The sequence below is a fragment of the Lactuca serriola genome, chromosome 5, assembly GCF_051521515.1.
Source record: "Lactuca serriola cultivar US96UC23 chromosome 5, Lser_US96UC23_V15, whole genome shotgun sequence".
In the NCBI taxonomy this organism is placed as follows: Eukaryota; Viridiplantae; Streptophyta; class Magnoliopsida; order Asterales; family Asteraceae; genus Lactuca; species Lactuca serriola.
In genome coordinates this window covers 166579998-166652086 of record NC_136412.1, presented here as the reverse complement: position 1 = coordinate 166652086, position 72089 = coordinate 166579998, and the positions used below count along the sequence as shown (strand labels likewise).

Below are 72089 nucleotides of genomic sequence, written 5' to 3'. Positions count from 1 at the left end.
AGAGGATTATATGATCACTTATCTTAAATGGCGTATCATCATCATCTCAGTTCCGAGAGACTTTGAAAGAGCTACGATTGCTAGTCGGATTTTGAATTCATATTTGCAACTATAGTTATTAGACTTATCTAAGTAGGAGACTGTTGGATATAGTGTCTAAGTCCATAAGTTTATTTGGTATGTACTTGACCCGACCCGACATGGTCCATTTGGGTTGCATGGCATTGCATTACTTGGATAGAATAGATGAGAGAATAAGGCACTTATGATTATTAATATATTATAAGTTCTAATATATTAATAATAGTATTATTTAATTAGTATTGATCAAGTATTAATCTAGTATTAATTTGGTGATCAAAGTGAGACTAATTAAATATATAGGGTTGATTATGACAATCATCAATTCTTTTATGGTGGATTAATGATCCATGGTTTATGGGTTTGGTTATAACCATATGGAGTTCCATGGATAGTCCATGGGAGTTACAAACCCATGGGTCATGAGGAATGAAGAGTCATGACAATTAAGAGTATTCATGTGAAAATCCTAATTGTGACAACACTATAAAAGGAACCATTTGGCTAGCAAATCGGCGACCTAGTGTTTCAAGAGAGGGCATAGCCGATTTTCAAGTGTAAGAAGTATTCCCTCAAGTTATTCCAAGTTTTGTGGTGTTGTGTGAAGTATTTGAGGCACAACATTTGGGGTGCTAGGCTCACAAAGTTTTGAAGAAATCCAAGCAACAACAAGGTATGTATTTCTACTAGTTTTTATGTTTTATGTAATCCCCATGCCATGCTAGTTAGGAAATAACTTTGAAAAAGAAATTTGCGTGTATATAGAGAAAACATAGATTCAAGGTTATTAGGGTTGCATGTACACTTAGGAAGTGTTAGAATGCTCAAAACCCATCAGCTAAGTGGTGTGATAAGTGTAAAAAGAAACACTTCGGGAAATGAAGTGAGGAGATGACTTGCTACAAATATGGGAAGATAGGGCATTGCGCCAACAAGTGTGCGCCTATCAAGAAGGTGTGCTACAGATGTAACAAAGAAGGGCATATTTCTAAAGACTGCCGAAAGAAAGACACACCGCCACAGCCAAAGGCATTCCATATGCTCCTCGACGAAGCAGAAAATGATGGGAGGATTAAAAGATGAAGACTTCATATATATATATATATATATATATATATATATATATATATATATATATATATATATATATATATATATAAAGTCTGTATCAGGAAGCATATCCTGCTAGAGGCATAGTATAGGGTGAACTTGAACTTTTGTATAATAGTTTCAAGAAATAATATAAACCCTAGTTTTGTTATCTGATGTGTTGAATGATTATATGATTTATGTATGTTGACTTGGTTGACTGCGAGACAATACTTGGGACGAGTATGAGTAGGTGTGAAAGGTAGTAGAGATCTATACTACCGGAATCATAGGACTCGCACTTGGATCAGGTAAAGTCACAAGGTTACCAAGAAGCTAGTAATTGATTCCGTTTTATTTAAGTATGTCATTACCCTTGTTTCGGTAATGACTAGTAGGATGATGGTTATTCCGACCCTATTGGTCATATCAAATTGAGTCCGACTACAATGAGTTTGTTACGTGGTTCGGAGAACCATGTTCGATGTAACATCTGACTCAAGTCAGAAGATTGGAATCATTTTACAAGTCCTATTTCGTTGATGATTCCGGGACGTAATCATCCTAATAGGGTGATAATTGTAACGCCCATAGATCAGGGCTAGTCAATTTAGAGACGATAAGCATCACAAATGACTTTTTGATGGAAGACTATCTAGAAGGATTAATCTTAACTAAGTTGTACTATATGTTACAAGGATTCCGTACATATAAAGAACGCTGAAATCCGAGTTATAACGAATAAGTTATGGCTTGTCGAAGTTTCACGACAGAACCGGAACGACACAGCGAGACGTAAATAGTGAATTTTCGTTAGAGCGATATTTGGCCTTAGCAATCTAAATTAAAGTTGTAGAATACGTTAAACCGATAGCGTGCGTAAAAAGAACGCCCAAATCTGATTTCGTATGATGAAGTTATGATTTTTTTGAAGTTTCGACATAAAAGTATGCAACCCGAATACTCGATTTGAGATCGAGCGGTTTTTAACCGAAACAATCTAAACGAGAATCGAAGATCTCATTATTAGTAGTGAAACGATAAAAAGACAGATGAAAACGAACGTCAAATGAAGAAGTTATGAATTTATAATGAAGTTTTCTTGTCCCGGCCTACTAAAAATAAATAATAAAAATAAAGTCAAAATTAGCCGATGGAGTCTAAACGAAAGTTGTAGAGCTTAGTCTCACCTACGTGTGGATATAAAGAACGTCGAAAAAGGAGTTCAGTATGAGGAAGATATGAATTTTTGAAGTTTATTAAATAATTAAAATATTAAATTTAAATATAAATTCGGATATTATCCAAAGGGGGGGGGAGTCACCAGGCTTATCCGGGTTACGCCCAGCGTAAATCGAGAATCCAACCCCTATAAAAGGAAGTCGAGGCGGCCGAGTTCTTTGCTCCTTTTCTCTTCTTTCTCTCTCGTTTTTGCATTGTTTTTCGTGCAAGACATATCGCGAAGCCCCGGTATTAATCCCAAGCCCCGAAGCATGTCCCGAAGCCCCGAAGATCCCGAGAAGTGCAATTCTCGAGTCGAATCTCTGCCCACGAGAAGCCAATTTTTGTGAAGATCTTCTAGATCTACCGAAGAATACTACTTCTACAAGCCGTAGTGTTGTTCAATCATCTTCTAATCAAGTGAGTGTATAGTTACTTTCTTCTAACACATAAATATGAAGTATTTGCTATGAAATACGTGCTATATGTTTATATATTGTTGTTTATTTGAGATGAGTGTGGAATGGATGTTTTATATAGTTTTTAAATGAGTTAAACTGTATATGTATTTTATATCTACAAATATGTTGGGTAGAACATGGGTAGATGGAATAGTTGGTGTGTGATGAAAGATGGTATGAGTAAACCTTGGTGACTATGGAGTTAGCGCCTATTGTATAAACCTTGGTGACTATGGAGTTAGCGCCTATTTGATAAACCTTGGTGACTATGGAGTTAGCGCCTATATATAAGCCTTGGTGACTATGGAGTTAGCGCCTACTGTTGAGTAAACCTTGGTGACTATGGAGTTAGCACCTGATAACTATGAAATTAGTACCTGATAGATAAACTTTGGCAGCAATGGACTTCATGTCAATCCCTTAGATAAATCAATAGGAATGAATGGATGATGGATTGTTGATTCTTAGGGTAAACCCTTAAGAAATAAAGTAGATATGGGGATGGGTGTTTGGCTTGATTGTTTGATGATTGAATATAATAAATGTATTATTATGGGTTGAAAACCCTATATGCTCACCAGGCTCCCAAGCCTGACCCACTCAGTTCTCATTGTATCACAGGTATCGATGCGAAGACCCATCTCACTGAGAGATTAAAAGAGATGTAAATCACTAGTGTAAATGAATGTATGATATGTTTATGATTATGTGTCTGTATCGGAACATGACATCTCGAAGTTTTATTATTATATAAAAATACATTCTCTTTGAGAAATGTTTTGATAAGTTATTATCATATCTTGTTTTGGGAACAAATTCCGCAACCGTTTACTTTAGACGATTACTCTGATTTATAAAACAACGTATAAACAAATGGGTATTTTTTGGCCGTGAAATTGGGGATGTCACATGAAGTGTATCGGTATGTTGGCATTCCAACCTAATGGTTGAGGGCCTGGGGTATTCCATCCCGATGGACGATTGGATCCATAGTATGAGATTGAGATCATTATTGTGGTTACTTGTGTATGCATCACAACTGTATATAATTAAGATCTTATAGCCGGAGATTGTTTGATCTGGCCTTATGTTCTATTCTTATTGATTACGACTTAGGGTAGGATTGGATATTCGAAAGTCTATAAGGTCCAACGTTATGTATGGCTAGCATACACTAGTGTTGCAGGGGTTGGTGGAAGTTTCATGGATGGGTCGGTAGTGAGAGGTCGGGAGGCCAGTTATGAGATATTTAGCATTCCTCTAGGAGTGGGGATTTATCGCTCGATATGTATATGTGTATTGTTAGGGTGTTGTGATGATACTTGGGACAAATATGGGTAGGTGTGGAAGGTAGTATGGGCCCGTACTACTAAAAGCACAGGACCCATACACATATCAACGAAGTTACAACCCCTAGGGTTTTGGTTGGCAGTCAGTTCCCTATTATACTCTGGATTATTCGAGACGTCTTGAGACCGGATCTAGGTCAGGATCGAGAGCTAGCAGCCAGGATAGGCCAATATTGTCAGAGGATCGTGTCAGGGAGATCACCCAGGAGTAGGTGATCGAGATCGTTTAGGCACAGATTCCGGAGATTGATTGGGTCTTTCAAGACTGTCATTGTTGAGTATTTTGTCGAGTGCCAGGCAGCCAGTGCCGAGACGGTTTCCGCGGCAGCTTCAACAGCTGTAACGACGGTAGGGAGAGGAGCTGGTCAAGCTTTCCAGCACCGGGACTTGCTATTGGTGCATATTCTGATGAGCAGAGGGCTGCAGTTATCTGAGATCAGGAAGATGATCTATACTAGTTGCATTCTGCGGGTTGAGCGGGAGAGGGTAGCATATGAGTTTCTAGATTTAAGGTTCGAGGGTTGCTCCAGGCCGGAATGTGTGTCGCCCGGACACCAGAAAGGAGTGATGGTTATGTTCAGCTGGGGTTTTGCAGCTGGAAGTGGAATGGTTAATTGATGGATTGGATCGTCATTTTGTAGGGCAAGGATTGTGCCATCTCCGTTTTTCGAGCTCAAAGGAGTGAGCAGGCATGTGACCCAGGAGTAGGTTGTCTTCCAGCTTGGGGTCAGTTGATTACAGAGGTTGGCAACATTATTTCAGCGCCGGTGAGCACAGGTGGGTCGATGTGGCATAAGTAGGTGTGGAGTCCGACTTGCCTTGGATCTCCTGTATCAAAAGGTATGAATTGATTGTGCGATCTAGTGCACTTTTGGGATTGTTAATTATGTCTTGGGAGTATTTTGTAGCCCGGTTTAGGGCAGAGGTTGTTTCAGCTGCTGCAGTTTAGCTATGGTCGTTTGAGCTGGTAAGTGAGTCAGGGTACGAACCCTAAAGAGAATGATTATAGAGACCGAGAGCGAGAAGCTTGTTTGGAACACCTCTAAAAAAGGGTATTATGTGGGACGTCTGCGGATAGGGTCCCAGAGAAGGGTTATTCAACATTGTCAGGATTCAGTGGTTAGAACCCGTTAGTGATTTACGGATTAAAGTGCCAATGGAAGGGGTTCGAGCGCCCTGCAGCCAGTGCCGACACGGTTTCCGCGGCAGCTTCAACAACTGTAACGACAGCAGGGAGAGGAGCTGGTCAAGCTTTCCAGCACCAGGACTTGTTATTGGTGCATATTCTGATGAGCAGAGGGCTGCAGTTATCTGAGATTAGGAAGATGATCTATACTCGTTGCATTCTGCGGGTTGAGCGGGAGAGGCTAGCCTATGAGTTTCTAGATTTGAGGCTCGAGGGTTGCTCTAGGCCAGAATGTGCATCACGGGGACAATAGAAAGGAGTGATGGTTATGTTCAGCTCAGGTTTTGCAGCTGGAAGTGGAATGGTTAATTGATGGATTGGATCGTCGTTTTGTAGGGCAAGGATTGTGCCATCTCCATTTTTCGAACTCAAAGGAGTGAGCAGGCTTGTGACCTAGGAGCAGGTTGTCTTCCAGCTTGGGGTCAGTTAGTTACACAGGTTGGCAACATTATTTCAGTGCCGGTGAGCGCAGGTGGGTCGATGTGGAATAAGTAGGTGTGGAGTCCGGCTTGCCTTGGATCTCCTGTATCGGACGGTAAGGATTGATTGTGCAATCTATTGCACTTTTGGGATTGTCAATTATGTCTTGGGAGTATTTTGTAGCCCGGTTTAGGGAACAGGTTGATTCAGCTGCTGCAGTTCAGTTGTGGTCATTTGAGCTGGTAAGTGAGTCAGGGTGCGAACCCTGAAGAGAATGATTCTAGAGCCCGAGAGCGAGAAGCTTATTTGGAACACCTCTGAAAAAAGGGTATTATGTGGGAGGTCTGCGGATAGGGTCCCAGATAAGGGTTATTCAGCATTGTCAGGATTCAGTGGTTAGAAGTCGTTAGTGATTGACAGATTAAAGTGCCAATGGAAGGGGTTCGAGCGCCATGCAGCCAGTACCGAGACGATTGTCGCGACAGCTTCAACAGCTGTAATGACGGCAAGGAGAGGAGCTGGTCAAGCTTTCCTGCATCGGGATTTTTTATTGGTGTATATTCTGATGAGCAAAGGGCTGCAGTTATCTGAGATCAGGAAGATGATCTATACTCGTTGTATTCCGCGAGTTGAGCGGGAGAGCCTTGCATTTGAGTTTCTATATTTGAGGCTCGAGGGTTGCTCCAGGCTGGAATGTGCGTCGCGGGGACTCCGGAAAGGAGTGATGGTTATGTTCAGCTGGGGTTTTGCAACTGGAAGTGGAATGGTTAATTGATGGATTGGATCGTCGTTTTGTAGGGCAAGGATTGTGCCCTCTCCATTTTTCGAGCTCAAAGGAGTGAGCAGGCTTGTGAACCAGGAGCAGGTTGTCTTCCAGCTTGGGGTCAGTTGGTTACAGAGGTTGTGTCACACCCCAAAACCGAGAATGGCGGAAACGTTCTGGGGTGGAGGACGTCATGTATGTATCACAACAATGTAAAGTAGTAAACAAGCAACAACATCATCCATTACATTAATAGAATAATTATGCTTACAAGTGTGTTCTTTCATAGTATAAAACAACATAATGAATGCTCAAAATAAAAGATGAGTCTTGACTGCTTCGTCTTATCTAAACCTTGCATCGGTACCTGTCTATTTGTAACCTGAGAGTACAAGTTATTTTGAAAGCGAGTATCAGCAATAAAGCTGGTGAATTCATAAGTATTTTAATGTTATTGCTTTGAAAAGTTGTTATGAAAGAGTGGTGAATGTTTGATGAAACATTTAGTATAAGTATGAAAACCCTAGAAAATCTCATATTTCCTACTAGTATAAAAAGTAGTCTTCTACCAAGACCCGAATGTTTCTAGAGTAGTCTTCTACCAAGACATGACCGTTTCGAAAGTAGTCTTCTACCAAGACCTGAATGTTTTGAAAGTAGTCTTCTACCAAGACCTAACTGTTTTGAAAGTAGTCTTCTACCAAGACCTGAATATTTTGGAAGTAAGCATCACTGTAAATGTGATAGTTTTTCCCTTGTTTAACTATTATTATAAAACTATAAAAGTAATAATATAATAACTTATGTTGTATCCTTTGGTACTAAGATATTCCAGTATGATCTACCTCGTCAGTTACGTGAACGTGACACCAAATAAAGTTAACAATATAATTATATAGGTATTAGTCTACCCTGTCGTTATGTGAATGTATCACAAAATAAAGGTAATGAGCTAATAACTTAAGTATTATCCTTTGGTACTCGAATAAACACGATGTGGAAACTCGCCGTAAATGGATCAACTGTAGACATCCGTAGATGTGCATTTACCTCTGTTGCTAACAGCCGGGTGTAGGAATAGTTAGTCCCTTAAGTATACCTGTAATGGTATCAACCGTAGACATTCATAGATGTGAATTTACCTCTGTAGCTAACAGGGGGATTAGGAGTGGTTAACCCCTTATAGTATCCTTCGGTACTAGGATAGACAGATCTAATCTAATAATATATACACTAATAATATGTAATAGTATCTTATCATATAGTATCTATGTAGAAGTATCCCTGTAAGAGTATCCATATAAGTGTATCCATGTAAGAGGAATCTCTGTAAGAGTATCCCTTCATATAGCATGTAGTATAAACTCATGAATGAACTGACTCTGGTGTAATTCCTTGTAATAGTAATAATGTTTTGTATCCCCTAAACTATTCCTATAATAGTTTACTAGAATTTAATTGATGAGTGTCCAAGTAGGTTTATACACCCTTGATACCCAAGAGTGTCGGAACTGAACTAACTAATGGAACTTTTATGTCTATATAGGTATACATGATATATAACTAATATTTAGACGACATTCGGACGAATAACTGATACCCTAAGGCCACATCCCAACGAGAAAAAAAAAAGAAATAAGGCGAGATAGCCGTTCTAAGTCTTTTAAACCTTTCTTATTTAACTATACATATATAGGCAAGAATTTAACAATATAAAAGTATAAAAGAAGTTTTGTAAAACCTTTGAAAAGTTTAATAAATAAGAATTTATGATTTGATGTCATTTTATAAAACGATTTGAAACAGTTGACAAGACAGTTTAAGTGTAAGAAAACCTTTGTTTGAAGCACAACTATAACAGATTCAAAAAGGAAACATACAGTTTGTAAGACAGTTTCTAAAAGTTTTTTAACATGTAAAAACATTTGAGAAAGCTATTTGAAGTACTCTGTTTGGTGAAACGGCTAAAAGTGTAGTAAGTCCAATTGTATGTCAGTTATAAATCACATGTGATTGATCACATAACCAAAAAGTATAACAAAGATTTATGTCTTTCACACGGGGATAACCGTGTGTTTACTTGTATTCCTCCCCTTAAAATTGAATAAAAAGAATTTATAAAGCATTTGAAAGTGTAGATTATAGGGGTATGAACTCACTTGATTGAAGTGGTTGATTTGAAGTAGTCTAGAGAAGAATCGAGCAGAACTTCGACAGGAAAAGTTGAAAACGCGGGAAAATATCGGGATTCTCGGGACTCTCGATAGTGTAGAACTTCCTTCGGGACTTGAGTGTGAAAACCGGGGCTTCGGGATGGTTTATCGAGGTAATTTCGCAGACTGACAGCACTTAGATAGAAAGAGATGAGCACCTAACTCGGAAACCCCTTGAAATCTATTTATAGGCCAATTTTTGGGGTCCCACGTCGTGGCCATAAGGTTGCCACGTCGTGGGGTTGATCCTTATCCTCTTCCATGGACGAGACATCTTCTGCCAAGCCTGAAAACCCCATCAGTCACTGTGCCACGTCGTGGCCAGCCTGACAGCCTCGAATTTTGTGTCTCGAACTTCTAAAATCCATAACTTCTGCGTACGAGCTCCATTTTCAACGTTCTTTATATGCATGCGTAGGTGAGATTATGCTCTAAAACTTTCGTTTAGACTCCGTCGGCTAATTTTGATTTATTTTTAATATAATATTTTTAACGGACCATGACTGGAAAAGTCCGTTAAAAATCCAAAACTTCTTCATCTGACGTCCATTTTTGCCAGACTTTTCACTGTTGCACTACTATTGTTGCGATATTCGATTCTCATTTATGTTGTTTTGGCCAAAAGTCTCTCGATCTCTATTTTGAGTTTTTAGTTGTCTACTACTATATCCGGAACTTGCAAAAACCATAACTTCTTCATATAAAGTCAGATTTGGACGTTCTTTTTACATACGTTTGCGGTTTAATGATATCTACAACTTTCATTTATATACCTAAGATTAAAAACTATTGTATTGAAACTTCGCGTTTTTCGTTTATCGGTGTTGCCGGTTTTGTCGAGAATCTTCGATTGGTCATAATTTCTTCGTTATAACTCGGATTTTAGTGTTCTTTATATGTATGAAAACCTTGATACGATTCCTACCACTTTATTTAACCCAAATAAGATTTTAGGAAAGTTAAATTTTGACCTAAATTTGACTGTTGTTACATTATATTGTTTCAAAATACCGGGTTGTCACAGGTTGGCAACATTATTTCAGCGCCGGTGAGCGCAGGTGGGTCAGTGTGGCATAAGTAGGTGTGGAGTCTGGCTTGCCTTGGATCTCTTGTATCGGACGGTAAGGATTGATTGTGCGATCTATTGCACTTTTGGGATTGTAAATTATGTCTTGGGAGTATTTTGTAGCCCGGTGTAGGGCATAGGTTGTTTCAGCTGCTGCAGTTCAGTTGTGGACGTTTGAGCTGGTAAGTTGTGACAACCCAAAATTTTCTATTCTATACAACCATCCACTTCAATTGAAGTCAAAACTGTTTCTACTAACTTTCAAGCTTTTTGGAATAAGTTTGAGTGGTTTAAAGTTAGTACTTCAAGAGATAACTAGAGAGAGGATGCCCTAGTGTTTATTGTGCATCAATTAGGTTCCTAAAACCCCAAGAGTTTGGAGTTTACAGCCCAAATGGTATTAGGGCCGTACACCCTAATGACTATATAAGTAAGACTTAGTTATTTTAATCACTTTTTCACAATTTCAAGATCCAAACTCAAATCCTCTCAAGTAGCATCCGAATTTTCCTTCTTGATCTTCAACTTGTAAGTGTTTCTATCCCTAATTAATTGATATCTACCTTAATCTAGTGATCTAACACACTTTCATTCGTGAAATCATTCCAAAAGTGTAGATCTTCAAGTTCACCAAGAACACACACTAGTGTTCTTGGACTTTTAGCACCTTTTCAAGCTTCTAACTAGTAATTACTTCTATCCTAGAGTATTATAAGACTTGTTACACTTCTAAACATCAAGAAATCACCCAAGAAAGCCAAGATCAAAGGTGTTTACGGTCCAAGATGTTCTTGGACCGTAAACCCTAAAAATGGTACCAAAGTGTGTCGTATGTCCTTGTAAGCCTTGGAAACTAACCTAGAACCTTCCCTTGATGAGTATAGCACATGAAAAACACCAAAAAACCCAATTAACATGGGTTTACGATTTGGGAATCTCCCAAAACCGTAAACACCCCCAAAGTGTGTTTTGATGCCCTAAACACCTTATTAAGCCTTGGATAGTAGCCTAGGACCATACACCATTGATCTAAGGACTTCAATATACGAAATGGTACTTCTTACCATGAGTTTACGGCAGTAAACACATGGAGAAGTGGTCCATGGGTCGTAAACTCCATTTAGGAGTGAAATGTTGCCCTAATCACTTCCTAAGGCTTAAGAGATGAAGTAGGAATGCTTAGAATGACTTGTAACACTTCAAGACACAAAATGGTCAAGAAAACATGAGTTTACGACTGTAAACTCATGGGTTTACGACCATAAACTGCAAAGGTGATGGTTACAAAACCGTAAACACCTTTTGATGTCATTTCACTTCCCTTTGTTGAATCACATGTGATTCCAACACTTAATCAAGGTGTTTCCTAGTCCCGGAAGGTGTTTCCTTTCATATAGTTGTTTATAAACACCATATTCATGTCAATATGTGTCCTTATATGTCATTTAGGACGTATTGTGTCTCGGGACTTCATTCATGGAACTTCTCATCCTTACACGCATACCCGTTTGAATCACCCACATCAGGTGAGTTCATACCCCGTAATGAATCTTTTAACTATTTTAACTACTTTAAGGAGGGGAATACAAGTTGAACACAATGATAATTGTGTAATTTTTTGTTACAAACATCTTTCAAAATGTTACTTATGTTATTTATAAGTTGTCAAAACATTTCAAAACTTTTTTATAGTTATGTTACTTTTACAGTTATACAAAACTCTGTTTTAAGTTACAAGCATAACTTAGTAGATAAATGAGTCTTTTCAATAACAGTCCAAATAAAAAATTAGTAAACTATAATAGATATAGTTTAGGAGAATGCTATTCATTACTTCTAGTACAATGAAGCACACAAGGAGTCAGTTCATACATGAGTCAAACAAAAAGTGAAGAGAATAAAACAATACCATACAGAACATAACAAACAAGTTAAGTTGCTATAGAATGAGAACACACACACAGGATCTAATTATACCATTGAATCACTAACTCATTATTTTAAACAAAAGGTGATAGTTAAATTGGGTATACGTGATCATAGTAATGTGGATGTTCGCGGCTTGAAATCATTGCAGGGGTCGCGTTTGGTTCCCATAATCTCTTGACAGGGAGCGTTTAGCATGGGATCTAGCAATCACATTATGCCTTAACCCTCAATTAAGGAAAATTAGTACGAAGTAGTCACTTATTACAAATACTATAGTACTTACGACAATTACAAAAGGATATAAAACTCCAGATAATATATTATTAATACCTTTACAATGTGGCATACTCACATGATCGATGAGGTAGATTAGAATAATAATAATAATACTCGTACATTCGGGTCTTGGTAGAAGGCTACTTTCAAAACAGTCGAGTCTAGCACATATCAGAAGATGCCTTGGTAGAAGGCTACGATTAAAAGTTAGGACCATAATGCTACTCTTATGATTCCTTAATGTATACACCACAAGATACATATATACCAATAGGTTCCAACGGGTAATAGGATGTGTGCTCTCCGCTTCATTTCCTGTTCCTCGTTGGGTTGTGGGCTTAGAACAGATTCACCCAATCTATTATCTACCCGATTCTATATACATGTATGCTTAGTATACATTAAGACATCATAAGGGTACCAGGTATGGGTCAGGTTATAGGACACAAAGTCAAAGCACAGATGAAAACGATCTAACAACCAATGGGATGTGTGCTCTCCGCCTTACTTTTTGTTCCTCATTGGGTTGTGAGCTTAGGGAAGATGCGCACAATTGATTGGTTGTTTACTCTGAGCCTTATATAACTTGTACCCACTTAGTACCCATAGAAAGGCTTGTAGTGTCATTTTACTTAACTTTCATTCAAGTAGGAAATATAGGATTTTCTAGAGGAACAGGAGAACTTTTCAAAACAGAACTTATAGCTTACACCACTTTTACATAGACATTTTCAACAACATTTTACAGATTACTCACATCACTAAAATCTTATGAACTCACCAGCTTAATTGCTGATCAACTCTTTCAAATAACTTGTATTCTCAGGAGACTATTAGACAGGTGCTCGTGTTGGGGATTCAGAAGATGAAGCATTGTAGCTTCAAGTCTTGTTTTGTTATTTGTGTATGAATTCTATGTTTTGTGAACACACACATTGTAAACACTTTCTTTCGAAATGAAATGGTTGTTCATTACTTGTTTACCATATACATATCTTGTGATACTAAACATGACGTCCTCCACCCCTGAATGTTTCCGCCGTTCCAGTTTTGGGGTGTGACATAAGTGAGTCAGGGTACGAACCCTGAAGAGAATGATTCTAGAGCCCGAGAGCGAGAAGCTTGTTTGGAACACCTCTGAAAAAAAAAGGGTATTATGTGGGAGGTCTGCGAATACGGTCCCACAGAAGGGTTATTTAATATTTTCAGGATTCAGTGGTTAGCAGCCGTTAGTGATTGACAGACTAAACCGCCAATGGAAGGGGTTCATTGCTGAGGTATTAGTTGGAGCATCTATCTTTTGTTCTTCAGGACTTGAGTGTGGGGTCACTCAAGCATTAGTGATTGTCGGTTTCACTGGGTCCAACAAGTTTTCATCTGGTACTTGGAAGTGTGTTATAATCGGGATGGGTAGTAATGGAGCACTAGTAGGAAAGAGTTGGTTGTCATCGGATCGATCGTTGGGAAGTGAGAAGGATTTATAATCCTCCCATTTTCATGCATTATGAAGGCTTAGTCGAATCTAAGTGGGGGAGAGCTACCCCAGGATGCAGAGGCGATAGGGGTTTTGAAATGAGGATAAGTTTCATAACCTGACAGGGAGAAAGGAGGCCATAATGGCTTATTGGTTTGAGGGTTGTGTTGATTGGGGGTTCGGTAAAACTCCCCAACATAAGAAAACACGTCTTCTTGGTGCTTGATAGTAGAAGTTAGGGAACATGTTGGAGTTCTAGTTAGGAATTGAGTTCAGTTCGAATATTCTTCCGAGGGTGTGCTCGACTCGGAGGGTTTTGGGATTGATAGGTTGAGGGTTTGGTTAGCTTCCAGGGTTTGGCAGTACATTCAGCACGGGTGTGTGGTTATTTAGCGTATGTGGTAGACACGCGGGTCAGGGAATAGACCACGGATTTCCGAGAGGTTGGACGATTGACATGAGGCCTAGGGTTAGGCCAGGATTAGAGTCCACAGAATAGATTAGGAGTTCGGAACCCCAAGTGGGTGAGAACAGTCTACATGGGGAAGATCACCAGGAGGGGTGGTCTAGGTAGATGCTCAACAGTTTATAGCGGTCAAGATAGACTGAAGGACAGTGGGGCGTACCAGTCAGACTAAAAGCCTGGTGAGGCGGTCCAGTCATACTGAAGACTTTGTATGTGTTTGTATATCAATAAGCAGGTATTGAGTATGCTGCTATGCTATATCAATCGGAATGTTTGTCTCCAAGTATTGAACATGTTGTTGGAGTAGGCTGAAGACTCCAGTGTATTTTTGGTTTGATTGGAAGTTGTTATTAGAGATCGGACGGTGTATAGAGGATCTTGGTGATCTCACCAGTTCGGAGTGTTTCATAGGATTAATCTTCATGGATCGAGTAATTCTCCAGTTGGGGACTAGGAGTAGATCCGAATGGGTACTCGTCAGCTTTAGGAGGGCTTGGGATTAGAATGTTCTGTCTTTCAGGTTCTCGGAACCGGTCTAGATCTTTCTCATGATCGTCTATGGAATATAATATATATATATATATATATATATATATATATATATATATATATATATATATATATATATATATAGGATTGAGGCGGTCCTGCTTTATGCAGTAGGCCAAGATACCCGGTGCAGGCCGACTAAAAGTCGTAGGCACGGAGGCTCAAAGGGAGCGGTAGGGTTGAGGTGGTTTGCCAACAAACCCTTAGAATTTCAGCTCCACAGTTGAGTTGATTAGACATGATTGGTTTTCCAATCAGAAGGGTGATATGGGTTAGATATGAGTGCCGTACTAGTGGGCCAATAGTGATAGGTATGTTGATGATGGTTTGAGTTATTGTGATGTGTCTTGGGTTGATTTCATCTGTGATAGAGCCATAACGTGTCTAAAGTAAGGAGAAGATGGGTCACTAAAGACTAGGTAGGATGTGAGGCTGGCGTGGGTCATGTAGCGATTATTATGTTGGCAGGAGTTAGTGACAGGACGTGGGACTGCTGTTTGTGTGTGTGTTTTGGTTCAGTAATCGGAGGTGTCTGATGTTCGGGTTGTGGGCATACAAGTTGGGACGAAGGAGGTTTCGACTTCGCTTGAGAAACGTCATATGGTGGCAGGAAGAGTTGAAGTGGGTTTAGGACTTGGGATTCATGTGTGGTAGTAGTTTTTGTATCGTTATGTTGTTCATTAAGGAGAGGGTCGTCGATTAGGCCCTTCAGGTGGCAGAGGAAAGTGGATATCTGCAGGGTCGGAGTGTTGGGCAACTGAAGTGACGACTGTAGTGTCGATCGGTCATCGGGAGCATTCCAGTCATGAGCTGAGGGCCGGGGACGACATACCAGACTCATGCTGTGGGCTCAGAGGCAATCCAGACCTATGTTGAGGACCACATAAGGGTATTCCAGTCATAGGGCGTGGGCATAGATATTGTGTTGGTTATGTCTGATGTAGGAGCGCGTTCGAGTTGGATGTATGGTTGGAGATTCGGGGGAGTTGCATTCGGTTATGAAGCATATGAGGATGGTGGATGAGACACAAGGATAGTTCCTTGGATCTCCGGTTATGAGTAGACCCGAGTTATGTTCATAGAGGTATTCCAATCTAGAGTATTCCATCCTGAGGATGACCGGACCCTATGATTGATTGGACCTGATGTTTGGTATTCCAACACGAGTGTTGATTGGGCCAAACATGTGTGGGATGCAAGGGTATTCCATCTTAGGGATGATTGGACCCATCGTAGGCATGCCTGGTATTCCAACCCGAGGCTGATTGGGCCATGCATGAGTGTTCGTGTTTTAGTGGGTTGATTTTGAATGATATTGTGGGACAAATGTCCTGTCAGCACAAAGGGTTCGCCTCAGGAAGAGGGAAAGTTGGGTTTCCAATTCTTTGGATCATCAGGATTTTGTCAGTTGGCAAAATGGCATGAAGGATAGACCTTATGAAAAGTTTCGATTGGGATTCTCATCACCTTTCTCGACTCATACTTGCGAAAGTGCGTCATGGATAAGGAGACCGTAGTATCATTGGAGGACATTCAGGTCATTGAGCGCCTGGATTATGTGGAGAGGTCTGTGGCCATTCGGGAGAGAAGGGTGAAGCTTCTGCGGGAAAAGGAGGTACCTTTGGTAAGGGTACAAAGGGAGCACCAAAGAGCGTCCGAGTGGGCATATGAGCCAGAGGCCGAGTTGCGGGAACACTATCCGAGGATGTTCACCACAACAGACTTCGAGGACGAAGTCTAGTTCAAGTGGGGGAGAATTGTAACGTCTCGATTCTCAAATACCAGTTTATGGTAATAAATTCTCGTGAATTCAAGAGCTACTCGACGAGTTAGTTGCCTGACTCGTCGAGTAGCAGCGGGTTTGGGCCATGTGTTTAAGTGAGCAACTCGCCGAGTCGGAAGAGTGACTCGACGACTTGGAGCTGGAGGGTGAAACCCTAATTTCCAAGGTTTGGCACCCTATTTAAGGGATAATTAGCCTCCCTTAGTTCATTTGCAGCCTCTTAAGAGTCCAGAAACCCTAATTCGTATGAGTGTGCTCCATTTGTGTGTTTTAAAGCTTTTGAAGGTGTATCTTTGTAAGAAGAACTTGAAGAGCAAGTGACTAGGAGCAAAGAACAAGTAGGGATCTGATATCTACCTCAGATGGCATCTTTTGGAAGGTATCAAGTCGTTACCTTGACCTCATTTCATTCTAGATCTCATTTGGTTAAAGTTTTGGGCTTTTCTAGCATATTGTGAAGCTATTTTTGGGATGAGCTCGGATCAGAAGTTGTAAACGGATCTGAACTCTCCTTGGTCTCTAAATCCATAAAGCTATCATCTTTGGCAAGTATAAACCCCTCCTTAAGTGTAAAACCCCATTTCAAGCTTGGTTTTGGCATTTTGAGTCATTAAAGCCTTGCATGCATGTAAAGTTTGCAAGTTTACGTGATAAGCATGCCTTGGGAAGTTGGATTTGTAGTATGAAGCCTTAGCATGGCTCAAAAAGCATCTGTATGGATGAAGGACTGAAGGGACTTGGTGAGTCGCATGGTAGACTCGACGAGTCATATGAAGATGGTCATGAACTCGACGGGTTGGATGCGCAACTCGGCGAGTCAGATGAACATTGCCTTGGGCTCGGCGAGTGTCATGGTGACTCGGTGAGTTGGTAGGTTATGCAAGGAAGTCGACGAGCAGCTGAAGGTACTCGACGAGTTAAGGTCAACATGGACTGTTGACCTTGATAGTTGACTTTGACCAAGGGTTGACCATTTTGACTTTCGAGGATAATTGGTAGGCTGGTATTTATGAATTGGATCTTTGATGGTTATAGGTGTTGGAGTTTGGTGCAGTGTTTCGGGAGCGTGATTCGTGGTTCAGTCCGACATTGCAAGGTGAGTTATCCTCATAGTACTCAAGGGTCTAAGGCACCAAGGTCGGTCGTTTGTTTGTTACTGGGATTATTAATGTTGCGATATGTTAGTTCAGTATCCTGGTAGATGGGATGGTTATATGCTATATGATCTGTTAGATCGGTATACTAGTAGATCGGAGGTGGTTATGCTTAGTGACCTATAGTTGGTCCGACTGTCTGCATGCTAGTTGTTATGCCAGTTGGGTAGATTTGTAGGACTACCTATAGTATTATGTGATTATCTATATATGCATTAGTTGTTTTATATGTCGACATATTATGTGGGATGGGTTAAGGTGAAACTGCTTCGTGCGGTAACCAACAAACCCGAGAGCATTCCAGATACGACCTGAGGGAGACTCGCACTGTGAACTCGATGGCAATCCAGATGTGAGTTGTGGGCCGGGAAGGCAATCCAGACTCACACTTTGGGCCCAGGGGTAATCCAGTCTGTAAAGTAATGGAACCAGTACATGTTGTTAGTTGTATATGTGTTATGTGAAGTGTATCGGTATGTTGGCATTCAAACCTAATGGTTGAGGGCATGGGGTATTCCATCCTGATGGATGATTGGACCTATAGTATGTTGTTTGTTATTGTATGTGTATTGTTGTATGTATGGGTATTTTGGGGGTAATTTACTAAGCTTTCGGGCTTATAGTTTCAGCTTATTATTTCAGGTTCAGCGGATGGCCGCAGGAGGCGAAGGTGTGACCGTACACTTCCTCGATTGACGATTATGATTTATGGGAACTCTAATATATAACTATTTTGAAAACAAATTGTAATAATTGAATGGTTTCAAATGATTTAAAAAAATTTAAATTGGCTTGAATTTATGGGTGTTACACACCAAAAATGAATAATCCAAATAAAGACGAGTCTTAAAAGCTCCGTCTTCTCAAAACCTGGTCATTGGTACCTGTCTACTGGTGACATGAGAATACAAGTTATTTTGAAAGATCAGATCATCATTAAAGCTGGTGACTTCATAAGTATTTTAGTGTCACTGTTTGTTTGTTACTGGGATTATTAATCCCTAACCATGACCACCATTGTCGAAATTACCACTCATACACACTTCCCCATCAAACTTACTTCAGCCAATTTCCCTGTTTGGAGAAAACAGGTCCTCTCCACACTTATCGGCCTTGATCTTGACAAATTTGTCAAAGATGGAACAGAGACACCACCAGAAAAAATCGAAAATAAACCAAATCCTCTGTATCAACAATGGTATTGCCAAGATCAAATCCTAATTGGTGCTCTCCTTGGCAGTTGTTCTGAAACCATTCAACCGATTGTATCTTCTGCAGAGACATCCAGTGAAGCCTTCAAATGTCTCACTGAGAGTTATGAAAGTGTCTCTTGATCTCGTATCATCTCTCTGAAATCGAATCTTGCAAAGAACCCTAAAGGTTCTAAATCCATGGCAGAATTCCTTCATGAGATGAAAGCTATTTCGGATGAACTAACCCTAGCCCAGTCACCGGTCACTGAAGAAGACCTAATTGTGCATATCCTCACTCGATTAGGTGAAGATTACAAGCACATCACCGCTGCCCTCAAAGTGCGAGACACACCGCTTACATTCTCGGATCTATTTTCAAAAGTAATCGACTATGAAAGATCTCTCTAGGAACAAATCGCAACACCTACAATCGCTACTATAAACTATACCCACAAGACAACTGCACGACCCCCTAGACGTGACTCACGCGATAATGCACGACCCAACAACTTTGGGCCACGAAACCTCAGATCATCAAACATTGGGCCCCACTACAACAATAACCGTAACTACATGTTTTGTCAATATTGCTCTATTGCAGGTCACGAAACAAACGAATGCAGGAAATTGGCAACGTTTCTCAAAGCAAACAACATCACTATTGCCCAGAAATCTCAGTCGTCTCCAACCATAAACCACTCAGTAGCTGCTCCGGCTTCCACAACTCCACCTTGGATGTTTGACAGTGGTGCATCCCATCACATAGAATCCGACCGGTCCTCGTTTCACACCCTATCAGAGTATGGAGGGCCTGAGGAAATTGTCCTTGGTAATGGTACTACTCTACCCATCTCTCACTCTGGTCAATCCTCAATTTCAACTCAATCTCGATCCTTACAATTACAAAATGTTCTCTTTGTTCCCCCAATTACGAAACAATCTTATCTCTGTGGCAAAACTTTGTAAATCTAACAATGTTTCGGTTGAATTTTTTTCCCATCATTTTTTGGTCAAGGATCTTCGCACGGGGGCGCCAATCATGTGGGGAACGAACGTAAATGATGTTTACTATGCTGCCATCACTTCTCTTCGCTGTTTGTCACAAATAAACTCCACTACAGCTTCCACCAGATCACTTCTTTACTAGCATCACACCTTTGGTCATCCATCTATCCAAGTTCTCAAGAATTTACTCAATATTTTAGGCATATATTACAATAAAATGTCCAGTACTTTATTTCATTGTGATGCATGTTCTCTTAATAAAAGTCATAAACAACCTTTTGGTGCAAACTCCTTTCATGTATCCAAACCTCTAGAACTTATATACTCTAATGTTTGGGGACCGGTTCAAACATCCAACGATGGATACACTTACTATGTTATATTTGTAGATTTCTATTCGAAATACACTTGGTTGTATGCCATGAAACACAAGTCAGACGTTGCGGTCCTCTTTCCCCAGTTTAAAACATTAGTCGAAAAATATTTTCATACCCCTCTTGTGTCACTCTTCTTAGACAATGGTGGAGAATACATAGGTCTTCGCTCATACCTTCAACAAAATGGTATTTCTCACTTTACTACTCCTCCCCATACACCGGAACAAAATGGTGTCGCTGAACGACGTCATCGACACGTCGTTGAAACCAGCCTCTCTCTCCTTCACCACGCAAAATTGCCTCTCTCATTCTGGCCCCATGCTTTTGAAACAACAGTCCATTTAATAAATCGCCTTCCCACTAAAATTTTCGATTCTCACTCCCCATACACCAATCTTTACAACACAACACCCACCTATACCAAACTCAAACCATTTGGTTGCCTATGCTTTCCATGGTTGAGACCCTATGTTGCCTCCAAACTCCATCCACGATCAGCCAAGTGTCTTTTCCTTGGCTACTCTGATGCCAAATCAGCCTACAAGTGTTATGATCCAACTACACAACGCCTATACCATTCCCGACATGTAGAGTTCGTCGAACATGAATTCCCCTCCATATCAGAACTTGCAGACACCACTAACCTACCATCAGCAGACTCATTCATATCTACCATCTCGGTTTCCCAACCAGCCTCTACTCCTTCATCTCCACCATCCACTACTCAACATCCCACCACCAGTACCTTCTCGTCCCAAAATTTCATACATCACCTTAATCCCTCACAATCATCTTCATTGCATACTAGTCCATCTAACATAGTACCACCACCCTCCCCAACTCCACCCTCACCAGAGATTCCCTCATCAGATCCTCCCACACCAGACCCCCCTTCACCATAATTTGCTAACCCACCCTCACCACATCCATCGCCATACAACCTCCGTCCTCACCGCAACCGCAAACAAAATTCAAAATATTTCAATCCAAACCTCATTAACACCACCACCCTTCACCCTTTACCATGAACACTTGATCCCACTACTCCAACTCAAGCTCTTAAAAACCCAAAATGGAGAAATGTCATGGATACAGAATTCAACACACTCATTCAAAATCAAACTTAGGAACTTGTCCCACCGCACTCCCACACTCCTATTGGTTGTAAATGGATATTTCGTATCAAATGGAATCCCGATGGTTCTATTTCAAAATACAAAGCACGTCTCGTAGCTAAAGGCTTCCTTCAACAATATGGAAAAGACTACTTTTACACCTTTAGTCTTGTCACCAAACCAGTCACCATTCGAACCATTCTCTCTATTTCTCTATCCAACAATTGGCAGTTACGACAACTAGATGTCAACAATGCCTTTCTTCATGGGACACTTCATGAGGATGTCTTCATGACTCAACCACCTGGATACATCGACCCCAAATTTCCTCATCATATCTGTAAACTTCAAAAATCTCTCTATGGCCTGAAGCAAGCACCACGTGCTTGGTACATAGAACTTACCACCTTCCTACTTCAATTTGGATTCCGCAAGTCTCTCGCTGATGCATCTTCATTTATCAACATAGCACTATCACATGCTACTTCCTAGTTTATGTTGATGACATAGTTCTCACAGGAAACGATACAAAATTTCTAAATCACTTTGCCAAGCCCTGAGCAACAAGTTCAGTGTCAAAGATCTAGGCATGCTTCATCATTTTCTTGGTGTTGAAGTCATTCCTACCCCTACTGGCCTATTTCTCTCCCAACACCGTCACATCCAAGACATTCTCCAGCAATTCAACATGGATGGTGCTAAGGATGTTCTCACTCCTCTTAGCACCATGGAACCGTTGTATCTAAATGATCCCTCTCGATCTATAGATGCCACTCCTTACCGAAAACTTGTCGGCTCCCTTCAATATCTTGCCTTCACCCGACCAGATATATCCTTTGTTGTCAACAAACTCTCTCAGTTTATGCATGCTCCTAGACAGACTCACTTCCAAGCTTTAAAGTGTGTCCTACGGTACCTAAAAGGAACTATTCATCATGGTCTATTTCTCAAATGAAACTCTCCTCTCACCCTCTCAGCCTTCTCCGATTCTAATTGGGGTGGAGTCAATGATGTCGGTCGGTCAACTACAGCTTATGTTCTCTATTTGGGTACCAATATTGTCTCGTGGAAATCCACTCGTCAAAAATCAGTATCTCGCTCCTCCACCGAAGCTGAATATAAAGCCTTAGCTAATGCGTCTGCCGAGCTCATGTGGATGACGAATCTCCTTAAAGAACTAGGTGTCTACCGTCCACACACACCAACTCTATTTTGTGATAACACAGGTGCTATGTATTTAAGTGTAAATCCACTCTACCACTCCCGAATGAAACACATTGCCCTTGACTACCACTTTGTAAGAGAACAAGTATCGGCTGGGCTTCTTCGAGTCTTCCATGTTCACTCCCAAGATCAACTAGCAGATATGCTCACTAAGCCTTTAGCAAAGAGTCCATTTCTCAACAACAGGTCCAAGATCGGAGTCTCCGATGGATCCTCCATCTTGCGGGGGCGTATAAGCGACACACAATCTCCATAGATAGGAAGTGTATCATTCAGAATATGTATATATCAATCATATAGGTTTACCATATATACCTCCTGTAATCACTCAATTTCCTTGTTGTAAGTTGTCTATAAAAAGGGTTAGCCTTCTCTGAAATAAACACAATTCCAATTACTCATTCTCTAGTCATTTATAGGTATATCGACATGATTCTTAGCGGGAAGGATCGTTGGTCTACTAAGAGGGTGTTTTTTGAATTACAAGATCTTAAATAAGACCCAATTATGTAAGTTTAAATGGATAGAACTTTGCAAGTATGCAAATACCAATTAGTTTTTGTAGTCGAGTTTGAATCGTACTCGTTGTACTCTATAGGTTGAACATTCATTGGACGTGACATGTACGTATGGGAATGGCCATCACAATTACATCAGGGAATGCAGACAAAAAATTAGAACAAACTAGAAACCTATCTAATTTGTTAATTTGGCATCAACACGTGACATGTATGTATATCTCTCACCACCCATGTTAAACTCTTCCAAATTAGCCTTGAGTATGAATCGATTGAAGGCATATGCACTATGACATAAATGTGAGTTGTATCTTTTTTTTGTCTCACAACATTAAAATCACCAAATATAGTTTGATTCTAAGTAGTTCAGTACATAAAACCTTTTTCTCAAATGGTGATTATAGAGCATAGACGTTGGCGAAGATTGTATTTCCTATAACACCAATCCAACAACCAATAACAATTAGGAAAAAAAAAAAAAAAAAAAAAAAAAAAAAATGAGATTTGATTACTTCCAATTTCTGAAAGCACCGTGTATCCTAAATTGATATCAATCCACCCGATTTACTGTTTGAATCTACCCCTTCAGAATTATGGTTAGTTGAGTCCCAACATCCTTCAATTTTGACACTAGTGTAATCCATGATTTGTGTTTCCTGTAATCCTATAGAGTTTGTTTTGTGTGCAACCTTCAATCTATCCAATCAACTATACATTTATACCTTTGAAATGGAGATACGTATTTGACCTACGAACATCATAGTTGCAAGCTCTCTTTGGATTTGTATTTTTTATATGATTTTCTAACACATAGATAAATTTTGTATAAAGAACCGTTTTGAATTAAAATATTCTATAATTCTGAAAATAGTAAATGTTAATATTCACTTTCATATTCCACGATCCATCACAAGGGAAAGACCAAAGGCCAATTGCCCTTTTCCTTTAAATGACTTCTATAATACATAACATCAATAAAAACCATAGGTTATTCAATTTCGCTAAAGAAAAATAAAAAACACGACATCTTAAGAACCAATCTTTTCGATCCTCGGTACATGAACGGGGAACTCATGTATCTCATCAATCCACGGACTTTTCTCCTTTTTCGGATCGATAGACCTCAACGCCTTCCAAACCGCACTATTACACTTAAAACCCGAACCAAAAGCAATTTGCCACGATCTGTCTCCCTTCTTTATCCGACCCTTAGCTTCTGAATACGCCAATTCATACCACAATGAGCTACTCGAAGTATTACCAAATCTATAAAGTGTCATTCTAGAAGGTTCCATATGCCATTCCGATAATTCAAGATTCTTTTCCAACTCATCCAACACTGCTCTTCCTCCCGCGTGGATACAAAAATGCTCAAATGCAAGCTTGAAATCCGGGATATATGGTTTAATTTTCAATTTAAACACTTTTCTTGCGACCAATGTGACAAAAAACAAGAGTTGTTCCGACATGGGGAGCACTAGTGGCCCGAGGGTGGTGATATTTGTTTTTAGGGCTTCACCGGCTACTGCCATTAGATCTTTTGAAAGAGCAACACCTATGTTTTTCTCGTTGTCCTCTTCTTGGAAAACACAACTATAACATTTGTCGTCTGCGCCCTTGTGGGTCCGGACTGTGTGGATTAGTTGGTACTTTGACCGGCGACGATCAGATGACCGATTAGATAACAAAATTGCAGCACCGCCCATTCGGAATAGACAATTTGACACGAGCATAGATCGATTGTTCCCAAAGTACCAATTTAGTGTTATATTTTCCATGCTAACCACCAAAGCATAGGAATTAGGTTGTACCTATTTTCAACAAAGCAAATGGATTAAATTAAATTAAATTTTGTTTTCAAATAATCAACAATTATGATCAAACAAATGTTGTAAAAAATGGGTTGGTATTATTTGGAATAATTATTGTTATGATACCTTTATTGTTCTAGTTTAGGATGTTAAAGAAAGTATAGAAAAGTAGCCATATTAAGGCCAGCTTGTCCATGATCTAGATCTATACTTCCTGAAAAAGGGGAATTCTCATTTGGACTATTAGTCACATGGTGGGTATTTCCCATGGTGGGCCCCATGCCATATAAGCAAGTATAAAGCAAAAAAAAGGTCCAGAATTCTACCCCACATGTGACAAAAAAAGTAATGACATCACCCCATGAAAATATGCTTTCTTCTTCAAAATATACGTAGCAATATAAAAAAAATAAAGTGTCTTTTTTAGTATAAAATTGTTTTGACGATTCTCTAACTGTATCAAGTAAAATACATATTAATAATTACAAAACTAAATAATTATAAATGAAGATGATCCAATTTCAAAACTTAATCTAACCATGAAATTTTGTATCCAAGTTAATTTTATAATTATTGATTAGATGTATATAAAAACTCACACATAAAAATGAAAAGTTATCGCTAAATATTAAATATCGAAGGACTAATTTTCAAGATGGGTTTATCTTCACCTTTAATTGGCTAAAGTTTAGGTTCAAATTTTGAAATTTAGATTGGTCGGTTTGACTTGAGCTAAGTCGTTTCTTTTTGCTCGGTTTGATTAAATTCTTATTAAATAGTTGTTAATAAAATTCTTATTAAGTAGTCCTTACTAAGTTATCATATGATTAAAATTCCTATTAAATAATCCTTTACTATGAAATGGAAAGGACTACACAATAAGTTATCGTATGATAAAAATTCTTATAAAATAGTCCTTACAATAAAAATAAAAAGTCATTACTAAATAAAATAAAGAAGGATTACACATAGACCGTATATCCATTAAAACTTAAAAAAAAAATAAAAACTATGAAGATGCTCTTAAAACCACAACTTGTAAATTATTCGGTAATTCTTACATACATTTTTCTTTTGAAAATTTTATCAAATTAAACCCCATTAGAGGTTAACTAAAATGAAAATCGAATCAATTTTTAAAAACTTCAAAGAAGGATTCGTTAAAACCGATGTAACTATGAAAGAATCGATTCCTTTGGAATTTATGAAGTTTCCAAAAAATCATGAAACATAAAATCTTTTAAATTAACTTGTATCTCCGGATTTACAGCTATGAGATCCAATAAAATATAATTCATATCATAGTGTACTTTTTAGTTTTATATGTTTCACGTTGCTAGCACTACTTGCATAGATACAAAATAGTACGATCATCGTCTTCATTTTTTGAAAATAATAAAGATTCAAAAAAATAAAGAAAAAAAAGTATAATCACTTTGTAAAAGTTATCCCACAAGAATAAAATTAATAAGAAAAAGAAAACGAAAAATACCTGTAAAAGCTGTTTAGCAAGATCAATGGAGATCAATCCAGCACTACAACCCATCCCACCGAGATTATAGCTCAAAACATTCCCTCTGAGCTTGTAATGATTCACAACCATGGAACTAAGCGAAGGTGTTGGACAAAACAAGCTACAATTCACAATAAGTATACCAATATCCTTCGCCTTAACACCAGTTTTCGCCAACAACTCATCAATGGCGCCGAACATCACCATCTCCGCCTCCTTTCGAGCTTCCGACATGCACGGATTCGGCGGAACCTGCAACACCGCTTCAGGGAAATACGTCTTCTGACCTAATCCAGATCGTTCGAGAATCTTCTTCTGAAACGCTAAATTCTCTTCGCTGAATGTTCCGGCGAGAACTGAATGATTCATGAATGTTTCACGAGAAACGATGTGAGATTCGTCGGGTTTGTAGCAGGCGAAATCGAGTAAGTAAACCTTCTTAGGGCGGCTCATGAAGTAGAGTGTGGCTAGGAAGACGATTAGAGTTGAGCATATGATAACAGAGAGTAGATTGAATCGAAGTTGTTGCCATAGATGGAATAGATCTTGTGATGTGAGTGTTGATAGATGAACAGAGACGACTGCAAGGACTGGGATTAGTAACAGGTACATGAAATGTGTGATCAGGTAATGGTAACCTAATTTGACGTATTTGAGTTTGACAGATAAGAGGAAGTTTGGAAGAGATGCTCTCTCCGAAGGTGAATCCGCCATTGTTGACCAGGAAATTGAAGAGAAACCCAGATGAATTAGAGGAAATTGAAGAACACCTAGAAAGGAGAAGAAATGTGGGTTGGAGGAGAAGTGATGAATTGAGGGGGGTTTTAAGGGGATGAAGATGCAACTACCCCCAAACGAACTTTTAATGGTTACCCGCTATCGCATTCATTACGCCAGCGATTAATCGGAGAGCAGGCGGGCAGGGGATTTGATACATGTAATATTCAAGGTTGCAAAATGGACGGCTTATAGAGCTATAAAACCGACTCCAATTTAAACGGATAATTTTTAATTTATGTATCAAAAGTAAGACGTAATATTGTTGATTTTTCTAAAAAAAAAAATCTAAATATATTACTTTTATTTAAAAGTGAATAAAAGTTCGGAGAATATAGATCGAAAAAATGGTTTTTTTTTTTTCCAGATTTTACCATAAAATAGTAAAAAAAATTAAAAAAAAAGTTAAAAAAGTATTAAAATAGCCATAATTTTCGCATGTGGTCAATCTCCGAAAATATAGAATTTTGCATTCGGCTGTACTTTATTTACAAAGTTTGAACATTCATAAAATTTTTATAATAACTTTGATCTGATTTTTTTCATTGTATTTTTTTTATAACGAGGGTTTTTATGGACATATTACACATCAAAAATTGAATGTGGGGAAGTCATGTTTATTTACTTCACAATAAATTAATCGGTGAAAATTATGAAAAAAACCCTAACTTTGATTATTCATAAATTTTGTATACAAACTTTGTTGAGGTTTTTTTTTCATTATGTTAGCAATGACTTTTCGTTGATATATTACATTCTCAATTTGGATGTCAAGAAGTTATATTTTTTTATTTCCAAAATATGGTATTCGGTGAAACTTTAAAAAAAAGCACATCATGGCTCTTTCATACAAACTTTATAACAATCATTATACCATTTTGGTTCTCCTAATAACAAGAGTGTCCTAAAAAAGTCTTAAAAAAATTCATAAAAAAACATTTTCGTTTTTATATACAAACTTCATAACAATCATCAATTTAGGTTGTCCCAACCAAAATGGATGTCAAGAAGTTATATTTTTTATTTCCAAAATATGGTATTCGGTGAAACTTTAAAAAAAACACATCATAGCTCTTTCATACAAACTTTATAACAATCATTATACCATTTTGGTTCTCCTAATAACAAGAGTGTCCTAAAAAAGTCTTAAAAAAATTCATAAAAAAACATTTTCGTTTTTATATACAAACTTCATAACAATCATCAATTTAGGTTGTCCCAATCAAAAGTGTGACATACAGTAATCTAGGGCAAAAAACTTTTTCGCAGTCAACCTAGATTTTGATAGGTGTTAACCGGTTGAAATCTAAACACTAACATTTTCTCAGGACACCTATATTTTTTTTGCAAATGATTGTTTGCAAAAATTGTGGTTAATTTCGTAATTTTGTGTGGCTATTTTATGGTAAAAGATTTTAAAAAATAGTTATTAGTCATTTTCTCTTATAAATAAACAATAAAATATTATATATGTCATACTTAAGGTGTCAATATAATATATATACTTGTAAATAACTTTCAAAGTTTTATATTTTCTCAAAATCTTCTTTTTTAATGTTTTCTAAATTTCTATAATTATTTTAAATCAATATTTTTTTTTTATCAAAATAGCATAATACAATTGTTATAAATCAAAAAAGTTCATTGTCTAAACACGTACATGATAGAAATCACTAATGATTATCAAATTGGATATTACTTTGTGAACAAAAATCGCAAGAGATGAAATTACTAGTGATTTAAATCGTTGTTGAGTTAGGTATTTTGGATCAAATAATGATAAGAGCTTCTACATTGCAGCTTGCAAAACTAGTTTGCAATGCCACATCACAAGAATTAAATGCCACATGTATCTTTATTTTTCACAGTTTGCAAGACTTGCAAATGTAATTCTATTATTATTTTAATCAAATGCCATGACCCACTAATTTTTCTTTCCAAAAGTTCTAAATGATGATGATGAGGTGGCATCATTTGCAAGATCATATCATTGCACCCGATGTGGATGCTCTAATGGTGGAGTGGCCTTCCACATGTGTGTTGATTGTGTGTCCAAGCCTTTTCTTGGTGATATGTTTGAAGGAAGGGTATTATGATCAATTTATTTTTATCACTAAAATGATTTTTTATAATAAATAATGATTATAAGCAAAATGTTTAAAAAAATGAATTTAATAACTATAATATTGTAGAAGCCCATATACAGTATATATAATTTAGATAGAGAAAATATAATATTTAATTGTTTTTTAAAGATATATATGAATTTCTCATAAAAAATACAAATATTAAAAAATAGAATTTATTAAAAAATAAATAACCAATAAACATTATATTAACGTACAAAAACAGTATATTAATGTAGAATCTATTAAAACCATTTCATAATTTCAATATACATGAAACTCTCATTTATTGAAACAAGTGTTATATTAAATTTATGATTTATGATTTTAAAGTCTCAAACGATTTTAATTCATACGAAAAGAGAATATCTTCATTAATTATTTTGATATCAAAAAACATAATTTCTTATACACATTTTATTAAAATATTGCTCATTATAAACTATATAAATCCATATATTTTATGTTTCAATAACAGAGATTAATTTTAAAGAAACATTACTAATATAAGGGGGTGTTTGGATAGGAAAAAAAATAGTTTGTTTATTGCTTATTGTTTAATCCCACCGTAATAAGCAAATTTAAGTCTTTTTGATAGGAGTCTTTAAAAATTAACTTATTGCGGTAGAAATAAGTCAAACAAACTGATTTTAATAAATAAGGGGGGAATACTTATTGTTTATTGTTTATTGTTTATTGGTCAGTTTACTCATATAAGCTAGTTTATTTGCCAAACACTTAAAATGTTTATTGTTTATTGCTTATTTCTACCACAATAAGCTAATCCAAACACATTTTAAACAAATGTTTATTTTCACCGTGATAAATAAATAAGTAATAAGCTAATAAACTAAAAACTATTTATCCAAACACCCCATAAGAGTTTTGTCATTAAAGTCTATTGGATAAGGTACTTAATTATATAAAGAACTAGATGAATACTTAAGTTGTACAGAGTAAAATTAGTTAAAAGTTTACAAATGCATTTTTGAAAATACTTATATTATTGAAATTAACTATAAAATAATAATTATTTATATAGATTATTATATAAAGTTATAAGTATTTTGAATCATATTATAACATTTGTTAATATTATTTTTAACGTTATAATTAATTAAGTTAGAATTTTTTTTTTTTTTTTGAATTTTTTTGTTTGGTAACATGATGCAATTTATAAATTTATGTTAGTCTTAACTAAACTAATATTATTGTCTTATTTAAAAAAGATTATAAATATTATTAAAAGAAAAAACATCATAAATGGTCCTTGTGGTTTCCCAAAATCTGAAGTATAGTACGCGTGGTTTAGAAACGTTATAGATGGTCCCTATGTTTTCAAAACTTTTGACGATTGGTCCTTATTGCTAACTCCGTTAAGTTTTATCCGTTAACTGAAGGGCATTTTCGTCATTTCACACCACAGAGATCATTTATGATCTTTTCAGTTATTTTTAAAAAAAAAAAAAGAAAAAACTAAATATAATTATTTTATATATAATCTCTCTCTCTCTCTCTCTCTCTCTCTCTCTCTCTCTCTCTCTCTCTCTCTCTCCAGTAATCCATGTCAAATAAATAGGTACATAGTGAAGAAACGAAGATCCGAAATACCCACCAAATCGAACAAGTTGTTAAACATGAACAGCCTCTGGAAAACCTCATGGCCTCAAAACTCCTCCATGATTGATTGACTCTACACCATTCTCTCTAAAAAAAACAAGTATTCTTCTCTATCACTCTATATGTGAGTCTCATACACCACATACACAAAGAAATCAAATCCCTCTTTATCTTTTCTTCTCAAAATTGCACAAAAGTCTCCCCCTTTTTTCTTCAATCATCGGTCAGAAAATTAGAAACAAGGGTAAAAAGGAGGTTGCACTCTCCCCTCTCTCTTACACAGGTGACATTTTTATTGATTTTTTTGGTTTGGGTTAAAAAAATGAATAGGGATTATGTTTTATGGTTTGATGAGGATCTTACAATGGAGAAAGAAGGGTGGTGTTACGATTGTCTTCTGGCGGTTCAAAATCATCATGGAAATCGGAAAAAATACAAATCCATGGAAAATCGCGTTAAGGATAGTCAGCACCATGTTTATATTTGGGTAACTTACCTGGACCAGGTTGCTTCAAAACAATAGCCCCACCCCTTCGATTGAAAGTCATCACCCAAATATGAGGGAAATTAACAGTCATAGTCAGCATTACTCCTCAAATTAGGGTTAGGAAACCAACGAGGTCAAGGGTGAAAGAGGTTCGATTAGAACTTAGAGGAAAGAAAAGTGGGTGAATATGACATTCACCGTAAATATCAATGAGAATGCTATTGTAAGCATGTACATCTACAGAGCATCCTCTCACAAGCATTTCATCGAACATCTTCTGTGCTTCACTTGCTTCTCCAATGTAGCCCCAACCTGGAACCAGAATACTGCAGGTTTTTACTATGGGAATCCCAAACCAATGGAAACTGTTTGCTCCTACCTAAAATATCAATGAGAATATGATAACTATCTTTACCATGTACAAAACCAGGCAAGTTTTTAGCCCAAAGGAAGAACCTGTGAGCAGAAACACCAAGATTGTTGCAACGTTTGAGTACTTGTTCGACCAAGTCGGTGGTTATCGCATCGGCAAAGGGAGTGAGGGCTGAAATGATGTCGTGACGGGGGCTCCGATAGTCACTGAGGATGCGAGATAGGTCGTTGACGAGTTCTGTTGAAGAAGAGGAAATGGTAGGTGAGGCTGAAGAGAGAAGAAACTGAGATGATGATGGTGAACAAATTTTGGTGGTATGCGGATGATAGAGGCAGCTTTGTCAATGAAACCCTAGGTATACAAGAGAGGGAGGATGAGAAAGATGGGAAAATAAAAGGAAATATGTGAGATTGAGAAATTATAGGAATTACTAAAGTTGTAATTACTGTTATGCCCTTTTGACAATTTGAAAGTTACACTTTAATGTCAGTAGATTAAGAATTTACATAAATGGCCCGATTAGTAATAGCCTTAGATCTAGATATTTAAATGGTATAGATTTGTTCTCGCGTTCTCAACCTTTTAGGGGTTCTCATTTGATCCTACTCCTATATATATATATATATATATATATATATATATATATATATATATATATATATATATATATATATATATATAGAGAGAGAGAGAGAGAGAGAGGTAGGTTCAAATGTTTTTCACATCTATTGTGTGCTAGAATGCACCAATATGAATTTAGTATTAATTATATGTATATTAAATGCTATCCATACTTATAACTCATTTTTATGGAAACTAATTAAATTCGTCATTAATGTCAACAATAATATTCTTTCAGAATAAATTCACATATAGAAGAATAAGAGTGTATTGCAGCAGAATGACAGTGTGTTCTAGTATAATACACTCTCGTTCTTCATATTCCATATAACTTTATTGTAATTTAAGTGATTGAGTCTTGAAACAAAGTACGAACTCATATATAAAAATCTAGATGCAAATTCATTCTGAAAGAATGTTATTGCTGACATTAACGACAGATTTAATTAGTTTCCATAAAAAGAGAATTATAATTATGAATATCATTTAATATACATATAATTATGGAAATAATTTAATATCTATAATTATTTAATTAAATAATTATTTAATTACGAAATTTCTATTGGTACATTCTAGTACACAATAAATATAAAAAACAAAATAACCTAGCCCTATATATATATATATATATATATATATATATATATATATATATATATATATATATATATATATATATATATATATATATATATATATATTCCTCTTGGGATTGTAAAATGGAAGGAATTTCATGTACCCAAATGGGAGGAGTTCTTGAATGGATTAGGTCTTGTTGGAAAGGTTATGTGTTTAGTCCCAGGGGGCGACCTAGTTACTTGTATTGAGCTAGGTTGTATGACTTCCTGCCGGTCTTTGAAGCTATTAACTAATCTCTAGGGCAAGTAGGACTATATATATATATATATATATATATATATATATATATATATATATATATATATATATATATATATATAATAATAATAATAATAATAATAATAATACTTATTGACCGCGAGAAAAGGCTGGAAGAATAAGACGCATATAAGGATGTATAACTTGTTAGACATGTATGATAACTACATTTCAACCAAATTATTATATAAGGTTTCTTATAAAAATAACTTAAATCAAGGTAAATGACAAATGACCATACTTTTCACAACTTCGTGGGCATTTCGAAAAGTTATTTGATTCACTTTAAGCATGTGACGTTATACTTATTCACTATATGTATAAATATATGTATTATTTTTTTTTTTTTTACAAAATCTATACATTTGTCTCAAACAAATGATTGATCTTCATTCAAGGTGGTGAAAGACAACTTACGAACAACTCTTAATTCCGATCAGAAGTATATTTGTACATAAGTATATGTATAAATTATGGGTGTGCAGTACGGCAAGGAGCAGTTTAGAGTTAAAACAAGTTATACATTTTATTTGTGTGTACATGTTGCTTCTATGTAGGCGATTCTTAATTATAACATCTTATTTTCGAAGTACATTGTTGCTACTATGACATTGTAGATTGGAAAAATGGCAAAGTATTATTGCATTTTACTTTCATTTATTTATTATGACATTGTACTTTGTATACTTGGTTCAAAATGAACATATTTTCTTATGAAATTTTGTTGAAAGTGTTTGCTTATTGTCTCGGTTGTGGAGATTCCAGAAAAGCAGACAGATTTCAATTCCAGTATACCAAACTCCGTGAATTAGTATTTAAATTTTAGCGATTAATTGGACCTGAATTCGACAGATTTTGCGAATATGATTTTTGTCGAAATTAAAAATATGATGAAAATATAATAAAGTAATATACCATAATCTGAATTCAAAAACATACTAAAAAAACGTACTAAGGAGCAGTTTACGAGTTCCGTAGCTATCCTTAACGAAGCAGTGCACAGTCCGTTTCAGGAAAATGAGATAAACACTGATTTTTATAATTTTAAAGATGCGTAACTTCTTCATACGACATTCTTTTTCAACGTTCTTTATATCCACATAAATTAGGAGAATGGAATCTATCCAAATTTCTTATCCATAACTCTCAAATATACATAATGCAAAAAAATTATTTTTAACGCCACAAATAAATTAAATTTTTGGTGATTTTCTATTCGATCTTCAACGTTAGATGGTTTGAGCAGTTTGAGATGTTCTAAGAGAAATTATAAATATAATATATTTATTATACATTATAAACGTAAAATTACACACAATTGGTCATTAATACCTAGTGGTTTGCGGTGGTTTGACCACCGAACTCTAACCAATTTTTACCAATTGTTACACCAATGCCCTCCACTAGCTTTGATTATCATTTATTAGGAGGATGCCCTAAGGATTTTATGTAGTCATGTAGAATAGACTGAGTGGTCTTGATCTAGGCTTTCCTGCCTGTTCCTTGTTTGGTTGTGGCTCTAGAGTAGGATCATTTGTCTGGGTGTCTATCTTACCACTGGTTACATATGGTTACACATTCCTTGCAGAGTTAGTCATTTATCGTTGTGTATAGGATGTTGTTATGCTATACTGATATATATATATATATATATATATATATATATATATATATATATATATACCCTGGTGTGATAGGATGCGACAGTAGTGGTATACTGGTTAGAGTAACAGTAGACAGGTTTTCATCTAGTGGAGTGTTGTAGTGACTGTACCTAGTCATGCGAGATAGCCCGAGAACTCCTGATCTAGGATTTCTTGCTTGTTCCTTGTTTGGATGTGACTCTGGAGTAGGATCATCTGTTCGGGTGGCTATCTCACCACTGGTTTGTTATGGTTATGCATTCCATGGAGGTTAGTGTTGGATTAGATGTCTAAGCCCATAAATATAATTGGTATATACTTGAATCGATAGTAGCATAGTCCTTTTGGGTTGCCCTCTAACCTAGCAATTGGACATGATGATTTTTGAGATATAGATGTTAATTTATTATTTGAAAAATAAATTGAAATAATTGATTTATTAATATGTTATCAAAATAATATATGAGTTAGAAATCATATTATTTATATAATATTTGATCAAAAATTAATTGGAATTAATTTTGGGATTAATTTGATTAATGAAAAGTGCAGGGGTTGTTTGGCTATTTATTGATAGTTAAAGAAAAAGGCTCTAGAACCTCCTTGTAAGAGGTTGGATGAAAACTTCTAGGAAGGGCCTATAAATTTTGTCCAAAGGCTCTTGGATGGAGGCTCATTAGTTGCCTGGTCACCAAGAAAAGGGATTAGGGTTTCCTCTTTAAACCCTAACTTTGGCTCTAAGCTACCTCACCTATATAAATGGCCTTAACCCATCCAAAATCGACACCTCCTATCTTAGAAGAGTTCTGTCACACCCCCGGCCTAGGCGGAACAAGCCGTGAGTGCAACTAAGTTCATGGATCACAGATAAATTGAATATATAGCACAACTACAACGTTAAACAAAACAACATTTGTATCATTAAGTTTGAATATAAGGTTCTTACAGATAATAATAGTATAGTAGTTCCGTTAAATAGGTAAGCAGATAACAAAAACTAGATAGTTAGGTCATGTGTATTCCATGACCAATCTTCCGTTTGAATGGTTGTCTAATGATTTCCTGAGAATACATGTACGTTTGAGGGTCAACACAAAGGTTGGTGAGCGTTACAAGTTTTCTGCTAACCGCAGTAATACTTTTGATGAGTTATAAAAACTCTTTGATCGATTAGATCTTCGTAACAGGTAAGTGAAGAACGTAAAAAGCAAGGAAATAAAACACAAGTATGGATCACAATGAGTCGAATGATTAGATTACTCAATCCTCAGCAGAGCTCGATTAAGAACTTCCGCTGTAGAGGACTTCTAGGGTTACAAAACAAGAACGATGAATATACTTCAAAATACTTCTCTAATCGTTTCTGATCATCACGTTCTAGGATGCATGCAAGCATCTATTTATAATAAACCCTACAAAACTCACGGATGGACAGGCCCATACCGGAGATAAACATTGGACTAGCTAACGAGCGCAATAGACGCAACACTAAGCTGGACCTAACAATCTCCCCCTTTGCGTCAATTTGGAGCGAGACTTCATTTCTTCTTGCTTGGACCAGCAGCAGGAAATTTCTTGGTTGTATCAAACAGACGTGAGATAAGCGCAAGGATAGTCTGTCTGAAGCGAATGTACCATTGAATCATGTCGTCAAAGTACTTCTTGTCATCCGCTGTGTTCTGCTTGCACCGATGGATGATCCCTAAGACATGTTCCAGACATGCAGTTGTGTAGAGATGTTTGTCTGCCAAAGTGAAAAGACATTTCTGGCCTTCGTTTCTGGTAAACATAACAGAGTTCCTCTTCGGGTCTATCTTCCCCATCTGCATCATGTTTAGGTCACTTGCTGAGCCAACAGGAGATATGGTAGGCTTTTTCTTAAATACGGTCGCTATCTCCTGATCCATCTTGGCGACTTCCATAATGTAACAAACAAGCATCCTCTTGATGTGGTTGATGATTGGACCATATTCAACTTCATTAGTAAGAAGGATGTTGTGCAAGATGATCCAGTCGTGTGGATTCAAGTTGGGAAGATCAGCAAGCGAGATGGCATGTTCGGTCTTAGCTGATCCCCTTAGCACCTTAAACCGAACGTTAGTGAAGTTTCCTTCATTGTACGGCTTTAGAACCCGAACATTGATAATCTTCTGAGCGCTCCATGTTTGGTACTGTGGTTGAGCGACCCTCAGATAGAATTCGACCAAGTCCCTGTCAACCTTTGGATGAGGATGAGGGAACTCAGCAACGTTGTCAAAGGCATGGAATACAAACGCCTTTCGGGTTAGTGGCATGTCGAATTGAGAATCGACAGTATTATCACGATCAAGAGAGATGACCGGTTCTAGCCACAAGATGCTGGGTGTTTCGATGGCTTCTTTCAGTAGCTTCTCAAGAGTCCAAGGAGGAAAGAGAGTTTTCCTGCTCTTGAGAAGGTCGTGAGCTTCTTTTTGTCTTCTTTCGACTTCTTCAGCCTCTCTAGCTACACGAGCACTGATGTCTGCATCTTTATCTTGACCCTGTCTCTTCAAAAGGTCGGCAATTGTCTCCTTATCATCATCGTCACTCTCCTCAGCAATTTTCTTGCCTTTGTCTTTCACACCGGAACCTGAGGCTTGGCCTACTGGAGGAGGTTCGGTTGTGTGAGTTGCTGTTGAAGTAGGAGGTGGTTGAGACACTTTCTCTTTTTCTCCCCCTTGTTTCGGAATGGACACGAAATCAAGGAGCCCTTCAATCTTGCTCAATAAGGAGAGGACAGAATAGTTGATTATCGGGTCATGTGCTTCCAGGATGTTGGATAAAGTTGAGTGGACATCCGAAACACACGAAGAAATTATCTCTCTTTCAGATCGAAGAGACTCAATCTCTTGTTGAGAGTTGGAGAGTTGAATACTCTTGACCTTAAGAGTGGTAGTCTTCCTTGCAAGAGCATCCATGAGGGAGTTCTCAGCAGCTAAGTCTTCTTGAAGCTTGGAGAGGCGCTCCTCAATGGTTGTTTTGAAGGCTGAGTTGTTGTCAGAAAGAGTTTGACGAAGAGAAGTGAACGACTGTAGCTATGATGCAACGGAGGTAGCTAGCTGGTTGACAATTGGTTCCAACGATGTTTTGGTGGCTTCAGCAGATTCCTGTAAAGATTGTAACAAGGAAGAAGCATTAGTGAATAGTTTATCGACTTTTTCGGTCGCTGCCTCACAGGCTTTGGTTGAGGCATCAATGGCTGCAGTGGCGGAATCAAGAGAAACTTGATGAGCTTTGGAAAAAGCATCAACAATTTTCTATATGGCAACTTCAGAGATGGAGGACTGGGATGTAGAAGATGAGGCGATGAGCGAATCAATTTTATCGTGAAGCTCTTTGAGATGTTCTTTGTGACAGGAGCATCGTCATCATCGTCACTCTAAACTTGAAATGGACTATATTAGACCGAATCGAAGGTCATGTCCTCTCCGCCGAGGAATGGTTCTTCGTCCTCTGCTGCCTGAGGTGAGGGTGGTGGTGAGGGTGGAGGCTCGGTAGTTGTAGTAGGTTCGGGTTGGGTGGTATGTTTGGTAGTTGGTGTGGGTTCGGGTGCCGATGTGGATTTGGGTGCGTCAGTGTGAACCCCCGTATCAGATACGTTGGTTCTTACTTCAACAGTGGTGGTGGTTGCTTCGGTAAAGATGGGTGGGGGTACTGGGATGGAGGTGGATGGTATTTGAGTGGTGGAGGTTATGGGGGGAATGGAAATAGGAATAGTAACTAGTGGAGAAGAAATTGGAGAAGTGGAAATATGAATCTCTGGTGTAGGCGAGCGTGGTGGAGTGTTACCACGAGGAGATCTGTTAGAATTAGAACCCTCTCCTTCAGATTCGCTTGAGGAAGAAGCGATAATCAGCTTTCGCCTTGGTTGGGTTTTTCTTTTCTTCATCAGAGGGGATTGGGCGGCTTTGGTGGTTTTTCTCTTCTTGGGAGATGGGCCTTTCGCTCCCTTTGCAACCTGCTTGCCCTTATCAGTCTTCTTTCCTCTTGGCGCAGGCTTGTCAGCATCGTGAATTGACTTGAGCATCTCAGGAGTAAGCTCTCTCGGACCAGAGCGTCGGAACTCCTTGTATGTTGTTATAATCCGGCTGTCAGCAGGAACATCGCCGTACATCGATTCAGGGATTGAACCGTTGAAGGGAAATTTTGATGCGTCAGAGATAATGATCTTCGTGGTATGGAAAGTACCAATCGAAGACATTGGAGAACCAGCAACAATGGGGATGTGGTACTTGTCCATCACCCATTTAGTAACAAGAGTCCAGAATCGGGCGTACGAAATCTCAGAATGCCGAGAAGTGGAAGAGAGACTCTGAATAAGTTGTTGCCAAAGGACCGACCCGTAGTCCATATTGATTCCATTGTAGACCCCATACAGAATTGAGAGAAAAAGACGACTAGCCCCGTCCGATCCAGCACTGCGTTCAGACAGCCCCTTGAACAGTACCGTAAATAACCCATTCCACTGAGGAGGTAGGCACGATTTCTTGAATTTCGTGACCGTTGTGAGTACCTCAGTATACCCCATGTTATAGAACATGTTGAAAAGATGACCCATTGGAATGGTTTCAGGGTTAACCCTTGATGAATCAGGTTCAAACCCTAACAATGAGCAAAATCTTTGCTTGGAAATTGACGCCTTGTGACTGAACACGTCGAAGAAAATCCGATCGACGACCTTGTCGTAGTGAGCAGTGGCGAAGATCTGAGATAAGAACTCCATAGGAACTGCTTCAACCTTTGTAAGAGCAGGAGCAATCAGCGAGTACTTGAGACATTCGAGTATCGGGAACATGAAAGCGTCGTACACCTGAGGAGTAAGATCGATGATCAAACTCTGCTGGGGACGAATCAGCAAGATGTGTGAAGTAGCGTGAACTAATGAAGAATCCGCCATTGTTGTGAAGAAGATGGGAGAGATAATGAACAGTAGAGTGTTGGAGGGTTTTCTTGCTTTCTGGAAATATGGGTGTAGTAAAGAGGTAAACAAAAGTTTATGTTACCTTTTATACTGTGGGTATAAGAGAGAGAAGAATCTTTCCCAAATCTTCGAATGAAATACGAAGAGTTTTTCGGAGGCGATTAACGTGTGACAGTTGGTATTGCCGATGATTACGCATGAGAGAGAGTGTCAGTCCCAATTTACACGCCTTCCCATCAGGCGCCATTTTCAGATGAAACGGTTCCAATTCGCACCCGTGGCCTTCTAGCGCCGTTTGAAATCAAATCGATTGGACTCCCGCCTGAGTCAGCATTTGATAATCTTATCCCTTTAGAGTTAACAGCATCTTTTAAAAAAATTACCCACGTGGATTAATATTGACCACAACTCGTTAATAACTGCCAATCCCATTAAAATGCCTTGTAACTAATGAAACCTGAATTTTGGAAAATCAAAAAGATTTTCGTGATTAGTGTGTAAAAGAAAAAGAAATAAAGCAACACATTTGAGGGATTATGTGATGTCAATAAAGACACGAAACAATGGATCCCGGGCACGAATCTCTTCCTTCAAAGTCAAGAGAGACCTTAAAGTGTGTGTGTGGTTTCCCATTGAATAACGATCAGACACTTATTAAGAAGTGTTGAAAGGCTTCTTTTAATTAGGCTTATTTGGGTGGCTTTCGCTTCAATTTAGAATTCCTGATCTTGATATAAGACAGAAATCGAACGAAGTACTTGTGAGACCAGTGTGGTCTGTTGAACAAGTAGGTTGGAGATAATTTAAGTGGCAAGGTAAAATAATGTATGTAAAATCTCAAAAAAAAAAAAAATTAAAACTGGATTCCAAGGGAAGAAATGTTATTGGTTTTAACAATTTCATAGAAATCACTCAAAAGGAAAGTAGAGATTTTACTTTGTATCCCCATGGATAAGTCCATCAAGTCATTAGTGAAAGCTAGAGCAAATTTATTGTTCACCGTCAATGCATAGTAGGTATTGAATTTTGGGTTTCACTTAGCACATAGTGACACGAGGCTAAGATCATGAACATAGAAATTGTGTAACCATAAACCTCAGTGGTAATTTCTGAGAGTCTCAAGGGTTACGTTTGTGAAACGAATAAGATGGGGAAAAGTAGTATAGATGGTGTAAAGAAACCAAAGTACCTCTGTTGTTAAAATAGGGACCAAGCAGAAAACTCTTATCTCATGTGAGAAGAGAGTTAGGTAGCTCATGATCAGAATAAATATGAGAGCCTAATTGGGAAGACAAGGTTTGTTTGTACCAAGTTAGTAAGGCTATTATTCAGAATCAGGTGAGGCTTTGGACACATACAACAACATGCTTCTAGGGACACTTAACTAGTGAAATGATTTCCCCACAAATAGACACACAAAAAGATAAGACAAAAAAAATAAGAAAATAAAAAATAAAAAATTGTTTTTGGAGTTTTTGAAGTAACGAAAAGAAAATGAAAAAAAATATTTTTGGAATTTTTGATTTTTAAAACAAAACTTAAAAAAAATTGGAAACATAAAAAAATTTGGATAAATAAAATAAAAAAATGTTGGAACCGAACCCGAGCGTTCGGCCTATTTCGGTTTGAAATTTTTTTTTTGGGAACCGAACCCGAGCGTTCGGTCTATTTCGGTTTGAAGAAAACAAAATAAGTTTGAAAAAGAAAAGAGCTTTAATAATATGATAAATGCATTCGAGAAAATGATACAACATATTTACAACCAAAGAAACTACCTTTGAGTGAAAAGTGAAGAGCAGATGATACGACCGAACCCGAGTGTTCGGTTTATTTCGGTACACCAAAACAAGACCCGAACCCGAGCGTTCGGTTCATTTCGGCATCCATGAGACCCGAACCCAAACGTTCGGTCTATTTCGCTTCTAACTTTTGAGATTGAGAAGTAATCTTTGGTACTGACTCCGATTCCATCATTCCTAGCCCTTGTAGAATTTTGTTGAAAGATGCTTCAGGAAGAACTTTGGTGAAGATGTCGGCCAGTTGATTAGTGGTTCGAACAAAGTGGATTTCAACGTTCCCATCTTCCACATGATCCTTTATGAAGTGATACCTCAATGCTATGTGCTTAGTCTTAGAGTGTTGCACTGGGTTATGACAGATCCTAATTGCACTTTCTAAGTTGCAATAAAGTAGGATCTTTTTCATATTGAGTCCATAGTCCCGGAGCTGGCTTTGGATCCAAATCACTTGAGATGTACAGGAGGCAGCTGCGATGTATTCTGCTTCAGCTGTAGACAGAGATACACAAGTTTGTTTCTTTGATTGCCAGCTAACCAACTTCCCGTCTAGGAATTGGCATCCTCCAATGGTGCTTTTCCTGTCTAGTCCACAACCTCCAAGGTCTGCATCTGAGTAGGCTTGAACAAAGAAGCCTGAGTTGGATGGATACCATAAACCGAGAGAGGTGGTTCATTTCAGATACCGGAGTATGTTCTTCACAGCAAGCATATGAGGTTCACGAGGATTCGCCTGAAATCTAGCACAGTGACAAACAGAAAACATTATATCAGGCCTGCTAGCAGTAAGGTACATTAAAGAACCAATCATCTGACGATATAACGTAATATCGACTGCCGGTTTCTCCAAGGATGGTGTGAGCTTGGTGCCGAATGCCATTGGAACTTTAACTTTTGAGTCTCCCATCATGCCAAATTTAGCAAGAAGAGTCTTGGTGTAAGCTTCCTGGTTGATAAAGATGCCTTCGGGTCCCTGTCTAATATTTAAACCAAGGAAAAAGTTAATCGGACCCATTGAGCTCATTTCAAATTTAGTCTCCATCAGCTTTCTGAATTCAACTGTTAAGCTAGGATTCGTTGAGCCAAAGATGATATCATCGACATAGATTTGAACAATCATAAGGTGGTTACCTTCCTTCTTACGAAAGAAGGTTGGGTCAACCGAACCTTGTTTGAATTTTGACATCTTTAAAAACTTGGTTAGCGTTTCAAACCATGCCCTAGGTGCTTGTTTCAGACCGTAAACCGCTTTGTCCAGAATATAACAGTGATTGGGGAATTTTTCATTGACAAACCCAGGAGGTTGCTCCACGTAAACGGTGTCTTCAAGTTCTCCGTTCAGAAAGGCGCATTTTACGTCCATTTGGTAGACTTCAAAGTTCTTATGTGCAACATAGGCCAGAAATATTCGAACAGATTCTAGCCTCGCTACTGGAGAAAAAGTTTCCTCATAATAAATTCCTTCCTCCTGGCAGTATCCTTTCACCACTAGACGAGCTTTGTTTCTGATCACATTGCCTTCCTTGTCCATTTTATTTCTGAAGACCCATTTGAGACCAACAACTGAGGCGTCTTTAGGAGTTGGAATGAGGCGCCAAACCTTATTTCTTTCGATCTCGTTGAGTTCATCTTGCATAGCTTGAACCCAGTCAGAGTGATCAAGAGCAGTATTAACTGTCTTCGGTTCAACTTTTGAGACGAAAGAGTTAAACATGCAGAATTCTACTTTTGAGAATAGAGATGCTTGCTTGGTCTTCAGTTGAGATCGGGTCAGGACCTTTTCGGAGACATTACCCACTACCTGTGAAATGGGATGATCTCTGGTCCATTTGACAAGAGGAGGGTAATTTGGATCATAGGATGGATCTAATTCAACATTCACCATTTCTTCTAATTCAGATTGGCTATCATCGTCGTAAAACACATCGGCATCCTCCCCTAGACAGATGAGCTTTCAGGTGTAGCTTGACTTTCTAGTGCTACAGGACTTTCGGTTGGTGTTGGGATTTCATGTGCAGTTGAGCTTTCGGGTGGAACTGAGCTTTCCGGTGGAACTGGAATGGAATTCTCCCCCCCAATTTGTGAGCTCGGTTGTTTTGAAGAAGGTGGATTCTCCCCCTCAACTAAAGCATCATTCTTTGGAGATTCGTTTGGAACATGTTCTCCTTCATCCATTCGTTTGGCGGCATCTTCGACGATTTGCTTCAGATGGTTGATTTTGTTGTCTGCTGCCTTGGCTTCCGAGAGAGTAGCTTTCTCTGGTTCATCGAATAGTTCTACAAACTGTTCAAACAAATTAGCAATCGAGGCCGTGACTTGACCTGTTTGAGTGAAAATCTCTCCAATTTCTTCTTTAGTGGCTTTTAGCTTCTTTACGTAGCTGTTGTCGAAAGTCACATAATACGTTTCTTCGATCTTCCTCGAACGCTTATTTAAAACTCGGTACGCTTTTGAAGTGAGTGAGTATCCCATAAAAATTCCTTCATCAGCTTTAACATCAAACTTGTTACGATGTTCTTTAGAGTTGAAGATAAAGCATCGTGAGCCAAATACATGGAAGAACTTAACGTTCGGCTTCCTGTTATTGATGATCTCATAAGGAGTGAGAGAAAAACGCTTGTTGAGATAGGACCTGTTCTGTGTAAAACATGCTGCAGCAATAGCATTAGCCCATAAATATAAAGGTAGAGAAGCGAAACTTAGCATGGTTCGGGCCGCCTCACACAAAGATCGGTTTCGTCTTTCGACAATTCCGTTTTGTTGAGGGGTGTAGGGTGCTGAAAATTTGTGACTGGTTCATTTTTCTACCAAAAAGTCTTCAAATTCTTTATTCTTGAACTCTAGTCCATTGTCGCTTCTGATGTTGCGAACGACTTTCCTCAGTTGCACTTCAACCTGCTTAATAAACATCTTTAGCTTGAGAGTAGCCTCATATTTGTGCTTCAGAAAGAATACCCATGTAAAACATGAAAAGTCATCAACGATAACAAGAATATACTTGCTACCACCAATGCTTTCGATAGATGATGGACCACATAAGTCAATGTGAAGTAACTCAAGCGGTTCAACAACTTTAGTGTTTATAATGGATGGGTGACTTTGACGACTCTGCTTCCCCATTTCACATGCAACACACAAATGTTCTCGATCAAACTTGAGCAATGGAAAACCCCAAACATGACCTCCAGTGACAAGCTTGTTGATATCTTTGAAGTTGAGATGGGAGAGCCTTCGGTGCCACAACCAGCTTTCGTCAGAATGAGCTTTGGATTACAGACAGATAGCCGGATTTCCTTTGATAGGTTTGAGATTGAGAGGAAACATTTCGCCTTTGCGTTCTGATTTGAGAATCACCCTTTTTGTTTTCTTTTCTATTATTTCCGAACCCTCATCGTCAAATGAAACTTTAAGACCGGTACCTCCAACAAACTGAGATACACTGATGAGGTTATGCTGTAGTCCTTCAACGTACGCCACCTTTCTTATAGTGAAATCACCATTGGTTATCATCCCATAACCCTTTATCGTTCCATATGAGTTGTTCCCGAACTTGACATTCCCACCATTCTGAAGAGATCGAAACTCCCTTAGCTCCTCTTTTCTCCCTGTCATGTGACGTGAGCAGCTACTGTCAATATACCATTCTTCGTCGAACTGCTCGTCACAAATAACCTGCAAAAATTAAGCAGATTTAGGAACCCAAAGTTTCTTGGGTTCACAGGAACAGGAATAGTAAGAGAAACATCAACAAGATATGTTCTTTTTATTAAAGTTGTTTCATCTTTCTTCTTAATGGTGTACACTTTGATTTTTTAGGATTAGTTACAGTCGCTTTGGTTTCAGGTTTTGATGTTTGGGCCTTGGATTGCTTTCGGTCATTCTTGACTGTGGAAACCTTCGATTTTCCTTTCAAATCCTTTGAAGAATTTGAACTTTGAGCAGGAACAAAATTAGGTTTAGAATGAGAAGTATTAGAATGAGAGAATTTTGACTGAGAATGTTTCCTGACGTGAGGTTCTAAGTGACCATTTTGTTTTTGATCATTAGAGAGACCGAACCTTGAACTTTGGTAGCTCTTGCTTTCGGAACCGAACCTATGCTTTTGGTTGCTGGTGTTCTCTGAACCGAACTTGTCCTTTCGGTTGTTATTGCCCTCTTGTGGCCTAACAACACTTTTCTCTGACTTTGAATTTTTGTCATGATAAGAGAAATGATTGTTTTGAGAGCGCCAAAATTGCTTTCACTCAGAGAGATTCTTTTTGTATCTTTGATTTCTTTGTTGCTTTTGATCCTTCACTTGTTTTGGCTGTTTGTGAATGTTAGCCTTTTGCTTCTGCTTTTTGTCAGCCGGTTCACTTCTCACAGATGATGTTTCGCTTATGGAAGCAACTTCTTCTACAGGAACTTCTTTTGTACCACTAGTGCATGGCACGTCGAAGTTGTCAGGCTTGTTCAGTGGCTCTGGAACATATCTGCCTTTGGTTTTCCAGGACGTCCGCTCTGATAGACCAACAGTTTCGTCAGCGTTATCTATAGGAGCATACCAGAAAAACTCATCACAGCCATCTGCATTATCTTCATTCACTATGGCAGTGAGTTCGGCTGTTTGATGTTCGGTTACTCCTGTGACCTTATATACTTGATTTGGTGTTGTCCTCACCTTTTGGTACACAACAACCTTTTATTCTAGAGTGGGAGACTTATTCTGGGACAAACGAGAAAACTCCACAGAATTTTCAGAAATAAGATTTTTTTTGGTTTTCGGGTTCGCTCTTGACAAACTCAGAACAATCGACTTCATCCTCTACAGAAATTACGCTCAGATCATCATCCTCATTAAGCTCAGACGCGTTTTCAACATCAATTTTATTTTCTGAGCTCAAGTTGGCATTCAATGAGTCAAATTTTTGTATGGTTTCGGTCCTTAGTTTCAGTTTGTCGTTTTCATCCAAAAGGTTTTTCAACATGTCCTTATGGTCCTTGGACTTTATAAAAGATTCGATTTTGTCCAGACCATACATATAGGTGGGATTTACATCATCAGATGAAACAACACTTTCGCAGTTATATGCCTCAGCATCGATTTCATCCTCCTTAAACTCAAGGAAGGGTAAAATCATGCGATGAATTTTCTGCCTTATTTCACAGTTCAGATGCAATTGAGTGATATTAGCATAAAGACGTTTAGCAATTAAACAAAAAACATTTCTCTGTTTCAAAAGTTTTAAATTGTCTCTTTGTAAATAAATGTTTTCTTCCTTAGACTTAATCAGCTCTGACTCCTTCAGCTCAGTCCACATCCTCCGTTCCTCACTCTTGGATGACACCCTGCTTATTTGGTCAGTTAGGTTAGAATTGGTGACCCTTGTTTGAGTTAAACAACTATCCAGATTTGAAATTCTTGAATTTAGGCTATTTAATTCTTTTTCATATGATTTTTGTGGGACTTTGAATGAAAGAAAAAGAGATTGTACCTTCTTGATCAATTCATCAAGTTCATTGATCTTCACACTGAGAGGTTTTGCTGTGAAGCATACGTCCTCTCGCTCCTTGGTGTCCTCTTTTCCGCCATCAGTATTGTATCCCCTCATGTGAGATAAATCATTCACCATCAAACATTTCCCACTGCTTTCGTCACCTCTTGCCACATACGCCTTTCCATGCGAGGGCCTCCTTACTTCATCATCCTCAGAGTCGGTAGACCATACTTGCACGCCACCAAACTCGTCATCCGCTGCCGAACCCTGCACAATAAGAGCATTCATAGAAGGGTTAGTAGCAGCTTTCTTCCTCTTGATCTCATCCAACTTTTTCATCAACATAGTCTCTTCATCTTTTTCTTCATCTTTCTCTGCCATTTTCTTCAGAACGCAGTCTTTGGCATAATGGTTCTTTCCTCCACAATAGTAGCAGTTCACACCAGAATCTCCTTCAACCTTCGCCTCTTTCTTTGGTTCTTCTATCTTAGGTTCCTCTCTGACCTTTTCAGAACTATAGCTTCCCTGCCAATTTCGGTTCTTATTGGTAGGGAACCTTTTCTTGATAAACCTCTTTGGATTAGACACCATCATTGCATAATCTTCAGAAGTAAGATCATAGTCTTCTAGGTTCAGATCTTCATCATCAACCATATTTTTGCCTTTAGACAGGAGGGCCAAGGACCCCAAACTTGAAACCACATTCTTCTCTTGCATGACAATCTTTTCTTGGGATTTCAAAATTCCCACCAGCTTTGCTAGTGAATAAGACTTGAACTGCTCATGAGCTTTGACTGTAGACACAACAGCTCTCCATTCGGGTCCTAGGCCATTCAAGAAGGTGACCTTCTGTTCAATCAGCTTCCTTTCTATATCATGTTTGATCATCTTGCTAAGAAGATGATTGAAGCGATCGAATGTCTGAGTAACAGTTTCATCAGAATTCTGCTTAAATTCACCAAACTCAGACAACAGCAACGTCTGAATGGAATGCTCCAAATCTTCATCGGTGGAATAAAGCTCTTGCAACCTATCCCAGATTTCTTTAGCGGTACTGCAGGAACTCACTAACCTGAATGTATCAGATTGAAGAGCGAATCGGATTAGTCTCAATGCTTTGATATTGCACTGAAACTTTTCCTTTTCGTCTTGAGCAACGTCTTTTACATCTTTTAACAGATCATAATATTCTTTCTGAGTTTTGATGATCTTTGAAGTTCCTGAGTGAGCGAATAGTCCAGACACGATTGCTTCCCAAATAAGATATCCATTATCTTCAGATCCGATGACATAATCTTCAAAATGATGCTCCCAGACTTCATAATCCTGGGTGTAGAGAATAGGAATCTTTGTCGTTGATCCAATGCTTTTTGAGATGTTGATAGGATTTGATTGTGAATCGTCCATGCTTGATCGTTTAACCTGTTTGAAAGATCAGACTTGTAATACGTAATATTAGGGCAAAACAAATAAATGCTGAGTTACGTCAATTATGGAATGACGGCTCAATAAGTATCAGTTAATGCGGAATAACCCTAATCGTAAACTCTTTCACAGAAAAGATGTGTATCGATTACACAGCCTCCTACTCTGATACCAACTGATGAGTTATAAAAACTCTTTGATCGATTAGATCTTCGTAACAGGTAAGTAAAGAACGTAAAAAGCAAGGAAATAAAACACAAGTATGGATCACAATGAGTCGAATGATTAGATTACTCAATCCTCAGCAGAGCTCGATTAAGAACTTCCGCTGCAGAGGACTTCTAGGGTTACAAAACAAGAATGATGAATATACTTCAAAATACTTCTCTAATCGTTTCTGATCATCACGTTCTAGGATGCATGCAAGCATCTATTTATAATAAACCCTACAGAACTCACGGATGGACAGGCCCATACCGGAGATAAACATTGGACTAGCTAACGAGCCCAATAGACGCAACACTAAGCTGGACCTAACAACTTTTAATATGATCTAAAAAGTATTTTCTTTGTATGTATAACAACAATTAAAATAGTGTTTGCAATGAGTCTTTTAAATCCAAAATGTATTGTTTGTATAAGTAAATCCATACATAAAGTTGTGTTTGTAATGAATCTTTGAAAGCCAAAACGTTATGTTCCTTAAGTAATTGCATACTTAAAATAGTTTTGAAAGTAACCAAGCCCATGGTTGTATGGAGAACGGATAAACAAACAATGGATATACCGATAAAGTTATCTGCCAAGGTTATACTTAACAATGATAGATACGGATAAACGGATAAACGACAAGTATATTTGATAAGCGTACATGCAAAAGTATACGATACTTGTTTAAATAGTTGATAAAACTTAGGGTAGTGTACACAAACCCATGTACGAGCCTAAGATACAAGTTCTATAACTTGTATAAGTATATAAACTTATATATTTCTATGTATGTACGAGGTATATTGAAACTACCAAGTTGATAACCGTCTATACAGTCATAGCACATTTGTAGTCGAAATGTATATGTTATTTTTATTAGTTGTATTATTTTCACAACATAACATATGTAAATATTGATGTTTAAAACGATTTTTGTTTACTTATAGCATATAAGTATTTAAACAAATATTTTACAAGCTAGAAATGTGTTTACACAAAATAATGATACTTCATGTGTATTTTGTATGATAAATATTACTTACTACACGTACTACCATGTACAGACGAGGGCCAGGTATGAAACACAAGAGGGCATGACCATTTTAGCATTTAAGCTGTTCTGAAATCTAATAACCGTATACAGCCCTTCAATCCAGATTACTCGTACTATAAGTAGTAGAGTAATAAATAATATTTTTTATGTGATTTATATTACCTAAAAGTGATTATTTTATTTATATAAACAAAACATTTAGGAAATATATCTGATATATATTACAAGTAGTACATGTTAGATTAGGTGTCTAAGCCCATAACTATAATTGGTATGTACTTGACCCGATAGTAGCATGGTCCTTTTGGGTTGCCTTCATCAAAGCAACTTGACTAGATGAATAATGGAGAAAGAGGATAAATGATATTTATTAATATATTGTGAGAATAATATATTATTTATTAAAAGAGAAATCATATTATTTAATTAATATTGGTCAAAATTAATTTAGAATTAATTTTATGGTCAAAAGAGGTTAATTGAATTAAGGGGTATGATATTGTAATTATACGATAATTGCAATATGGGCTAAGGAACCCTAAGGAAAGGGGTGGATGAAATCCTTGTGCAAGCCCACTAGATTTCGTCCAAGGCTAGGTATTCTGGAAGATTCCTATGGGCTGATTAGGGCTTAAGCAACCGAATTAGGTATTTGACTGAAACCCTAATTCCTCACCTATATAAAGACTCCATTGGCATCTGATTTTCGGCCACACTGAAACCTAAGGATCCCTAGAGCCGAAATTAGCTTCCTCCTCTCTCTCTAATATTCTGCAATTGCTTTTGGTGTTTGTGATCTATTAGAGGCATCACATTTGAGGTGCTAAGTTGTCAAATGCAAGGATCTTCAAGTTACAATTGAAAGGTAACATTCTTACTTGTTTATTTATGTTGGTTTTGATTTTGTATGCTAGATTTAGGGTTTACAAGATTTGGATGATTATTGCATGTACAATTAGAAAAACCTAGATCAAAGCTTTAAGGTTTGCATGTGCACCATAGGATTGATGTTTCACTCAAAACCCATCAGTGGTATCAACGCCTAGGTTGTTTTTCTATTGTATTTGATGCATAGCTAAATTTTTAAAAGCTGAAAAAATCGAAAAAACTGCTTCTCCCTGATGAACTCGTGAAGTCCCCTGATGAATTCGACGAGTCCAGTCTGTGACTCGACAAGTCGGCTCGTTTGTTAGCAAATTTTTCGAGATTTTGACTAGAATTGGGTTGGGATAATTACCATAAACGTTCTTAACAGATAAAATTCGATTTTTTCAATATGGTATTGATTATCCTCATCCAATTAGAAGATAATTGTTAAATAATAGGATAATTACTTGTTTATATGATAAAATAAATTATTTGTATTATTTAATATGAATTATCTTACCATAAATGAGTTAGGTCAAATTTAAATAATCACAAATTATTTGATTAATTAAATTATTTGAAATTTGATCTAGAAGGTTTTGAAAAGTTTCAAAACTTGCCCTAGAGTTTTGGAACTTAAATTTTTGATTAATAGTTTTAATTTTGAAATATTTAAATTCTAAACCCAAGAATTTTACAATTTTAAAATTCAACCCTTATGCTATTATAATATTATAAAATTAATAATTATATATATATATATATATATACACACACACACACACACATATATATATATATATATATATATATATATATATATATATATATATATATATATATAAAATAAGCTAGTCTTACCGTTAGTAGGCCTCATTCACGAAGTTGGTCTATAAGGGGTGTTTAAGGAAGCGCCTATAAAATGACCGCCATTGGGTATCCACTCTTACTATAAAGCCCAATTAAGGGGTACTCGATGAGTCAGAAGCCCGGATCGTTGAGTAGAGACGGGATTTGCACGCGGTTTAAGTTGGCGACTCGACGAGTCCATGTTCTCGGACTCGGCGAGTCTGCCAGTATGGATGAAACCCTAATTTCAAGGGTTTGCACCCTATTTAAATGTCATTATAGCCCCAAACCAGCCTCCTTCACTTCCCAGAGACTTATTCCCGAAACCCTAGCCTCCTTGAAGTGTGTGTGAGTGATCTTTGCCTTGTGAAGGAACATTTGGTGCATTTTGGAGCAAGGAGAAGAAGGAGAAGGTAGAAGAACTCAAGGAAGAAGAAGTAGATCCAGAATACACTCCTCGTTGGCCATCCCTTCTAGTAATGAAGCTTCCATCTTGTTTATTGTGCTAATAGATCTAGTTTGTCCCCAAATTGTAGGTTTTAAGCTCAAAAACACCAAATCCTTTGTGATAAAGCCTTGTAATCGAGTTATATCTCAAATCTAGCCTCTCTTGAGCTCCAGAAGCTCTAAGAGACTACCTTTTGGCAGCCACGACTTTGTTTTAGTCAAGTAACCCCCATAATAGCAAAGTATGAGTGTTATTGCTTCATTACATCTTAGATACACGTAAAGTTAGCAACTTTACGTGTTCAGATAGTCCCAGAAGCATAGATCTACAAATTGGATGCACCAAAGTTGATTAGAATCGACTCTATGGAATCTGCATGCAAAGGACTCGACGAGTCGTTCTTCTGAGTCGACGAGTCGGGTCGTGAGTCTTAGATTCCCAGTTCAGTAGTAGCGAGCCTGTGTAGTGAGTAGAGTAAGGACTCAGTGAGTTAAGACTTGGTTCTGGAAGCAGACAGACTCGACGAGTTGTTCATACGACTCAACGAGTCATAGACTGGGTGTGTTCTTCTGTTGAAGGGGAACTCGACGAGTTGTTCATACAACTCGGCGAGTCAGTTGAAGGTCAACGCGATATCATTGTAGAAGGAGAACTCGTGAGTCTTTGCCAAACTCGACGCGTAGAGTCGGGTGGGGGAATAGAAGGAAGGATAGGGACTCGACGAGTTGACGGCCCAACTCGGCGAGTCAGGTCAACTGGAACTTGACTTTGACCAGGACGTTGACCTTGACCAAAGGGTAAAATAGTCATTTTACCCTAATATTAGTTATCAGTGTTTGATTAAGTGTTTTTATGGGAATTGTAGCCGGTGAGCTATCGCAACAGCTGTCAGACAGTTCCCGATCAGCATATCAGCAGTTAGCCGAATGAGGTGAGTTTTCCTTCCAGTAAGAATGGGTCTATGGCCATAATGCCAGCCCGTTTAGACATCAGTAGTTCCGGACTTCAATCCGATGCAGTAGTTCCGTGTGCTTGATGTCTTTGTGATTCAAGCATGTCTTTGTGTCATGTGTTCCGGACATTGGTCCGATGCAGTATGCAATATATGTGTTTATGCTAGTAGTTATGATTATGCTATGCAATGTGAAGTCAGTTTCCGGACATCGGTCCGATGTAGAGAGCAAGGCCCTGGTTAGTTTCGGACTTCGGTCTGATGCAGTTTCCAGACTTCGGTCCGATCCAGAGGGCAAGGCCTTGGTTAGTTCCAGACTTCGGTCCGATGCATTTTTCGGACTTCGGTCCGATGCAGAGGGCAAGGCCCTGGTCAGTTTCCAGACTTCGGTCCGATGCAGTTTCCGGCTCTTTGTATGATGCAGGGGGTGAGGCGCAGTATGTGCTTATTATGTTATTGTATGGTATGTGGTATTTTGGGGGAGCTCACTAAGCTTCGTTCTTATAGGTTCAATTTTGGTTTCAGGTACTTCAGCTAGCAAGGGGAAGGGCTCGGGATGATGGCATGGCACCCACCACAATTTTAGCCTGGGAGTTAGACTCTGATATTTTGTCATGATTTGACATCAGTTGTGATATGAGACATATTTTATGATATTTTGAGACACACAAAATATGGTTTTATTATATGATATTTTGATATTATGGTTTTAGTAACGTGTTAAACCAAAAATTTTTGGCTTGTACTTTTGGGATGTTACAAGTTGGTATCTGAGCCTTGGTTTGAGGGATTCAAGCACACTTTCGGGTATGACTGGACTCAAACTAAGGATTTTGAAAAAGAAACTTAAAGGAAAACTATTTTTGAGAAAGAGAAAAGGGTGTGGTGCATGCGATCAACCGAGCTCAAGTAAGTACTCCCAAATTACCCATACACGTTTATATTATGATTATTTGTTTCCGTTTAAGTAGAACAACATGCTAGAATAGGACTAAGGATCTGGGAGGATGCCTTATGTGTCTGCTATATGTGCTTCAGATTCATGAGAATTGGATGCTAGTATTTAGTAGACAATAGTAGGATAGCCTGTTAAGGTTATGCCTGATAGTATGAGCTTAGCATTATATGCTAGTACAGTTTCTCGTTATGAGGATAGATATACTTGAGTAGTTTCCTGTGTCTGAATGTTGCTTGCTTTGTGCTGTGTGGGACTATGAGTGATAGGAGTTAGCCATTAGATGAATACATCACGTCACATGTGATCAGGGTTGAATAATCTCAGAGTGCTGGATTTGGCCCTATTGCACAACTCTTGTCTGAGTCTAACCGTTGTAGGGACAAGTCTTTTACTCAAAGGATTATCTGAACTTCGTCACATGTGATTGTATTCACGTGATGGCTATTTTGCATTACAAGGAGGCCTTCAGCAGTTGAGGACCGGTTTGGGTGGAGTCAGATATTTCCCTAGGGAAAGCCTAGGATGAGAGTAGCGGAGATCAGTAGCAGTAGAAGTGACTTGGTGGAGTCGAGGCAGTTCTTAAGGAAAGTACGGATATATGTGGAAGGTAGTGTGGTCCCGTACTACTGAAAGCAGAGAATCCGTACTTGAGTCAAGGAAGGCTGAGATGAGACCAGGAAACTTGTAGTAGTAGTGATCCCTCGAGATATATCAGTGTTTCTGACGTTTGTCATGGTGTGTTTTCAGAATGGTGGTTTTAAGTCCTAGGCCAGCAGTCGGCAATTTAGGAGCTGACGAGGGATCAAGATCAAGCTCGGGGTCCGAGCATCTAGATGAGCAGACTAGAGAGTTCCTCACCTCAGAGGTTACTCGCACCATACATGAGAAGACTCCTGTGATATTTGGTTCGATTAAGGAGGGTATTCTAGAGCTGATGGACGAGAGGTTGAGCACATTCCGTGTTAAGGTGGCGGCCATGATGGGGTCGTGCACACTCACCTTCAAGGAGTTCCGGGCTTGTGGTGCTCCAAACTATCATGGGGCGTAGGATCCCATAGCGAGTACTAGGTGGTTGGCAGATGTCGCCAACGCATTCTGCACCACCAGATGTCCCGAGGGGGACAAGGTCAGACTAGTATCCTGTCTTCTGAAGGACAGGGCACGTGATTGGTGGGAGGAGATCGAGCATGTCATCGGGGATGACGCAACACTTGATGCGATGACTTGGGCTGATTTTACTACTAGGTTCAGAGCTGAGTTTGAACCGGTTATTGAGGTGCCACAGTTAGCTAGGGAGTTTCAGGATCTCACCCAGACTACAGAGATGGTGGCAGAGATTACCGCCTAGTTTAGGGAGTGGGCTCTTATCGTTCCTCAGTACGCAGCTGATGAGGAAATGAAGAAGGCCCGTTATCATGAGATGTTGCGGAGTGATATATGCCAGTTTGTGAGCCGGTCCAGCTGTAAAACGCTGGATGATATGATTGCGAGGGCTCGTGAGAGGGGGATAGATTTGGAGTTGGAGAAGAAGAGGAAGCCAGAGGCGACATCTGGCACAGGGAGTTTGGGAAAAAAGCCCAAGGTATCAGATCACAGATCTAGTACACAGCAGAGCCATAGTCGGTGTGGCAAGTGTGGGAGATTGCACAATGGGGCGTGCAAGGCATGTAGTACCGGTTGCTACAAGTGCGGTCGGACCGGGCATATGAGTAGAGATTGTACAGCTACTACCACCACCACAGCATCTGATCTGATTTACTTCCATTGCAATCAGAGGGGACATAAAAAGTCCTAGTTTCTGATTTTAGCAGCAGCAGGGAAGGTGGTATCACCTTCCCCTGCAACATTGAGGATTACAGACAGTCGTCATGGCCGGAGTGAGACGCCAGTGGTGAAGAATAGAGCTTTTCAGATGATGGCAGAGGAGGCGCGAGCGACTCCTGACGTGGTGAAGGGTATGTATCTTTCTCTTATCTCTTTATTGATATTGATTGTTTCTCATGATTATATGTTTTCGTATAGGGTCGTTCTTAGTGAACGACATTTCAGCTACAATATTGTTTGACTCGGGGGCTACCCGATCATTTATCTCACTTGCGCTTAGCAAGAGGTTTAGTAGAGCTCCGAGGGAGCTGGATTGTCCACTTGAGGTTGAGATAGCAGGCGACAGGACCGTCAGGGTCGCAAGAGTATATAGGGGGTGTTTGCTGCAGTTATTTGATGAGCAGTTTTTAGTGGACTTGGTTCCTATTCCCCTACGAGGGAATAAGGTTATAGTGGGTATGGATTGGCTGAGCCCTAATGGGGCAGTGTTTGATTGTGAGCTGTAGTTAGTGAGGGTTCGCACTCCCAATGAGGGAGAGTTAGTGATTTAGGGCGAGAGGCCACAACGTGGACCAGCCCTTTGTTCAGCAGCAAGGGCGAGACGCTACGTTCAGCAGGGTAGCGCAGGGTACATCGCCTATGTTATATATGCCCGAGAGAAGGGTAAGGCGACAGTTGATGACGTACTAGTAGTGCGAGAGTATCCGGATGTATTCCTAGGGGACATACCTGGGATACCTCCGGAAAGACAGGTCGAGTTTCGGATTGACCTGGTTCCTGGTGCGGCTCCGATAGCCAAGGCACTGTATTGGTTGGCTCCTCCAAAGATGCAGGCGTTGTCTACATAGCTTCAGGAGCTGCTAGAAAAGGGTTTCACCAAGCCGAGTAGTTTACCATTGGGAGCCCCGATCCTATTCGTATGGAAGAAGGATGGGTCGCATAGCATGTGCATAGATTACCGAGAGCTGAATAAGGTAACGGTGAAGAACTATTAGCTATTCCCGAGGATAGATGACTTGTTTGACCAGCTTCAGGGAGCATCTTGGTTCTCCAAGATTGATCTGCGGTTAGGATATCACAAGATGCGGGTCAGGGAGGAGGATGTGCAGAAGACTGCTTTTAGGACCCGCTATGGTTATTATGAGTTTGTGGTGATGCCGTTCGGGCTCACCAACGCTCCAGCCGCGTTCATGGATCTCAAGAACCGCATATGCAGACCGATGTTGGATCAGTCTGTGATAGTATTCATTGATGACATCTTGGTTTATTCCAAGACTCAGGAGTAGCACGAGGAGCACCTGAGAGAGGTGCTAGCGACGCTGAGGAGGGAGAGACTTTTTCGTGAAGTTCTCCAAGTGCGAGTTCTAGTTACGCGAGGTGCAGTTCTTTGAACACCTCGTCACCCAGAAGGGTATACTAGTAGATCCGGCCAAGATAGAGGCCGTGATACAGTGGGAGGTCCCAAGGACTCCATCTGAGATTCAGAGCTTCCTAGGAATTGCAGGGTACCACAAGACATTCATCAAGGATTTCTGCAAGATAGCAGTTCCACTCACCCGACTGACCAAGAAGTCAGTGGTCTTTCATCGGGGGCCTGAGCAGCAGGCAGCATTTGAGACCCTCAGACAGCGATTGTACGAGGCACCGATTCTTACCCTGCCAAAAGGAGTGGATGACTTTGTAGTCTACTGTGATGCTTCGATCACAGGTATAGGAGTAGTGTTGCAGCAAGGGCATGTGATAACTTATCCCTCTAGATAGTTGAAGACTCATGAGGCTAACTATCCGACACACGATTTAGAGCTGGGGGCAGTGGTGTTTGCCCTCAAGATTTGGCATTGTTACCTCTATGGGGTCCGATGTGGTACCTCATGGATCAGCCGAATCTAAACACGAGACAACGTCGGTGGTTAGATGTGGTAAAGGACTACGATTGTGAGATCCTTTATCATTCGGGCAAGGCTAATGTAGTGGATGACACCCTAAGCCGCAAGGCGATGGCAGCTCCGATCAGAGATATATGTCTGAGGATGACGGTGATTGCTCCATTGTTGGAGCAGATTAAAGAGGCACAGGTTGAAGGCCTAAAGGAGGAGAGACAGAAGTGTGAGAGGATTGTGGGCCGAGTAGCTTCTTTCAATTATGATAGTCGAGGATTATTGACCCTTCATGGGAGGGTTTGAGTGTCGTACTGGGGAGGAGTATGATAGGTGTTGATGGATGCGGCCCACAAGTCTCGATTCTCCATCCATCCAGGGGCAAAGAAGATGTATAGAGATCTTCGACCCGATTATTAGTGGAACTGCATGAAGCGAGATGTCGGCTGGTACGTGGAGAGATGCCTGACCTGCAGGAAGGTCAAGGCAGAGCACCGGAGACCCCACGACAAGATGTAGCCATTCGACATTCCCGTATGGAAGTGAGAGGATATCACCATGGATTTCATCACTAAGCTTCCCAGGACCGCGGGTGGAGTGGATTCAATTTGGGTTATAGTGGATCGGCTAACCAAGAGCGCGCATTTCATACCAATCCAGGAGAGTATGTCGGCTGAGAAGCTAGCCGATATTTATGTGCGAGAGGTAGTGGCACGACATGGAGTGCCTTTTTCGGTAGTGTCAGACCGAGACGTCCATTTCACTTCCAGATTTTGGAAGCGGTTTCATGACAAGATGGGTAATCGTCTCCATTTTAGCACCGCTTTCCACCCCTAGACGGGCGGGAAGGGCGAGAGGACGATTCAAACTCTCGAGGACATGCTTCGGACATGTGTCCTAGATTTCGGTGGTAATTGGGATACGTATCTTCCATTAGTGGAATTTTTGTATAACAATAGTTACCACGCTAGTATTGACGGCCCTACTTTCGAGATGCTCTATGGGAGGAAATGTAGGACCCCGATTTGTTGGGGAGAGGTCGGTCAACGAGTCATCGAGAGTACCGAGGTGGTGCTCAAGACCACAAAGTTGATCCAGCAGGTCCGTAGCAGACTGCAGATTGCGTAGAGTTAGCAGAAGAGTTACGCCGACAGGAGGTGTTCAGACTTGGAGTTTCAGGTGGGTAATATGGTCCTCCTGAAGGTATCACCCTGGAAGGGTGTTATCAGGTTCCGGAAGAGGGGAAAGTTGGGCCCCAGGTTCATTGGTCCTTTTAGGGTTTTAGCCCAGGTGGGTCGGGTTGCTTATCGGTTGGATCTTCCAGCAGAGCTTAGCCAGATCCACAACACTTTCCATGTTTCTCAGTTGAGGAAGTGTTTGGTGGACGAGTCAATAGTTATACCCTTGGAGGATATTCAGGTTGATAGTTGTTTGAATTATATTGAGAGGCCCGTTGCGATCTTGGATCGGAAAACGAAGACCTTGAGGAACAAGGTAGTCCAGCTAGTGAAGGTGTAGTGGCAGCATTGAAAGGGTTCAGAGTGGACGTGGGAGGCTGAGGAGGAAATGAGGGAGCATTATCCAGAGATATTTATAGATTCAACAGCAGCAGACTTCGAGGACGAAGTCTAAGATAAGTGGGGGAGAGTTGTAACACCCCATTTATGGTATGTGATTTAAATAAAGTAATTTTCATTTTTTAAGGGGTACTCGACGAGTCAGAAGCCCGAATCGTCGAGTAGAGACGGTATTTGAACGCGGTTTAAGTTGGTGACTCGACGAGTCCATATTCCCGGACTCGGCGAGTCTACCAGTCTGGATGAAACCCTAATTTCAAGGGTTTGAACCCTATTTAAACGTCATTATACCCCAAACCAGCCTCCTTCACTTCCTAGAGACTTATTCCCGAAACCCTGGCCTCCTTGAAGTGTGTGTGAGTGATCTTTTCCTTGTGAAGGAACTTTTGGTGCGTTTTGGAGCAAGGAGAAGAAGGAGAAGGTAAAAGAACTAAATGAAGAAGAAGTAGATCAAGAATACACTCCTCTTTGGCCATCCCTTCTGGTAATGAAGCTTCCATCTTGTTTATTGTGCTAATAGATCTAGTTTGTCCCCAAATTATTGGTTTTACGCTCAAAAAACCCCAAATCCTTTGTGATAAAGCCTTGTGATCGAGTTATATCTCAGATCTTGCCTCTCTTGAGCTCCAGAAGCTCAAGGAGACCACCTTTTGGCAGCCATGGCTTTGTTTTAGTCAAGTAACCCCCATAATAGCAAAGTATGAGTGTTATTGGTTCATTACATCTTAGATACACGTAAAGTTAGCAACTTTACGTGTTCAGATAGTCCCCGAAGCATAGATCTACGAATTGGATCCACTAAAGTTGATTAGAATCGACTGTATGGAATCTGCATGCAAAGGACTCGGCAAGTTGTTCTTCTGAGATGACGAGTCGGGTCGCGATTCTTAGATTCCAAGTTCAGTAGTAGCAAGCCTGTGTAGTGAGTAGAGTAAGGACTCAGTGAGTTAAGACTTGGATCTGGAAACAGACGGACTCGACGAGTTGTTCATACGACTCATCGAGTGATAGATTGGGTGTGTTCTTCTATTGAAGGGGAACTCGACGAGTTGTTCATACAACTCGGCGAGTCAGTTGAAGGTCCACGCGATATCAATGTAGAAGGAGAACTCGTGAGTCTTTGCCAAACTTGACGCGTAGAGTCGGGTAGGAGAATAGAAGGAAGGATAGGGACTTGACGAGTTGACGGCCCAACTCGGCGAGTCAGGTCAATTGGAAGTTGACTTTGACCAGGACGTTGACCTTGAACAGAGGGTAAAATAGTCATTTTATCCTAAGATTAGTTATCAGTGTTTGATTAAGTGTTTTTTTCGGAATTATAGTCGGTGAGCTACCGCAGCAGCAGTCAGACAGGACCCGATCAGCATTTCAGCAGTCAGCCGTACGAGGTTAGTATTCCTTCCAGTAGGAACAGGTCTACGACCACAATGCCGACCCGTTTAGACAACAGTAGTTCCGGACGTCGGTCCGATGCAGTAGTTCTGTGTGCTTGATGTCTTTGTGATTCAAGCATGTCTTTGTGTTATGTGTTACAGACTTCGGTAGGATGCAATATGCAGTAAATGTGTTTATGCTAGTAGTTATGATTATGTTATGCTTTGTTCAGTCAGTTTCTGGACTTCGACCTGATGCAGAGGGCATGGCCCTGGTTAGTTCCGGACTTCGTTCCGATGCAGTTTCCGGATCTTGGTCCGATGCAGGGGGCAAGGCCGAGTATATGCTTATTATGTTATTCTATGGTATGTGGTATTTTGGGGGAGCTCACTAAGCTTCATGCTTACAGTTTCAGTTTTGGTTTCAGGTACTTCAGCTAGCAAGGGGAAGGGCTCGGGATGATGGCATGGCACCCACCACAGTTTTAGCCTGGGAGTTAGACTCTGATATTTTGTCATGATTTGACATCAGTTGTGATATGAGACATATTTTATGATATTTTGAGACACATGACTTATGGTTTATTATATGATATTTTGATATTATGGTTTTAGTAACGTGTTAAAACAAAAAAATTTTGCTTGTATTTTTGGGACGTTACCGTTACCCACCGCACTCTTGATTAGTGGAGGGTCGTTAGCCGAATGGGTAGGGTATGGCAACTAATTTCTCATTAATAAGTATAATTATCTATAAAGTAACTAAATGTTTTTTTTATAAATTCCCAATCTTAGTTACTTTAGAAAAAAATGTGAAAATTATGCTATTCCATGAAATTACACTTTGCACCTTGCCAAGTCGTTAGTGGAGCGTGTGTGGATAACCGACACACTAATTTGAAACTAACAAGGGTGGTAAAGGGTAGCTCGATGCTTATCATAGATCAATGGAGCGTGTGTGGCTGACCGACGCATTGATTAGGTGGTAAATGACATCGAGAGTACCAAGTACATTTGCATGGTTATTCACACCTTGTTTGTGATCCTCGGTATCCCAGTCACAAAATTGAAGGGCATATCGAGATTTAAGCATGCCATTGAAAAGTTCAATGAATCTCAAAAGAATCTAGGAATTTCAATTCATTTAAAACTTAATTGTCTTTTTCGTTTTTCATGGTGGAAATTGGTAAATCGTCATTTACCTACGTTCAATTTATCTGTAATTAGATGACGACATCCCTCTTTTGAATTGAAAATAATTGTATTGGGTACTAGCCCTAATTTCTCATTTGGGTGTTAAATTGGGGATGCTTATCTAATCTAAACTTTGTCTCTTCTCTTTTTCAGATGTCTACTCCCAACAACAACGCTTCTGGCTCAACCCCTTCTGGCTTATTCTCACTCATGAACTTGTGTGGGAGGGTGATGTTTAATGGGTCCAACATTAACGATTGGATCCTCAACATTCGCATGGTCACCCGCTACGAGGAGAAAGAGTATGTTCTCGACAAGGAGCTGAAGAAGATTGACCACAACACTGCTACTCCCGAGGAAATTGTTGTGTACGAGACTCATGAGAGAGATGCTACGAAGGTTCATTGCATCATGCTCGCAACAATGACCGCTGAACTCCAAAAGTCCTACGAGGACTACTATCCATTCGAGATGCACCAAGATTTGATGGAAAGGTACCATCAAAGTCCTAGGCAGGAGAGATATGAGATCATCGCCTCGATGATCACTACCAAAATGAAGGATGGATAGTCTATCACGGCCCACTTGTAGAAAATGCAAAGATATGTGGACCGCTTGCTGAAGTTGAATGTCAACGTTGATGAGGAGCTGGCCATATATATCATTCTACACTCCTTACCTCCTTGCTATGATCAGTTTCGTATGACTTATCATATGAATAAGGAGGAGGTCACTCTAAGCAAGCTTCAAGGCCTACTAAGGACTGCTGAAAGTAGTCTAAAAGGAAAATCTATTGCATCTACTCCTACTATGGTTGACCCTATCTTGGCTATTGGGCAAGGAAAAGGGAAGAAGAGGAAGCCTCTTTCTAAGAGCCACAAGGGAAAGTCTCACAATGGTAATTCTTCTAGTGGAACCAAATCTGGTCTTGCTGCTCCCTCTTCCAACCCGCAGGATGCAGAGTGCTTTTACTGCCACGAGAAATGGCATTGGAAACGAAGCTGCCCGAAGTATCTGCAAGATATCAAGGATGGGAAGATAAAGCCCACCTTCGCAGGTATTTATACTATTTGATCTAATAACTCATCACATGCTATGTCTTGTGTCCTCGATACAGGATGTGGTTTTCATATTTGTTCTAATTTGTAGTGTTTAAGAAGAAGTAAGGATGTGGAGCATGGGAAGATAAACTTGATCATGGGGAATAGGAAAGTGTCGCCTGTCACCAAGATTGGAGTTTACTCTTTAGTGCTTAATAGTGGGTTAGGTTTAGATTTGAATAATTGTTGCTACTCGTAATAAATGACACGAAACATTATTTCTTTTCATGGTTTGTATAAACCACGTTTTAGATTTTCGTTTAATAATGAAATTGGTTCTATTAATGCTTTCTTTAATGGAACTTTCTATTTTGAAGCATTGACTAGTATTGGAATATATGTGTGACATCCCCATTTTCACGGCCAAAAAAGACCGATGTTGTTTATGCTTTATAAAAATGAGAGTACTTCATTTTATAAAAATGTTGCGGAATTTGTTCCCAGAAAAACATGGTAAATACGTTATTAAAACATTTTCGAAGAAACGTATTTATTTCATTTTAAAACGTTTGGGATGTCATCGTTAATACAGAAACATAAGCATAAACAGAACTTACAATTATTTACACTAGTGATCTACATCTCTTTAAATCTCTCAGTGTAATGTCACTTCATATCAACACCTGTGATATAAATAAACTGAGTGGGTCAGGTTGGGAAACCTGGTGAGTACATAGGGTTTTCAACCCACAATAATATAATTATTATGTTTAAACAATCAAACAATCAACCCAATTACCCATCCCCATTATCTTCTTTATTCTTAAGGATCTACCCTAAGAATCAGCTATTTCTCATTCATTCATTCCTAAGGATCATCCTAAGGAAACAACATGAAGTCCATTGTTGCCAATGACACATTGGTCAAGCGCAGCTGCTAATATTGTCACTTAGGCTCAGTTGCCAGAATTAGGACATTTTCTATGAGGCGCTTCTGCCGGTATTGACCTTTAAACACTACTGTCATGGTCATAAGGCTCCCTATTAGGCGCAGCTGCCGATACTATCCTTATAGCGCAGCTGCTAGGACGTTTACCGTAGATCTAAATCATCTACGGGTTGTGGCGCAGCTGCCAGTGCTCATCTATAGGGTACTAGGTCCACTGCTGCCAATGTATACCTATAGGGCACTAGGTCCGTACTACTAATGTTCCTCTATTTCAGCTTTTATCCATCATCATTCATCTACCCATGTTTTACCCAACATATCTTGTAGATATAAAATACTTTATACAGTTTACATCATTTAAAACATGTATAAAAATCTTTCACCAACATAGACAACAAGTATTCAGACAATATGCACACATAACACGTAATTTATATTAAAATACTTCATATCTATGTGTAACATGAAAGAGACCATGCACTCACCTGATTAGGTGGTGATTCCGAACTCAGACAGCACTTCGTTATCTCAAAACAATTTTCCTCGACAAAACCTAGTATCAATACCACTAGGGTTTAGTTTTTAACGTTAACCACGACTAATTAATAGTCTATCTATTATTACTATTATATAAGCGTTAAATAACACTCAATATAACTCATAATAATAGCCCAAATAATTATTTTAAGGTCCTAATAATGTTACTATAATTAAATAAAATCTATATTAAATATAGTATAGGCGTAGCTCACTTACAGCGAGTTTTTATTAAAAACCGGGCTTCGCTGGAGCAGCGTTTCCAAGCCGAAAGCTTTTCTTCTCGGAGCCGTCGGGCGCTCCGGGGCTTTCTTCTCGTGCTAGGGAGGTTCCGTAGACTTGGGAGGGGTTTAGGGAGGCTAGAGAGAAGTTAGAGAGAGAAAGAAAGGCTTATGGTGTGAAGAAAATATGAGGAGTTCACCCTTGTATTTATAGGAAGTGTATAGTAAAGTAGTCTCCAAGCTTCGTCCGTAACTTTTGCGTACGAGCTCCGTTTTTGTCTGTCTTTTTACTGTTGAGTTCCTATTAATGAGATCTTCAACTTTCATTTAGACCTCGTTAGCTAATTCTCATTCTATCTCGGATTTACAAAACTGTATCGAATTCGCCGCGCTCGAAAAGTAGGGACTAAGCTTCGTCCATAACTTTCGCATACGAGCTCCATTTTTGTCTGTTTTTTTACCGTTGAGTTCCTATTAATGAGATCTTCAACTCTCATTTAGACCTCGTTGGCTAATTCTCATTCTATCTCGTATTTACGAAACTGTATCGAATTCGCCGCGCTCGAAAAGTAGGGACTAAGCTTCGTCCATAACTTTCGCATACGAGCTCCATTTTTGTCTGTCTTTTTACCGTTGAGTTCCTATTAATGAGATCTTCAACTCTCATTTAGACCTCGTTGGCTAATTCTCATTCTATCTCGTATTTACGAAACTGTATCGAATTCGCCGCGCTCGAAAAGTAGGGACTAAGCTTCGTCCATAACTTTTGCATACGAGCTCTATTATCGATGTTATTTATATCCACGCGTTGGTATTTACGAGTACTACAACTTTCATTTAGATCCCGTCGGCTAAAAATCGACCGATCTAAAATTCAGATTTCAGGTTGTGCACTGCTATGCTAAATCTTAGAAAAATCATAACTTCCTCATATGAAGTCAGATTTGGGCGTTCTTTTTATTGATGTTCTTAGTTTAACATATTCTACGACTTTCTTTTAGATCGCTAAGGCTAAATCTCGCTCTATCATAAATTCACTATTTACGTTTCCCGGTATCGTGCCGGTTCCGTCGCGAAACTTCAACGGGTCATAACTTCTTCGTTATAACTCGGTTTTCGGCGTTCTTTATATGTACGAAAACCTTGTAACATACTCTACAACTTGGTTAAGATTATTTATTCTAAATAATCTTTTGTCGAAAAGTCGTTTTCGACCCCTATTGCCTCTAATTTGACTAGCCCAGATTTGCGGGCGTTACAATATGAAACTGTGATGGTTGTAGACAACTTAGGAAATGATTTGTTTCATATCGATTCTTCCAATGGTTTGGACAAAGCATGCCTATGGGATTGTCATCTTGAACATGTCAACAAGAAGCGCATAGCCCAACTCCAAAAGGATGGAGTGTTGGAGTCATTCGACCTTAGGGACGATGACACTTGTGAGTCTTGTTTACTTGGAAAGATGACCAAGTCGACCTTCACTGGTACTTGTGAAAGGGCTGAGGTTTTATTGGATCTCATACATACCAATGTATGTGGTCCATTTAGATCCACCACAAGGGATGTGAACCGCTTCTATGTGACTTTCACAAATGATTATAGCAGATATGGGTATATCTACTTAATCAAGCGTAAGTCAGAAACCTTTGAAAAGGTTAAAGAGTTTAAGAAAAAAGTGGAGAATCAGCAGGGCAGGAAAATTAAGATGCTCCGATCCGATCGAGGAGGTGAGTACCTTATCATTGAATTCCACGACTACCTTATGGAATGCGAAATTGTTTCGCAATTGACGCCACCTTGGACACCGCAACTGATGGTGTGGCTGAGAGGCGCAATTGAACCTTGTTGGACATGGTTTTTTCCATGATGAGCCGAGCTATGTTACCTATCTCATTCTGGGGGTACGCCTTAGAGTCTGCCGCTCATATCCTTAATCTAGTCCTAACTAAGAAGGTTGCCAAAACACAACACGAGATGTGGACATGGAAAGCTCCCTCTTTGGCACATCTCAAGGTTTCGGGTTGCGAGGCTTTCATAAGACGATAGACTCACGACAAGCTTGAACCTCGAAGCGAGCAATGTATTTTCATCGACTATCTGCATAAGTCCTTTGGATATCTCTTCTATAGATTGAGTGCCAATGGTGTCTTCGTTGCGAGGAGAGGCATTTTCCAAGAGTCAGAACTAATATGCCAAGAGGACAGTGGGAGGAAAATTGATCTTGAAGAGCTTCAAGAATCAAGTGGTGAAGGAACGTCTAACACTAGAGATCAACCTGAGGAGGAAACTCCTGTTGAACCGATTGACGAGTCCTTACCTCTTATACGTTCCAGTAGAGTTAGTGTTCCACTTGTGTTGTATGGTTTCCATATAACAAGTGAAGGTGATATGTTTATTAGAGATAACACACTAATAAATTTGGGTGAACCTGACACCTGCAAGGAAGCCATGGCAAGCCCAGAGTCTGCAAAATGGAAAGAGGCTATAGACAACGAGATCCAGTCCATGTATGATAATCAAGTTTGGAACATGGTTAACAATGTGCCAGGTCGTAATACGGTCGGGTGCAAATGGATCTTCAATAAGAAGATCGACATGTATGGGAAAGTACACACGTGTAAGGCACGATTGGTTGCGAAGGGCTTTACTCAAATTCCCGGAGTTGACTATGATGAGACCTTCTCACCAGTAGTGAAGATTAAATCTATAAGGGTTATGCTAGCCATAGCTACATTTCATGACTATGAAATATGGAAAACGGATGTCAAAACTGCTTTCCTTAATGGAAAGTTGGCTGAAGATGTTTGCATGAGTCAGCAAGAGGGTTTTATCAATGCAGATCACCATAATAGAGTGTGTAAGCTTGAGAAATCCATTTACAGATTAAAACAAGCATCTCGCAGATGGAATCTTTGTTTTGATGAGAAGTCAAAGAGCTTGGTTTTTCGAGAAGTGAGGATGAGTCCTACGTATATTGATAAGTTATTAACAAACTTAATGATCGATTAGATCTTCTTAACAGGTAATGCGATGGATGCAAAAGCAGTAAATAACACAAGTATGGATCAATATGTGTCGAATGATTAGATCAAACAATCCTCAACAGAGCTCGACTAAGAACTTCCGTTGTAGAGGATTTTAGGGTTACAAGAACGATAATAATAAACTTGCTGAATAATCACTTTCTGATCGTTCTATTCTATCGTCGTTCTTCTAGGATGCATGAAAGCTCCTATATATATACTAAACCCTACTAAACTCATGGATGGACAGGCCCAAACTGGAGATACAAAACGGACTAGCTAACGAGCCCAATAGATGCAATACTTAACACAAAACATGACCCAACAATCTCCCCCTTTGCGTCAAATTGGAGCGAGACTATTTCTTCTTCTTGCTTGGGCCAGCAGCGGGAGCCTTCTTTATGGTATCAAACAGACGTGTGATAAGAACAAGGATAGTCTGTCTGAACCGAATGTACCATTGAATCATATCATCAAAGTACTTGATATCATCCGCTGTGTTCTGCTTGTATTTGTGGATGATCCCCAAAACGTGCTCCAAACAGGCAGTGGTGTATAGATGTTTGTCAGCCAAGGCGAAAAGACATTTCTGTCCTTCGTTCCCGGTAAACATGACCGAATTCCTCCTCGAGTCAATCTTCCCCATCTGCATTTGGTTGAGATCATTGGCAGAGCCAACAGGAGATATTGTAGGTTTCTTCTTAAATATGCTCGCAATCTCCTGATCCATCAATGCATCTTCCATGATGTAGCACACGAGCATCCTCTTGAAATGGTCGATGATCGGATCGTATTCAGCTTCGTTGGTGAGGAGGATGTTGGGCAAGATAATCCAATCATGGGGATTAAGGTTGGGAAGATCTGCAAGGGAAATAGCATGTTCTGTTTTGGCAGATCCTCGAAGTACCTTGAACCGAACGTTGATGAAGTTACCTTCACTGTACAGCTTCAAGACCCGAACGTTGACAATTTCCTGAGCGCTCCAAGTCTGATATTGGGGTTGAGCAGCCTCCAGATAGAAATTGATTAAGTCCCGATCAACTTGTGGATGAGGATGAGGGAGTGTTAGACCGATCTAGAGAGATCACAGGTTCCAGCCACAAGATACTCGGTGTGTCGATGGCTTCTTTAATCATCCTCTCAAGAGTCCAGGAAGGAAACAGAGTTTTCCTGCTCTCAAGAAGGTCGTGGGCTTCCTTCTGTTTACATTCGACTTCTTTAGCCTCTCTTGCCACACGAGCACTGATGTCAGCCTCATTGTGTCGACTTTTACGCTTCAACAAGTCGGCGATTGTCTCATTATCTTCTTCTTCTTCCTCCTCAACAATCTTTTTGCCTTTGTCTTTCATACCGGAACCGGAGGCTTGGCCTACTGGAGGAGGTTCGGTAGTGTGAGTTGTTGTGGAAGTAGGAGGTGGTGGAGACATTGTTTCCTTCTCTCCCCCTTGTTTCAGAATGGACGCGAAATCAAGGAGCCCTTCGATAATACTGAGTAGGGCGAGGGCGGGAGCGAGCTTCTCTGCAAGGTCACGCCTCACAGTGTAGTTAAGAATTGGATCATGTGCTTCTAGGATGTTGGAGATGGCAGAGTGGACATCCGAAACACATGATTTGATGACCTCCCTTTCAGATCGAAGAGATTCAATCTCCTGTTGAGAGTTGGAGAGTTGAATGCTCTTGACCTTCAGAGCGGTAGTCTTCCAGGCTAGAACGTCCATGAGAGTGTTCTTGGCAACCAAATCTTCTTGAAGCTTGGAGAGACGTTCTTCGATGGTTGTTCGGAAAGCTGAGTTGTCGTCAGAAATTGTTTGATGAAGAGAAGCGAAGGACTTCAACTCAGTTGCGACTGGTGTTGCCAGCTGGTGGACAATAGGTTCCAACGTATTCTTGGCGGCGTTGGCACTCTCCTGTAAAGACTTCAACAGGGAATAGGCATCAGTAAATAGTTTATCGACTTTGTCGGTCGCAGCCTGACAGGCTTTGGTAGAGGTATCTATGGCGGTGGTTGCAGAAGCAAGGGAAGCTTGTTGAGCTTTGGAGAAAGCATCAACACTTTTCTGAACTGCAGCTTCAGATAGGGATGACTGAGAAGTGGAAGAGGAGGCGATGAGCAAGTGAATTTTGTCATGGAGCTCATGGAGATGCCTTTTAGTGACAGGAGCGTTGTCATCATCATCACTTTGTACTTGAAACGGGCTATAGTACATTGAGTTAAAAGTCATATTCTCCCCGCCAAGGAGTGGTTCTTCTCCTTCTGATGCGTGACTAGGAGAAGATGATGGTGGTGAAGCTGGTGGTTCGGTAGTATGGGTAGGTTCGGGTTGTGTTGTTTGTTCGGGTGTAGGCGTGGGTTTGGTTTCTGGAGTGGTTTCGGGTGCTGGGGTGGATTTAGGTGCGTCAGTATGAACCCCCGTATCAGATACGTTGGTTCTAACATCTGCAGTGGTTGTGGTGGTTGCGTCGGTGAATATTGGTGGAGGTATTGGGATGGAAGTGGGTGGTATTTGAGTAGTGGAAGTTATGGGGGGAATAGAAATAGGAATGGTTTTAGGTGGAGAGGAAATTGGAGAAGTAGAGACATGAACTTCAGGGGTTGGAGATCTGGGTGGAGTGTTGCCACGTGGAGAGTCATCAGAATCAGAACTCTCACCCTCAGATTCGCTTGAGGAGGAAGTGATAACCAGCTTTCGCCTCGGTTGAGTTTTTCTCCTCTTCTGCTGGGGAGATTGAGCAGCCCTGATAGGTTTCCTCTTCTTTGGAGACGGGCCTTTTGCCCCCTTGACCACCTGTTTCCCTTATCAGCCTTCTTGCCTCTTGGAGCAGGCTTGTCGGCGTCATGAATGGATTTCAGCATCTCCGGAGTAAGATCCCTTGGACCAGAATGCTTGAACTCCTTGTATGTCCTGATAATCCGACTATCAGCGGGAACATCCCCATACATGGTTTCTGGAATAGACCCGTTGAACGGAAACTTTGACTTGTCCATCACCCATTTTGTGATAATGGTCCAGAACCGAGCATACGAAATCTCTGAATGTCTGGAAGTGGAGGAGAGACTCTGAATGAGTTTTTGCCACAGAACGGACCCGTAGTCCATGTTGATGCCATTGTAGATACCATACATTATGGAGAGAAATAAACGGCTGGCTCCATCAGACCCGGCACTTCGTTCAGATAAACCCTTGAACAAAACAGTGAACATCCCATTCCACTGTGGAGGTAGGCACGACTTCTTGAATTTCGTCACCGTAGTAAGCACCTCCGTGTATCCCATGTTGTAGAACATGTTGAACAAATGACCCATGGGGATGGATTTTGGATTGACCCTGGAAGAATCCACGTCAAACCCTAACAATGAGTAGAACCGCTGCTTTGAAATCGACGCCTTGTGCTCATAGACATCAAAGAAGATTGTGTGGAAGACCTTGCCATAGTGAGCGGTGGCAAAGATCTGTGACAAGAATTCCATCGGAACAGTTTCAACCCTGGTAAGTGCAGGAGCGATTGGAGAAAACTTCAGGCATTCGATGATGGGGACCATGAATGCGTCATACGATTGAGGAGTTAAATCGATGATCAAGCTTTGTTGTGGGCGAATGGGCAAGATGTGGGATGTTGCGTGGACTGAAGAAGAATTTGCCATTTTTTTGAAGAAAGTAGAAGAGATGATGAACAGTGAAGTTTGAAGGAATTCTGGCTCTCTGGAAATATAGGCACGGTAAATGTCACACCCCAAAACCGGAACGGCGGAAACGTTCTGGGGTGGATGACGTCATGTCAAATATCACAACACATGCATTATAGTAATCAAAGTACAACAAAACATTGCATTAATAGTAATAGTTTTACAAGGTTTACATTTCAGCATAATAAAGTGTACAAACAAATATAATAAGAACAACATGGTGCTAGGCTATCTTCATCAACAGCTCCAGGGATGTACCTGTCTATTTGCTGACCTGAGATTACAAGTTATTTGAAAAGCGAGTATCAACATTTTTACAAATGCTGGTGAGTTCATAAGTATTAGGTGGCATTTCAATAAAATAACTTTCATAAGTAGTAGTTTAAGTGTTTTCTGTGTATTAGAGTTCTTTCCAAAAAATCCTATATTTTCTTTAATAAAAGCAGCCTTCTACCAAGGCTGGTCAGTGCTATGTGGTAAAAAGTAGTTTTCCCTAGATTGCAATCATTATCAAAATACCGAATCTGATTATTGAGGAAAGCAAACGACATCAGGGAATAACATATGCCTCAGCAGTGAAGACTGCTGACTAAGGCAAGGAATCATAGACTACAGGAGAACATCGAACTAACGACACGCCTGGTTCAGTCTAACGAGCAGTGACTCAGACCCCAGAAGGTACCAAATGAAAGATACAGCTGGTAAGGTCTAAAATAGTGAAAGACAGACCCCAGACAGTATCCAATGAAGGATACGTCTTGTAAGGTCAAAACAAAGATAACAGACCCCAGACAGTATCAAATGAAAGATACGTCTTGTAAGGTCAAAGCAAAGATAACAGACCCCAGACAGTATCAAATGAAAGATACGTCTTGTAAGGTCAAAATAGAGATAACAGACCCCAGACAGTATCAAATGAAAGACACGTCTTGTAAGGTCAAAGCAAAGATAACAGACCCTAGACAGTATCAAATGAAAGATACGTCTTGTAAGGTCAAAACAAAGATAACAGACCCCAGATAGTATCA

The 72089-nt window shown here is 39.4% G+C and overlaps 1 protein-coding gene across 1 annotated transcript; it reads right to left on the bottom strand.

The window, feature by feature from the left end:
* Nucleotides 1-23748: 23748 nt before the first annotated feature.
* On the bottom strand, nucleotides 23749-27177 carry LOC145053230 (3-ketoacyl-CoA synthase 11-like). Its single transcript, XM_079001232.1, has 2 exons — nucleotides 26216-27177; nucleotides 23749-24723 (listed from the first exon to the last, which is right to left on the bottom strand). Exons 1-2 carry the CDS (start codon nucleotides 26948-26950, stop codon nucleotides 23941-23943), a joined length of 1518 nt encoding a protein of 505 aa, XP_078857358.1. The 5' UTR covers nucleotides 26951-27177; the 3' UTR covers nucleotides 23749-23940.
* Nucleotides 27178-72089: the final 44912 nt, after the last annotated feature.

Bases quoted from the DNA above. Each gene is read 5' to 3' on its own strand.
- LOC145053230 (XM_079001232.1), bottom strand. From the start codon at position 26,950: ATGGCGGATTCACCTTCGGAGAGAGCATCTCTTCCAAACTTCCTCTTA. The intron at 24,724-26,215 runs GTATTTTTCGTT...TGTTGAAAATAG, and splicing joins TTGCTAAACAGCTTTTACAG to GTACAACCTAATTCCTATGC.